This window comes from Lepidochelys olivacea (assembly GCF_965140295.1).
Source record: "Lepidochelys olivacea isolate rLepOli2 genome assembly, chromosome: 27".
Taxonomy (NCBI): Eukaryota; Metazoa; Chordata; order Testudines; family Cheloniidae; genus Lepidochelys; species Lepidochelys olivacea.
The window spans coordinates 17,132,659-17,196,317 of record NC_140437.1 but is presented as its reverse complement, the minus strand read 5'-3'; the positions used below and the strand labels follow the sequence as shown (position 1 = coordinate 17,196,317).

General features: G+C 42.8%; 2 protein-coding genes across 2 annotated transcripts; both read left to right on the top strand.

Moving 5' to 3' along the window:
* The first annotated feature begins 4,305 nt into the window (after positions 1-4,305).
* Positions 4,306-11,077, top strand: LOC311513793 (keratin, type I cytoskeletal 19-like). Its single transcript, XM_084615894.1, has 8 exons — positions 4,306-4,977; positions 5,982-6,064; positions 6,761-6,917; positions 8,160-8,321; positions 8,798-8,923; positions 9,163-9,389; positions 9,722-9,852; positions 10,699-11,077. Exons 1-8 carry the CDS (start codon positions 4,366-4,368, stop codon positions 10,722-10,724), a joined length of 1,524 nt encoding a protein of 507 aa, XP_084472020.1. The 5' UTR covers positions 4,306-4,365; the 3' UTR covers positions 10,725-11,077.
* Positions 11,078-33,546: 22,469 nt separating this feature from the next.
* LOC311513792 (keratin, type I cytoskeletal 42-like) lies at positions 33,547-41,416 on the top strand. The gene is made up of 8 exons (XM_084615893.1): positions 33,547-34,177; positions 34,746-34,828; positions 35,623-35,779; positions 36,516-36,677; positions 38,155-38,280; positions 38,520-38,746; positions 39,598-39,983; positions 41,063-41,416. Exons 1-8 carry the CDS (start codon positions 33,602-33,604, stop codon positions 41,086-41,088), a joined length of 1,743 nt encoding a protein of 580 aa, XP_084472019.1. The 5' UTR covers positions 33,547-33,601; the 3' UTR covers positions 41,089-41,416.
* Positions 41,417-63,659: the final 22,243 nt, after the last annotated feature.

The following is a 63,659-nucleotide window of genomic DNA, read 5'->3' as shown; positions in this document are numbered from 1 at the left end:
TTAAGGATGAGCTTCTAAGAGTAGATGATTCTGCTCTTGTTGTACACGCTCTACCACACCTCCAATTCATCACTAACAAATGTGCTGAGATAACTCAAAGCTACGAACTAACCACCAGTGTGAGAGAAACTGAAGTAATGTACAAAACTGGCACCTTGGAAAGCATATTTAAGACCTAGGACCACAATCAATGTTGCCAAATTCAGCATGGTAATGATTTAATTTACCTGCTTGGAATTTTGTCAGGCATCGTCATTACAGACCAGCGAATCATTAGCCCAATAAAAAGGCATGGTCTGAATTTGAAGGGTTGCAACACTAAAACTGCAATCAGCACAGTATCCCACACCCACCCACATGCAAAAATTAAAGTCCACATTTACCGCAGAGTACTGATTTCCAACTTACTCTCTGTTTGCACATCAAAGAACTGGAAAAATTTAATAGATGATGCCTGGTAGTTAATTATGCAAATTGTATAAGGTAATTATGACAAGTGACAAGATAAAATCATGTATAACAAGGTTGCAGAAACATCACGAAGCAATGCTTAGGAAAGAAAGCTCTGCTGGTTTGGACACACCCTCCTCGTGGAGCACACAGGGCTCTTAGAGAAAATATTCTATAGTGGACTTTTGATGAACAAAAGAACCAGACAGAGAAAGAGAGAGATGTCCTGAAAATTAACTCTGCCCATTGTTGTAAAAAGCCATCGGTGGGAAGGTGCAGCAGGAAAGTAATCATTTTGGTGGGAAAAACGGTAACACATGATGATGCAAGTTTGCTGTCACAGAAGCAGGAGAGAGTCGGAGTTAATGAGATGAGGAGCAAACATAAATGCATTTCCCTCTCTGATCCATGGCAGGGCCCGTATGTCAAGCAACGGAGTCTTTGGCTAACTACAAATGTACAAAGATCTTCCTAAAATACTGAACGTGAAATTGACAATGAACCTCTGTTTGTGTTGCATGTAATTCAGGCAACTGGATGTGCCAGCAAGAAAGTGGAACTCTGCAGTGCTAAAACGATACCTCTGAAAGAGGAAACGGAATGAAACTTCATCAGAAATACTGCTTGCTGTAGACTGTGGCTGGATCATTTTTCACATGTCTTACACAGCCCAACCAAAGCTTGAATCATTATATTGTCTTTTCATCCACAGATCCTCACCCTGACTCCAACTGTACTCCACAATGCAAGTGATGAACATCAGATTTTCCTCCTTACCCCTTTCCTCCTTACTCATGAGTGAGTCTTTGCTGAGTTGTATGTGGTATGTATGCCTGGTAGTTAATTATGCAAATTGCATAAGGTAATTATGACAAGTGACAAGATAAAATCATGTATAACAAGGTTGCAGAAACATCACGAAGCAATGCTTAGGAAAGAAAGCTCCGCTGGTTTGGACACACCCTCCCCGTGGAGCACACAGGGCTCTTAGAGAAAATATTCTATAGTGGACTTTTGATGAACAAAAGAACCAGACAGAGAAAAAGAGAGAGATGTCCTGAAAATTAACTCTGCCCATTGTTATAAAAAACCATCAGTGGGAAGGTGCAGTGGGAAATCAACCATTTAGGTGGGAAAAACGGTAACACATGATGCTGCAAGTTTTGAAGCAAAAAGACAGTTTGCTGTCACAGACAGCAAGAGAGAGTCGGAGTTAATGAGATGAGTAGCAAACATAAATGCATTTCCCTCTCTGATCCCTGGCAGGGCCTGTACGTCAAGCAACGGAGTCTTTAGCTAACTACAAATGTACAAAAATCTTCCGTGGAATTGACAATGAACCTCTGTGCTGCATGTAATTCAGGCAAGTTTTGCTGTGCTGGCAAGAAAGCGGAACTCTGCTGTGCCAAAACGATACCTCTGAAAGAGAGAACAGAAGTTACCCTCTCCACAAAAGCTGCTTAGTGAGGACAGCTATTGGCTAATTTCTTCAGAGATCCGACACAGCATAACGAAAGCTTCAAGCAATAAAAGCATTATATTAATTTCTGTTTGTCCTCAGAGCCTCACCCTGACTCCAATTATACTCCACAGTACAAATGATGAAAATCAGATTTTCTTCCTTACAACTTTCCTCATGATTGTGTCTTTGCTGACTTGCATTTGGGAAGCGAGTGGGGTACATTTCTGAAGGGAGGACTGGCTTCTGTTTAAAGCACTGTAGCCTAATTCAGGAGCCCTGCATGTAATTCTTGGCTCTGCCACAGTTTCATTCTGGGACCTTGAGGAAGTCACTTTCTCTCTCTGTGGAAGGATTATTTTAATGCTGTTGGGGGTTTCCATGTAACGAGTAGTTAATGAATGTGGCAGGGCATCTAGAGCCTTGTGATAGGCATCCTTTTTATCATTTGAAATCTAAATAAATAAATTATGATCACTTAAATGGGGATCATTGTACCCTAACTTACATGAATGGGATGATGATAAATCCATACATACTTGGGAGGCACTTGGGTATTATGGGATGGGAGCCATATAAGTGCGTAATATAGATAGCTATTCCTACCAGTAAACAGGAGATGGTTTGAGAGGTATGGATTTGGAGGGATTGTCTTTCAGATCCCAGAGGAGAAGGACTTGGAGAATTAGGCGCTCACAACAGCAAGTAGTTTTTCAATAACCCTTTTTCCTCTAATATGGAATCCCTTTCTCTGTCTCATTCAGGCAACACGATATAGGAATTTAGCCTCTCCTTATACAGAGAGTTCCTGATTGCGCCTAAATCTCTGTGTTAGGGCTTCCAGATCCCTAGCACAATATCTCATGCCAGCAAATCTCAGCTGTTCACAGCTGACAAGTTCTGGCTGGGTGTAAATAGTTCTAACCATTTTGCAAAGAAGCCCTCCTCTTCTGGAGTGGCAGCTGATGCCCTCTCTGTCTTCTCTGACAGCACCAGTCTATATAAATGAGGGTTCATCACAACTTCTCCCTTAATGAGCTAACTGGGAGGAGGGAGGAGGTGAGACAAAGCCCAGTTACTACTAATGGTTGCTTGTAAATTGCGATCTATTAGGGAATGTGTGCCTTTGTGCACTTGAAGAGAAAAGCGTCCAATTATTAAGATGTCCTCTTGGGAAAACGTTACTGACCTTTTCTGCAGTATGCCAGTTCTGTGAATCCTTTTCTTGTTCCCACCTGTATATCATAGCAGTAGTGGTGTCCAAGCTCTCAGAGCAAATCAGAATGAATTACTATGCAGTTGACAAATGAGAACAGCTCTTCTCCCTTCAATTTCCCTGCTCAGTATAGATTCTTACACATTAGCAATGGAAAAGGTCTATTTGGTCACACTTAGTCCACCCCTTTGCAGCCAGCCAGTTGTTCCTCCAGTGCTATCAGCAGTCCAGTTTTACATTCTCTATTTCAGGAGTTCCCAGAGTTTTTCACATACACAACAAATATTAACAGATAAATTCTCCATGGACAACCCCACCCCCATTCACCACTGCATGGACCATTTCCCCTTTCACTCATTGTCACAAAACATCCAGCTGGCATCTACAGCAATTACTTACATGGGAAAAGTAACATTAGGAAAGTATTTAATGTATTTTTGGCTTATTTCAATGCAGTTTTCAGCTGAACACAAGGAGGAGGGGAACCAGTTAACCAGCCAACTCTCCACAGACTACCAGCAAGAGCTCTTTGTGGATCAGCAGCAATCTACAGGCTATAGTTCGGGAACCCCTGCTCTACTTCCACAGCCTAACAATTCTCTTTGTTAGGAGTGTATTGGACCTAGCATCTGTCACAGTATTAGGAGCAGACCTGAATATTTATATCATGGTGTCTCAGATCTTTCCACTGAGAGGTTCATCACTATTTTCACTTTACTAAAGCATGACTCCATGTTTATTCATTCATTCACTTTGATCTTCGATATCTACGCCCCAGCATCTCACATGTAAAACATGCTTATTAAAGACAAAATAAAAACTAAAATAAAACAACAACATATAAAGAGCTTTCTGTTGCAATAAGCTGCATTATTTCTTCCCTGTATATAATTTAGGGCAGTGTTTTTCCTGGCTCCTTCTTGTAAAATTTGTATCATAAAGAAAAGCCAATGATTCATGAAACATCATTGCAAGTGTACATTTGGAACTAGCTGCTAAAGTGTAAATTAACTTCCTTGTTGTACTGGGATTTCTGGAGGGAAACTGCCTTTGGGAAATTATTCTTGGCATAAACAGCAAGACTAGTCAGCCCCATGAGAAGGAGAAACACCCTACTGGTGACACCCACTGTGGAAGGTATAAATAGAGATCTGTGGGGATAGAAAATCTGCAGTCTGAATTCATATCAAGCTGGGCCTCTTGCTTTGGGCTTTGGGCTGGACTCTCAATCGCTGTCGCTATGAGCTGCAGCACCAAGCAGACTGTTACTCTCTCTTCCAAAGGCAGGAGTAGTGGTGGTAGCTGTGTGGTTGGAAGTGGTGGTGGAGGAAGGACTTCTTCCATCTCTTCGGGAAGATATAGCTCCTATGGGATAGGCAGCGGTAGAGGCTTTTCGGGCAGGAGTTACAGTGGTGGAGCGAGTTGTGGAGCGGGACTGAGTGCTGGTAGCTTTTCTGGAGGTAGCTATGGAGGGGTCTTAGGAGCAGGTCTCCCAGGATACAGTTATGGAGGTTGTTCCAGCACTGGGTTCAGTGGTGGCAGCACCCGCTGTGGATATGCAGGTGGCTTTGGTGGTGCAGTCAGTGGTGGCTTTGGTGGTGCAGTCAGTGGTGGCTTTGGTGGTGGTGGTGGTGTTTGTGGAGATGGCATATTTTTCAACTGTGATGAGAAGCTGACCATGCAGAATCTGAATGACCGCCTGGCTTCTTACCTGAACCAGGTGCGATGCCTGGAGGAAGAAAATGCTGCCTTAGAGTGCAAAATCAGGGAATGGTATGCCCAGCATGGACACTCCGGTGTACCAAAGGACTACAGCTGCTACTATAAGGAAATAGAAGATCTTCAAAATCAGGTGACTTTTTTTTGGCTGCATTCCCCATTGTAAGAGCTTCCCTCTGAGTCTGTGTTCAGATCCTAAGGGCAGTTGTGAGAGGCAATATTTCACTTTTTGTAAAATGTTCTTTGAAGACATAAATTAAGGCAACTGCTTTTATGAACTACGAGTGAGGGTGTGAAAACTCATGAATCCATTTACAATTTGCCTTTTCTTGACCAGATTTGCACATAGAGAAAAAGGTTACATATGCAGGGCACATTCTGGCCCTGGTCAGTACTCCTTATGAATGAAGTTTGTAACAGGATGTTTTAAAATATTTATATTCAAAAGGGAGGTGAGAAGAGAAATTCATTCATTAATCCACTGATTTATCTTCATTATTACATTGTATCCTGTCATCAGTTTTCCCGGATTCTAGTTAAAATCTCATTTCTATTTCAACCAACTTTGAGCTCGTATACAGAAGTGAGGGTGGGGAAGGGGAATATTCTCTTAAAGAACAATAAGAAAAAAAGGATACTTTGTCACCAATGGTTTTGAATGGGCAATTTAATTTTTTTAAAAAATATTTTCCAAGTGTATTCTGAAGAAGAGTTAGCCAGACAGGAAAAACAAAGGAGACAGAATCACAGGGTGCAGGAGAGAGATACCTGCCAAATGCTGAGCTGTAAAGTAAGTCTTGCGATAAAAAAATATAAACTCCTAGTTACAAACCATAGACCAAATTTGAAAATGTGAGGTTTGTTATAGCAGACACTAGGGAGCACTAATTATAATTGCAAAACTGTTAGCATTTTAACAGCGTGTTTTTACACATTCATTCATTTCACCTATTTCACTTCACACACCTGGACATTTCTCAAACATTTCTCCTTGGATCTGAAATTTTCTGTGCTTCCTATCTGTCTGAATTTGAATCCTGGGAGCGTAAAAAGACTGAAATTTGCAATGTGGCACTGAATGTGACATAGTGAAGAGACTTCAGAGCTGAAAATCCCCTGGACTCTATTCTTTTCCAGATTGTTTGCACTACCCTAGACAACAACAAGATCATTCTGAACATTGATAACAGCAAGATGGCAGCTGATGACTTCAGACTGAAGTGAGTACCTCTCTGTACCAGACAAACCCTGTCATTCTCCTCTTGTTCCCTCACATCCTATTTACAAATTGACAAATGAAGAAATCCCCAACCAAGAATTACTGGAATTCCTGATTCATGACAGGTTGTATTTTTGTGAGATTTTATTATATTATTATTATTATTAATGATCTGTATTAGAGTACAGCTATGAAGCTCAGTCATGGCCCAGGACCCCACTGTGCTAGGCACTGTACAAACACAGAACAAAATGACACTCACCACCCCCAAAGAGCTGACAATCCCACTAGAAGACAAAAGACAACAATGGATACAGACAGACCAATGGGGGAGTACTTGGGAACAATGACACATAAGTGGCGATCTCCGATTTTGATATGTGCCTTTGGTCTTTGCCTCTAGAGGTGCCAGAATAGGGGCATTTCCAGGACAGAGTGTTTGAGGCAACAAAGAGTTTGCTTGTCAGGTTTAATGGGCTAAAATATAGGGACAACAGATGTACATTGGCAAGAGTCCATTGAAGGCAATGGAGCTATGCAGATTTTTACCAACTGAGAGTCTGGCCCACGGATTTTTAAAAAAGAAAAGGGTTTCAATTATTTCCCAGGGGATGTGCAGAAAAATTAGTGTGTGACATCTTTGTAGTAGTTCCTTAATGGTGGGCTGACTTTTCTGTCTCTTTTGTCCATGGCTTAGGTATGAGACTGAGCTGGCCCTTCGCCAGAGTGTGGAGGCTGATATTAATGGCTTACGCCAAGTTCTGGATGAACTGACCCTGTGCAGGTCTGACCTGGAGTCACAGCTTGAGTGCCTGAAGGAAGAGCTGTGTTGTCTGAAGAAGAACCACGAGGAGGTAGGAGCTCATTCCCTTAAATGGATTTTTTTTAAATTTTGTACATTACTTACTAAGGCAGTGGGGACCTGACCCGGATTAAAACACCAGGGCACGACTGCAACTACGACCAAGAGAATATTAATAATAATCTGCATTATTATGATAGTACTCCTTTCACAAATCCCGTTGCCTATCATATTCATTCTAATTTGAAATATAAAGAGGGCGGATCCTGAGCCGGAGTAATTGTCACAATCAGACCAAGAGCTCAGGTCCAGCCATCTAAGGTTTGTGAACAATGTAGGACCTGAGTGTTAGGAATGAATGTCAAGCTTCTGGGAGCTCCTGGGCTCTGCAGAAGGGGAAGGGGAGAGAGCTACCTTAGAGACTAGAGGTGAGTTGGAGAAATCTTCCAGCTGATTTGTCACGGGCCCATTACTTAATTTAACTCAAAACACTTCATAAACAATTAATTAGTATTAACAACATCCCTGTGATGCTAGTATTCTCTCTGTTGCAAAGCCAGGATATTTAAGGAATGGTTAAAAGAAGTGTCCTGCCCAAAATCACTTGGAAACTCAGTAGCAGATCCAGGAAGAGTAGGTCAGGAACTCTAAGAGAGCCAACCTATTGTGACTAATCTAAAATAAAGAATGACTTCTTTGTCAAAAAGAGGCCAAGAGAACCTGTAACACTAGTCCAAACCCATTCAGGAAAATGAGTGACTTTCATTCATCAAAGTTAATTCTGTCACAATATGTATGCAACAAAAATGTCAGTGGAAATGCGCTGACTGGATTTGGTGAGTAGAAGAGCCACACACAAAAATGGCTCTTGTGAAAACACAAACTGTTAAAAAGCATAATGTAGAAACTATCACAGGAAATCACCTCTTATGCAAGATCCAGTGACAAAAAGACCCAGGTGAAGATGAAGCATAAAAATGTCCTTTTTTGCTGCAAAAATAGTCAGGAATTCCTTAATTTGCTGTGATTAACCATCACACAAACCAATAAACATCCACTGTTTCTTTATCTCAGGAGTACTCACTGTAGAGCTTTGCTTGGAAATCAGCTGTGGTTTCCCCATCAGAGCTGGGTGTATACTGGAGAAGATGCATCAGAGACAGTGTGGTAACTGTCAGAAATGGGCCCCAGGACGTAGAGGCTCACTGACAGTGGCATGCTGCTCTCACTTGCCAGAGAACTCAACTCATGTTTTTTTTCTTTTCAAACAAGCTGATCTGGGTTATCTTTGCAGGAAATCAATTGTCTGAGAAACCAGTCCACTGGTGATGTCAGCGTGGAGGTCAATTCCTGTCCTGGCCCAGATCTGAAGAAAATCCTAGAGGAGATGAGATGCCAGTATGAAACAATGATTGCACAAAATCGCAAAGAGGTTGAAGATTGGTATGAATGCAAGGTAAATTCATCACAACTGTAACTCTCTCAAGCAAAAATACAGGAGCTATTTCTGAATCACACATGCACGCCACGGGGAGAATTTATTCCTGTATCATATGTTCTAAACGTCATCAGCATAGATGTATAGTGACCAGGTGCACAGGGGATGGAGGCCCTGTGCATACACAGTGAATGTGTCTCATGGAAGAACGGGGTTTGCTACATGTCATTATTGAGGTGTGTTGGTGGAACAGTGGGCAAGCCTGTCAGTTAGGACAGAAGAGAATTACTGGTTAAGTTGTGAGGGGTCTTAGCATTAGAATAGCAAGGGGAGTTACAAGCAAGAGATGAGATTGATTCCAGTGTGCAGAAAACTTGCTCAGCTCCTGCCCATCTTACATCTTTTGTTACCCACTCCTTTATACATTCACTAGATCCACCTGACAATTAAAAAAATCCCTCTGAAGCTCTTTATTCTGGGTTTCTGGTTTTCAGATTGAGGAGGTGAATCGTGAGGTCATCACAAGCAGTCAGGAGGTTGAGTCCTGCAACAGCCAGGTCTCTGAACTTAGACGTCAGTTGCAGTGCCTGGAAATTGATCTGCAAGCCCATCTCAGCCAGGTATGTGATGTTGTCACCATTGATATCTCACCTGTGACACACTGACGTCTGGATTTCTGGTCTGATGGGGACCAGCCTAGCCTGGCACTCTATGTAGCCGTGATGATATCACTGCCACACCCATTGTTAGCAACGATTTGCTTTTATTTTTGCGTTGAAATCCTCAACTTCCTGCATCGAGATGGGTTTAATTTAGTGCATGGCTAAAGTACATGTGGGTCTTTTGCTTCAATTCTTAGAGAGACAACCTGGAAGCCTCTTTGGCTGAAACTGAAAGTCGCTACAACGGCCACCTGTGCCAGTTACAGCAACAGATCACCTGTGTGGAGCAGCAACTGGCTGACCTGCGAGCAGAAATTGAGTCCCAGAACCACGAGTACAAGATCCTCCTGGATGTCAAATGTCGACTGGAGCAGGAGATTCACACTTACTGCTGCCTGCTGGAAGGAGGACAGCGTGACATTGTGTATGTAGACTACAGACACAGTGGGGCATAAAGCAAACACCTATGCTGTGATCTGTGCAAAAAGCCCATTGGCAATGGCAGCCTATGACTAATTCATCCTTTGTGGGCAAAGTTAGTGGGGAGAATGACTCGCCCTGTAGTGATGTGCTTTTGCTTTTCTACGTGGACAAAGCGGAGTGAGGGTGCTGGGGAGGCATTCTGGACAGGTCCTGGCTCTTTGCTGGACTGGTAGCGATTGAGGACAGGCAAAGTCACATGGCTTCACTGAACCTACAATGCCATTGTAAGGTTGGTTTCTCATTCATTCACCAAACATTCTTTCCTTGTCCCAGTGGCTCGGATGGAGGGATTGGCGTAGGAGGTGGGATAGGAGGAGGAACAGTCACTAAAACGTCCCACTCCTACTCTTCATCTTCCCACTCTCTGCCCCATGTCACGTCTTGCCACCCTGGTGATCTAAAAGGTAAGAACTGACTTACCGTATAAAGGAAAATGTTTCTTTGGTCCTCTTCTTACCAATAGGGCAAGAGAGAAGCTGTCAAACCCACTCTCTGTTAGGTGGTTGTGAGGTGCTGTAGCTCACCTTTCAGGACCCTGTTGTAAGGCAACTGGAGAGTCTGGTAGGACATGGTGACACAACGGTGGTATGGTTTGGGGAGTGTTGTCAAGAAACAGGATCAAATGCAGTTGTGACTCTCTATGAATTATGAATGGTGCAAGTGAGGGAGAAGAGAGCTAAAAGAGAGGGAGGAGGAAAGAGGGAAAAGAAAGGTAGCCTGAAGTGGAAGCAGTGAGAGAGAGGGAAATGGAGGCTGGGTGTTTTGTAGGACGAAGGAGGTGGTAAAACATCCTTAAAACAGAGAGACGGAACCAACGAGGTGTTGGTCGGGGATGGGAAAATGGATCCAAGGCCACAAACAGTATCTCCGGGAGGTGCATTCAGCCGTGGGGAGAGCACAACAATTTATATTTGCTTTCTAGGAAAAATAAAACACATTGGGGGCAGAGTGAGCTGGGTGTCTAGGGGATGGACTAGGCCAGGGGAAGGGCACAAGGAGCTTCCCTTGTGCATTCCCAGCACAGCGGCTGGCCCGACCTGCGGGGTTTGTATTCTTTTTTTGTATTCTAAACACATAAACAATTTTGGGGAAGTTCTGGAGCTCATCTGAATTTATAGTCAGCAGGGTGTCTGTGTGCAGCCCACACACTCAGGGTATATGTTAAATAGGCACATCTCAAAGCCTGATGCTGCAGGGAAGGTTTTACTTTCTTTCTAAGCAAAGTAATGGTTCTATTTATCCCTCTCCAGGGCACGGCAGAAAGATCTGTGACTAAGAAGAGAAACCGGCATCTTCCAGTGCAAGACCCACCCAGCAAAGACCCACCCATACACAAAGCGAGAGCTCAGCCAGCACATTCACTGTGCACCTCTGCAAAGAACATGGAGAAGAGCTCTTCAGAATTACTCATCACTGCTAATGCCAACACTAGTGTCCTAAGGGGCCCATCTGAGCTTTGGTCCATCTTCCTGCCTATCATGATACTTGCTTCTTCCAATCGGTGATGCTCTGTGTGTCTAATTACAATAATTACTTACTTGAGTTAATCTGTACCGTGGTTGGTAATTTACCTTCTGCTGAAAAAGTGTCTCCAATAAAACTTTGCTTCTGCCTGATGCAATCAAGAAACCTGTGTCTGGGAAATGGTTTCCTCTATCCAACTTTTCAGTGGTCTCTGGTACCGGGTTAACCACGAAGCCATGCGCTCAGATAGGTCTGTTAGACTGTGCCATCATCCCCAAAGGGAAGTGGTGGAAGCCCCACAACATGAATCATTTAAAACTGGTCTGGACAGTAAACTAAGGAGAACAATCTGGCCTTGGCAAAAGAGCTGTGGAAATGGACTAGTTGATGTAGCAGGTGTCTTCCTCCCGTCGTGTCTATGGTTATGTATCAGACACTTCCTGTTACTATCTGAGCTAATATTCTTTGGATAGAGGCCCTTTGTGCAGCTAATGCATGAGGGTTTATGCTGGTTTCTCTGCTATGAGTATGCTACATTTCAGGTGTAAGAAGAGAATTAAGAGCAGTTTGAAGTGTCTGAATGACAGCTTTGGAGATCTGCAGAACAGGTACTCCCGCACACTCACACTAACCACCAGCAATACCTTGCAGTGACAAGCTCTGTGAGGGGTGAGTGAAACATTGTTCTTTATAAGCCATTGCATCTCTTCTGAGATCACAACAAACAGGCCTATTTCTACAATGTCGACACCTTCTCACTAAGAAATGGACTGAAGCAACCAATTCCCTTTGTACAGGTCACCAAAGACTCACTGGACAACTCCTTTGGTCACTACCAGCCTAAACTGAACTCAGGTTAGTAACCTAAAGGTGAAAGGTTATGTAACCCACCCCCCAGCAATCCAGTCCCACTCTGAGACACACACTGGGTTTGGTTCTCAATGGGTTTGTGACAGTTTCTGTCAGAACCTGGTCATCTGTGTTTGTGCCCATGAGGACTCACTTGAACCAAACACGTTTTCTCAAATTCTAGGATTTTGTAAAACTATAGTTTCAACCCAGAAGTGAAGGTGGGACAGTGGCCATCTTGAAAATGTTCCTTTTATGGGTAGAAATTAGATGGGGAGAAAAGAGGCCGAGAGAGAAAAAGAATGTAACATTTAATATGAATGTTTATAGGTGTAGATCTATTCATCGTATGCATATTTTATGTAAATACAATGGAAGCATTTAAAAAGTTAACACCAATTTTAGAGGTATTACTGGTTCCACCAATAGTCCTTGTTTTAAATATTAGGAATGTCGCTAGAACTGTTAATAGGTTTAAAACTTTGTAATGCATCTGCTGTACATACCTTTTGGAATGGTGGCAGAGAATGAGGGCAGAGGTGGAAGGAAGGTGCTGTGGTACAACTGATGATGGTGAGGAGGGCAGAATGTAGTTAAGGCAGTGTTCCATGTGCCCACTTTGTGGCAAATAGGAGAGCCATGCTTCGAGCAAACACAGTATTGTGGAAGCATCCCCGGATCATGCATAGGTTGTTAGCGTTTTGCCAGCATAGTCCAAGAAAGAAACCAAACCCCAAAGCCTATCCCACCCCTCAACAAAAACAAAGCCAACACCCCCCTCTTGCCCTCCACAACAGCACCACCTAAACACAGCATCCCAGAGCTGTACATTGCACACAGGAAGTCACAAATATCATCTGCAGTAGCAAGAACTTTGCTGGCCTTTGTTTTAGAGCAGGGCCCTACAGATGTTTCAGTGACTGTACATACGGAGTAATATGTAAAGGCACAATGTAGTGATCATGCCACGTGGAAGTGAATTTTACATACACAGAAGTGACAGATGCCAACGAGGCAGCTACACAAACATAAAAAGAAGTGTGTGTGCATGAGTGTGCATGTGCATGAGACCTGGGAGACTACTCATATCCTGTGAGAATCAGGACCCCTGGCTGGGATACAAACTGGTGTCCTCTGAGGACAGTCGCTTTATGTTGGAACATGCCCACTATTGGGGAGCTGCATCAGTAACAGCAGTGTGGAGAACTGAAAGGGGGGAAAAAGACTAGTGCAAACAGAGCCCTTTGATATGCAGAGCTATCCAGACTACTAACCCTTATTTACAAGACCAAGATCCTTGTTTCCCCCGAAAGAACACACATACCATTCTTCCGACTTGTGTCTAAGTGGATAGGATGTAGTTATGTAGATGTCACATATCACTGAGGTTCATGGATTATTCTAGTGTCTGCTGTACACCACATGCTCATAGCTCTTTGACAAGCCAGGATACTGCTCCTGCTCAATGTTTTGCAAATTTTTAAAATGTCTTCATTATTTTGAGAATTATATTAGCTCACACAGTGTTACAGCAATGCAGAAACACCTGGGCTTTTCCTCCTCTGACAAAGATAGGGAATAAAAAGGGGTAAACTGTGTGATGGCAAAGTTTGCAGACAATATAAAATTACTCAAGATAGTTAAGTCCAAAGTAGACTGTGAAAAGTTACAAAGGGGTCTCAGAAAACTGGAGGACCTGGCAACAGAATGGCAGATGAAATTCAGTGTTGATAAATGCAAAGTAATGCACATTGGAAAACATAATCCCAAGTAGACATACAAAATGATGGGGTCTAAATTAGCTGTCAAGAAAGAGCTCTTGGAGTCATTGTTGATAGTTCTCTGAAAACATCTGCTCAATATGCAGCGGCAGCCAAAAAAGCTAACAATGTTCCTAACCATTAGGAAAGGGATAGATAATAAGATATTAAATATCATAATGCCATTATATAAATCCATGGGATGCCCACACTTTGGATACTGCATGCAATTCTAGTTGCCCCATCTCAAAAAAGATATATTAGAAATGGAAAAGGTAGAGAGAAGGTCAATAAAAATTATTAGGAGCATGGAACAAGCTTCAGTATGAGGAGAGATTAAAAAGAATGGGACTGTTCAGCTTGGGAAAGAGACAGCTAAGGGGAATCTGACAGAGGTCTATAAAATCATGACTGGGGCAGAAAGAGTGAATAAGTACGTGTTGTTTACTCCTTGTCATAACACAAGAACCAGAGGTCACCCAACGAAACTAACAGGCAGAAGGTTTAAAACAAACAAAAAGAAGCATTTCTTCACACAACGCACAGTCAACCTGTGGAACTTGTTGCCAGAGGATGTTGTGAAGGCCAAAAATATAACTGGGTTCAAAAAAGAATTAGATACATTCATGGAGGATAGATCCATCAATGGCCATTAGCCAAGATGGTCAGGGATGCAACCCCATGCTCTGGGTGTTCTAAGTCTCTGGCTGCCAGATGCTGGGACTAGATAACAGGGGATGGATCATGCGACAGTTGCCTGTGTTCATTCCCTTGGAAACATCTGGCATTGGCTACTGTTGGAAGACAGGATATTAGGCTAAATGGATCATTGATCTAACCCAGTATGGCCACTCTTATGTTCTTATGGATGTGAAAAAAATCAAAATGTGAGCGTGGGGGGAAGGGGAGAGATGAGAAGTCCAGAGACAAAGAAACATTCTAATGAAAACACAAATTCAGGGAACCCATTTGTGCTTGCCCAATTTTGGTTGGGGCAGGGGCTCTTCTACACCTAATACAGAAAACTCACTTCTCTTTAGCTAAAAAAAAATAATTTTAAAAATAGACTGAGTCACCAGAGAAAAAACCATGGGTTTAAACCAGAGGAATAAAAGGTTAGTTCAATCCAACTAGTTTTGTGAGCACCCTCGTGAACTATAGTTTCCATGGATGGTGAATGCTTGGCCACAAGGTTCCACCATCCCTACCCTTGGCTTTAGTAAATCTGAGTGCCAGTCCAGTTCAGACTTTCTGAGATCCTGAATATCCTGAGCAGGACTTTGCAAAGATGTAAAAATCAGCCTAGGTTCAGCCTAATGGACAATACATAAATAGAATGATTTTGCTAAATCCGAGCAGAAATATGGCTGCAGTTGCTAAAATCAAGTCTAGAAAACCTGCTTTATGGTGAGAGACTCAAGAAGCTCTATCTATTTTATTTATCAGGAAAGAAAGTTAAGAGGTGACTTGATCATGGTCTATAAATACACTGGGAGAAGATTTTGGATAGATTTCTGATTTTCTTTAATCTAGCAGACAGAAACACAACATCCAGAGACTGAAGGCTAAAGCTAGACAAATGCAGGCTGGAAATAAGGTATTTTTTTCAACAGTGAGGGTAATTAGCCATTAGAACAACTTATCTAGGGGTGCAACAGAGTGTTCATCACTTGAAGTCTTTAAATCAAGACTGGATGTCTTCCTAAAAGATATGCTTTAGCTTAACAATGAGTTCTGGGCTCAATGCAGGAATCACTGGTGAAATTCTCTACCCTGCGTTATGTGCGAGGTCAGACTAGGTGGTAAGAATGGTCTCTTCTGGCAAAACTTTTTGTCCACAATGGGGGTTTTTTTAAATAAAAAATATGAATGCATATCAATTTTGCCTAATTGTTCTGGCTGGGGAAAAAAAAGAGTTGAAATATTTTAGAAAAAACAAGTTTCATTTTGATATTTCCAAAATGAAACATTTCTATTTTTGAATTCAGAAAGACATTTTGTTAAAAAATTTACTTCACTTTTATTTTTAAAAATTAAAAAAGCTCAAAAATGAAAGGAAATATTTTTTTGAACATTTTCTGTTTTACCCAAAATGAATTATCATTTGATTTTTTTCCCACCAAAAATTTCAAAGAAGTTTCATTTCTGGTCAAGTTGAAATAATTTTTTTCTCATTTTTCAGTACCACCAGTGAATTGAAAATCAATTATTTCCACATCTCTATGAATAAACATGAAAAGCAATTAGACACCAAAGTCATATTTTACACAACTGGCAATTTACTGCACCAACTACACTCACTTAAATCAATATTTGAAAAAAATCAGTCTTTTAGAAATCTTAGTTAACTATCGTAACATCTGGCCTGATCTCCACTCTGTCACGCTGGTCTTACAGCAGATTAACTCCATGGACTTCAATCAATTTACACAGGCATACAACTGGTGAAACAAAGTGCAGAATTTGGTCTTTTGTTTCTGTGTCTTAATTTAAAAAGTGTAGGTGCACAGGAATGGTGAGCACATCCTGGAAAAGTTTTCTGAGACACTCTCCCTATCAGCTTTCTGCACAGGGAAGGGAATATGCAAGTACTGCAAGGTTTGGTACAATATGTTGGGGTGGGCTGTTTCTCATCGACAATCACCCATAAAAAGAAAATCATTCAGGGTCAAGTGCACTGTCACTCTGATCATACAAAATCCAGATGGAACCAGAAATTACTGTTAACAAACACAAGAGAAAAAAGAACAGGAGGACTTGTGGCACCTTAGAGACTAACCAATTTATATGAGCATAAGCTTTCGTGAGCTACAGCTCACTTCCTCGGATGCATTCAGTGGAAAATACAGTGAGGAGATTTATATACACACAGATCATGAAAAAATGGGTGTTATCATACACACTGTAAGGAGACTGATCACTTAAGATGAGCTATTACCAGCAGGAGAGCGGGTGGGAAGGGGGGAAAGAAAACCTTTTCTGGTGATAATCAAGGTGGGCCATCACAATCAAGGAGATCACTCTCCTTACAGTGTGTATGATAACACCCATTTTTTCATGATCTGTGTGTATATAAATCTCCTCACTGTATTTTCCACTGAATGCATCCGATGAAGTGAGCTGTAGCTCACGAAAGCTTATGCTCAAATAAATTGGTTAGTCTCTAAGGTGCCACAAGTACTCCTTTTCTTTTTGCGGATACAGACTAACACGGCTGCTACTCTGAAACACAAGAGAGCCACCTACAGGGAGGAAATAGGAGATGTTTGAGGACAGCCAGGTTTTAGCATATACAGCATGTTTCAAAGCATGTCTCTTAGTCCCACAGTCACATAGAACAGTGTGTGGGAATCCTCTGCTTAGAAATTAAGCATTACTTATAATGCAGAAACAGATAAATTCTCCCTAGAGGAACAAAGAAATCATCACATTTGGAAGAGAGCAGTGATCTCTTTGGTCCGATATCCAGTCTTTGGCCGTCTCTGGCTAGTGCTGGATGATTCAGAGGAAAGTGTAAAACTTTCCTAGTATGTCATTAACACCATAAATTGAGAGGGATTGTCTTTCTGACCCCAGCTGGGGATCATTTTGTGCCCTGCAACAACAGGGTAGACAGAGGACCTGGGGAGGGATAATACTTTGGCTCTGACACACCAACAGAGGAAGCAAGACCCACCTCTGGTATATAGGGAGCCAAGAGAAGTCAGGAAGTTAAAAGAATCCAGAGAATACAAACTTATCTGGCAAGGGGTGAAATACTCTTCAAATAGACAGAAAAGTCTCAGTTCTTGCCAAACAAGAATGTTTCCCAGTTTTTGCCGGAAGAAATAAGCTTCCTTAGATCAACAGGCAAAGCAGTGTGCTCAGATGACGACCTCTAGTGCTTAGCACTAGAAAATATCAAACAAAGGAAAGAGACATCTTCTAATACCACTATTCACAGGGAGCTTTCTAATTCAAGTGTGAGGAAGGGGCAGAAGATATGGTTGACAAGATACCTGCCTCTTTAAGCATTATACAGCATTTGGCAATTCGTAATTCTGAGACCATCTATTTATTTTCCTGTGTTCTTATATTAGTACCCATTCTCTATAGTATTTGAGTGCTGCTCAGTGCCCACCACTAGTCTGATTAACAAAGCATGAAAAAAATGTGGGAGTATTTTAAAGTCCTGGCTCTTGCTGCTTGATTTAGTACAACTGTTATACTGCCCTGGTGTTCAACTCACCCAAACACTGACAGCTGTGCACAATCATAAAGAGAGAAAGAGAGCCTGAAAATGCTGGGTAAAGAACTGGAGAATATTTTAATAAGGGTAGTAAAATGTATAGCAAGTTTTTTTAATAGTCCCAAGGGAGTAGTGTTTGATATATAATATAAGATAATAAATTAATATAATATAAACTGCAATAGTTTCCAGAACCTCATTGTACTAGGTTCTATTCCAACACATATGGAAACACAATCCCTGCCCTCTAATGACACAAAGTATGATTCTCCATGGTCCTGCGCCTTATGTCATTACTTATACCTGTGCAAAAGGGTTGTCTAATGCTACCACTGAAACAGGTGAGTGGTGAATTCTGATCTGGAAGCATCTTACATCATTGGATTCAATTTATGCAGGTGTAAATGACAGCACAAGATTGAAGGTACTGTTTTGTTGTTCCCATCTTGTCCTCTAGAGGGCACTGTGTTGTTAATGATGCATTGTGTAGGTTCGCAAAAAGAAAAGGAGTACTTGTGGCACCTTAGAGACTAACCAATTTATTTGAGCATGAGCTTTCGTGAGCTACAGCTCACTTCATCGGATGCATACTGTGGAAACTGCAGCAGACTTTATATACACACAGAGAATATGAAACAATACCTCCTCCCACCCCACTGTCCTGCTGGTAATAGCTTATCTAAAGTGATCATCAAGTTGGGCCATTTCCAGCAAAAATCCAGGTTTTCTCACCCTCCACCCCCCCACACAAATTCACTCTCCTGCTGGTGATAGCCCATCCAAAGTGACAACTCTTTACACAATGTGCATGATAAATGGCCCAACTTGATTATCATGCACATTGTGTAAAGAGTTGTCACTTTGGATGGGCTATCACCAGCAGGAGAGTGAATTTGTGTGGTGGGGTGGAGGGTGAGAAAATCTGGATTTGTGCTGGAAATGGCCCAACTTGATGATCACTTTAGATAAGCTATTACCAGCAGGACAGTGGGGTGGGAGGAGGTATTGTTTCATATTCTCTGTGTGTATATAAAGTCTGCTGCAGTTTCCACAGTATGCATCCGATGAAGTGAGCTGGAGCTCACGAAAGCTCATGCTCAAATAAATTGGTTAGTCTCTAAGGTGCCACAAGTACTCCTTTTCTTTTTGCGAATACAGACTAACACGGCTGTTACTCTGAAACCTGTCATTGTGTAGGTTGTTTCTTCACATAGGCAATAAAGCTATATTTTAAACTCCAGTTTTCAGGTGTGTTTGTTTTGCTAATTCTGGGAATTAAGAATCTTGGCTGTTTAACAGAAATATGCTGTAAAGCAGATGAGGCCCTATCGGTGGAATGTGATAAAACATAATCCTGTGGAAATCGTGTCAACTGAAAATGAGGAAACTGACTAAGAAGATAAGATTCCAACTGCCTATCTTGGTTGCTCATTGCCCTAGCCCAGTTGCCCATCTTAATCAGTCAGGTCCATGAGAACTTTGAGATGAGCCTGACTTTGCCTAGGTTACTTTCTTGGGAGATGGTGTAAATTTATTTCCCACCTTCTCTGGGATTCCTGACCACATTCGCCTGTGTATGACTGACGGAATTATTACCTGCTGCTCTGGAGGTTGTGGTAGTGATTACAACCAACTGCCAGCAGCCAGAGACCAGATGAAGGTGGACAGGCCTGCTGGATTTATAGATACATAAACCAGTGCATTGTCAGAATGACTTTGGCATCTTTTACCTATTAGAGATTGTGGCATATGTTTAGGAATAAGCCCAGTGTATTCCTGGCTGTACCAGCTAGGCTGTGTCTACACTGAGCAATTCATTTAATTCTCCAGCTCTTGCACTAGCACTGGTGTAGTCCCCCCCCTTGAGCAAATTATTGGACTTATTATTTATTATTTGTGTTACTGTAGGACCTAGGAACCCTGGTGATGGATCATGCCATGACTCCACTGAGCTCGGTGCTGTACAAACAAAAAACAAAGAGATGGCACCTGCCCCAAAGAGCTGGAGTGCTCGGGGAGCAAAACTCTTTCCCGATGCTTGTTGCTACAGCTGGATTCTGGCAGATATGACTACTGAATACATCTGCCCACTCATAATCATCAACTCTCTGTTTGGTTGATGCGTCTTCAAGAGGCTGCTCTGTAGCATTTTGTGAATACTAGTGTATACTAGATTACGTAACAAATTAGGAAACAGATTAAGTATGCTGCATGGAACAATGGTTTATTAGTCTAAAGGGCAAATATTTGGTTAGGATAATGTATTCTTGTCTGCACCTACCGGGAGCAGCAAACTGCCCATGAAGGATGAAGTGCAAGGCAATTTTTCACTGATGGGTGCAAGATGAATGTTCTATGGGATCTTCATCTTCTGAAACCAGTGAGCATAGTGAGTGACTGCCTCCAATGGGGTGTGGGTCAGATGCAATGGGCACACAATCTTTCCTTGCAATTTGTACTTTGTAACTTCAAAATATGCATCTAGGGAATCTAAATATAATAAATTGTATATGTAAGTTGGTGTATCAGCGGTTATATATTATAAACACAGCAGACTTTTGCTGGTCTCGTAAAATATATTGTTTTAAGATATTAAACAATTAACTTGATATTGTTTTAAATGCACACAGAGAGAGAGAGAGAAAGAGAGAGAGAGAGAGAATAGTACCGTATTTTGCTATTAAATAATCCTAAAACCACCTGCTGTTGAAGTCCCTCTATGGGAGTAAGGGTATATGATCTTTGAACCAGCTGCACTTGCAGTATTCTCAATTTATTTCAAGGTCAGAACTAGAGCTGCTTGGGCATTTTTCAACAAAATGTGTTTTCATGGTAAAATACTGATTCATTGAAACAAACTTTTCATGGGAAAGGGTCAGTTTTGATTAATTTTTGGACTCAAAACATTTTTGAAAAAAAGTTTTCAGAATGTCAAAATATCTTGTTTTGACCTTTTCAAAATGAGAAAAAAACTGGTTTTCCAGCTGAAAACGACGTTTTGTTTAAACTAATTAGAGGTAAAAATGGTTGAAATTGAAACAAAACATTTCAGTGTTATTAAAACAAAACATTTCCATTGACCCAAACCAACACTTTGTTTGAATTTTCAGTCTGCAAAAATTTTCAAGATTTTGACCTTTTGTGCCAATTTAGGATGAGGGAACTTTTTGAAACCTCAATTTTTTTCACAGGTCGGACAAACCATTTCCTGCCCAGCTCTTAGCTCTTTGTTGCTGGTGGAATGAGAAATAGCACAGGTCCTCAGAGGGAAAAAAGTGTCATATCTTCAGCATCTTATGTGCTTGAAGAACTATACTGTATCTTTATTACAGAAAAATGCTTTTAATTCCCTAGTGATTACGAGATACTAATAAAATTCCATGGTTTTACTAAATAATAGGAGCTGGATTATAATGTGTAATTATGGTGATGAATCACACCCTTCAAGCTGATGAGCCACGGATCTTTTAACCTATACCATACCCTAACCTGCCTACTTGTCTGTCTGTCCTTCCTTTGGAAGATCCCCAGAGCCAGAACTCTCCTTCTTGAATGATTAGAAAGGACCTAGCACACGGTGCTAAATAAGTAATAAAAATGTGGTGTGAGATATTTTATTCCCCCTCTAAGCAAAATTATGGTTTCTGCTGTCTCTCAGTAGGTTTTTCAAGACAGTGAATCCAGCATCTCTCAGTGCAAGCCCCTTCAAGCAGAACCATCCACAAAGTGAAAGTGTGCCCAGCACATTCAATGCACACCTATGCAAAGAGCAAGGAGAAATACTTCTTCCAGTTACTTAAAACGGCTGATAATACCTATCCAAAGAGGCCCATCAGAGCTGATCAAATGGCCATCTTCAATCCTACCATGCCACCTGCTTCTTTCATCTTTATCTCTTTGTGTGCCAATCACTGTTACTTGAGTTAATCTTTACCATAGTTGGTAATCTACCTTCTGAATAAAAATGTCTCTAATAAAACTTTACTTCTGTCTGATGCAACCAGAAACCTGTGTCCAGGAATTTCTTAATTCCCTTTCAAAAACTTTTTGTTGGAATCTAATTCAGGTGCAAATACTAAGCCATATATGCAGAATGTACAGTGATGGGTCAACAAGACTATTAAACACTCTCCCAAGTTTAGTGGTGGAAGTCCCATCATATGCACCATTTAAAACTGACTGGGCAAAACACTGAAGAACATAGTACCGAGAAAAATTCTGTGAGGGTGCCTGGGGTGGCAAAGATGGCCAAAGTATTACAGCCCACAAGAAACTAGACTACTATGTATCACAGGCAAGGAAGGACCAAGGTGCACCAGTACCCAAGGCACCTGAAACAGCAACGAATTGATTAAGCAAGATGGACCCAGATGATCCTGGAAAGCAACCTGTTCCTCCTTTCTAACATAGATGTATGCATATGTGTATCTGAGCTCCTCCAATAAAGAAGATTGGTTAGGACTGTTCACATTTAGCACTGTTCTGAGGAAAGAGGGGTTGCTGAGAAAAAGTGCCCTGTGCCAGTTCCAGAGTCAGTCTGCCTGCAGCTCACACCAGAAGATAGACTTGCCTGGGAGGAGGGGGCAGCAGGAGCATGCTGAGGAACAGAGGTTAAATCTTGTTTTTTCAAGTTTATCCATTACCTCCCTCATCCAGGCTGCAGGCCAAAGGGAGTTCAAATCCTGGGATTGGGGGTGGGAGAGTTCCTTCTGACTGATCCCCAATCTTTGTGTGTTGACGACCTAGCCCTCCACTTTGATGGAATAAAAAGGATAATGTCTGGTCATGGTTTTCTAATGTACTTCTCTGTGAGAAACTAAACTGTACATAGGGCTCCACATGAAAATCATTCAAATTTCAGCTGGTGCAGAATACACATAATGGTATCTCTCACAGGGAGGCTAAACACTTCTGTCCTTGTAGTCAGCACAGTTCTCAGCCCTTGATACTGTGGGGTTGGTAGCTAAATAAAAAGCTAAAATCAAATTGAAAGTGATTTTAATCAGTAAAGTCTTTAATGATTTTGGCTCTTAGCCACCTGAAACTGCTTCTGTCCATGTGTTATTCCCTGATTTTGACAGCAGACAAGACACTTAGACTACTAAACTCCAGATTTCAAGTCAGGGGCCAGGGAAATTCCAGATGAAGGGGCCTTATCTTGAATTCATTCCCCTGTGCTGGTCCAACCAATTCTGAGTTGTTAATCTCCATCTCCAGGATACATTGTCTAACTCACCGATTTACAGGGCTTTTCTTCAGGGTGATTCATTGAGGCCTATAAAATGGATGGATCTTTAACTGACCCTAGGTTTATTAATGACTGTATTGTTAATTTAGTGTGTTTTGTATGTGTGCTTAGAGTGAGGTTAAAAGAGTGCTTTTTACAAATCCAAATAATCTAATTAATGAATGAAAGTCCAAGTCCTCATCTGAACTAATCATAGTTTCCCTTGAGATATTTTCTTCCAAAATGTATTAATTGGGGAACAGAGAGAATAACCAAAAGATTGTTCATTGTGTTTGGAGGTTTCTATGTTTTTTGTTTTTGTAGTAGCCTATCTGCTGTAAATGGAAAATACAGGTTTAATAGCTGCAGGGTGATTCTGGGATGCATTTTAGAAAAATCCTAGCCAGAGTCGTCTTGATAGTTAAAGATTCCCAACCAGGGTCACGCAGCAACTTTTAGAGCAGCAGCTTTTGACAGCACAAGTGTGAGAGGTCCAGAGAGAAACAGCTGGAGCATGGTTGTAGCAGTTGCTTCTCCTTACTTAGACACAGGCAGGTGGACTCTCTCAGTCCTAGCTCAGGCTTTTATCAAACGTGGCTATTTTCCTTTTCTCCCATCAGTCCCTGTTCTGCTCACAACAACCCCTACCCCTGCCCAACATCACTGAAAAACCAGATGTGACAGAGGTGGAAGATCTTTTTGTGAAGATCCTTCTCTGTGAAGTCTCATATTTGTATAGACAATTACAGACCTGTCTGATGTTGCTGAGTCTGCTAACCAGATGCTACAGGCTCCATGTGTCCCTCCATCCTCCCTTTCCAGTTTTCCAATTTTCACCAAAATCAATAGGATTCTGCCCATTGGTGCCTAGAACATTCCCTGAAATTTTAGAATTGAGCAGATGTGGCATTTAAAAATTATTATGTTCCATCCAAACAGAGAAATGCCATCAAGCTAGGTGTAGGCTATTATTATGCTGACAACACCGATCACTAAATCGTTCAGCAGTCCCACCCTTGAGTCTATCTTCACCAATCTAAAATATCAACACCTGGCTCTTGCATAACTTTTTTCAATTGACTTGTTGACAAATGAATTTCTCTCTAGCTCTCTCAGTTCTGGCCTCTCTTTTGCCTCTAATGTCTATAATCTTGGAAAAAGAAAAGGAGTACTTGTGGCACCTTAGAGACTAACAAATTTATTTGAGCATAAGCTTTTGTGAGCTACAAAGCTTATGCTCAAATAAATTTGTTAGTCTCTAAGGTGCCACAAGTACTCCTTTTCTTTTTGCGAATACAGACTAACACGGCTGCTACTCTGAAACCTATAATCTTAGAGGCATCCTTGCCCCATAGCTTTTCTTTGAACCTCATATTGTTAAAATCTGCAATTCCATCTACTATAACCCACACCTGGATCTATTACTTTCATGCATTCTCCATTCCTTCTTTGATTACTCCAATTCCCTCCTCTTTAGACTCTCTGGTACTCATAGACAAACTCCAGTCTGTTCAGAATGGGGTAGCACACCGAGTGAGGGAGCATTGTTTAGAGCCCTGTTTCTCAATCGGTGGGTTGCAAACCCCAGATTGATCTAAAAGGCAAAAGGGGGTTGTGAGGTGTTGAAAATTTAATTATGATTCTAAAGCAAAGAAAATAAAAATTCCAGAATAATTTTAGGGTGGCCACAACCTTTAAAGTTTGTGATGTCAAATATATAAATAGCTCCACCCCTTTCAAGTTCACACATGTAATCCTCTCCCACTATCTTTCTCCCTCACTTCCTATGCACCTTCAAGGTCAAGTATTCTCTGTGAACCTCTCAAACCACGTGCACCATGTGCGTGCACACACACATCAATTATACTGGCCTATCACTGATAACATTTTTACTGTTACTTTTACAACAAATATAAAGAGGTAACACATTTTTTTGACTTCTGATAAGGGATCGCCAACCCCCAAAGTGGTTTGATCATGGAAATGGGAGCCTTGAACACCTGAGCTCCTCATCCATCTGTGCCAGTGACTCACTGTGTTGATTTATTTAAGTCACTCAGTTTCTGTGGATCAATTTCCTCATCTTGAACAAGCATTTACTTGCTTACCCCATAGGGTTGTTGTCAGGATTTGGTAAATGTTTGTAAAGTGCTATCTAAATGCTAAGCATTGTTAATATTCTCACCCTAAAATACAAACATGATTATATCAGCTGTTCAGTAAAACCTTCACTGTTTCCCTATCTACTACAAAATCATGCTCCTCATCTTTATATCCCTTCTTAGGTATTTTCTAGTTTTAGCTCTCCCTCTAGCCCTATATAGTCTCTTGGCTCTGTTAGTTCTGTCTTCCTCTCTGTTCCCAACTGCCTCCTTTTATTTCAGAGATATAAGCCAAAGGGCTAACGCACTTGCCTATAAACCAAGGAACAATCTCTAGTCATAGGATTCTAGTCCCTTTTCATCAGGGACTCAGTTTTATTTTAACACAAGTGAAATATATCAATCATGTCCTTTTCCCCTTGGCCAGGATATAATACAGATGCCTGCCTGCCTTGCTGGTGGTGATCTTCAAGCTATCACCTGATCTCTCACATGATGGCATCATCTGGGAGGCAGCTGTTTAGTCACAGCTGAGGTGGGCCCAATTCCTCATTACAGACCAGCCATCCTGAGCCAGGGTGTACTGTTGCTTAAAGCAGAACCTCATTATAATAGAGTTGGAAGTGAGAACAGGCATAACACAACCTGCAGGGTTGGAAGCTGTTGGGAAGAGAACTCAGTAGATAGCTGAACACTAAACTGTCTGAGATCAGATGGCTATAAATATTACATGTGACAAACTCCTGAACTAGCACTAACTGAAATTTTATCAATATTAATATATTGTATTTTGCAAAGTGTTATAATCATAGAAACATAGGGCTGGAAGGGACCTTGAGATATTATCAAATCCAGACCCCTGTGCTGAGGCAAGACCAAGTAAATCTAGATCATCCCTGACAGGTGTTCACCCACCCTATTCTTAAAAACCTCCACAGATGGGGATTCCACAGCTCCTTTGAAAGCCTATTCCGTAACTACCCTTATAATTAGAAAGTTTTTCCTGATAGCTAACCTAAATCTCCCTTGCTGCAGATTAAGCCCATTGCTTTCTGTTCTACCTTCAGTTGACATAGCAACTGATTGATCACCGTCCTCTTTATAACAGCCCTTAAGATATTTCAAGACTTATATCAGGTCCTCCTTCAGTTTTCTTTTCTTAAGACTAAACACGTCCAGTTTTTTTAGCCTTTCCTCATTGGTCAAATAACTTTTCAAAACCATTTATCATTTTTGTTGCTCTCCTCTGGACTCTCTCCATTGTATCTAAATCTTTCTGAAAAGTGCGGCACCCAAAACTGGATATAGTACTTCAGGTGAGGCCTCACACGTGCCAAGTAGATTGGGACAATCACTTCCCATGTTTTACAAATGCCATTTCTGTTACTATAGTCCAGAAATATTATCTTTTTTTTGCAGCTGCATCACATTGTTGACTCATATTTATTTAGTGATCCACTATAGCCCCCAGATCATTTTAGTAGTACTATCATCTGACCATTACTTACCATTTTGTAGTTGCACATTTGATTTTTCCTTCCTAAGTGAAGTACTTTGCACTTGTCTTTACTGAATTTAATCTGGTTGATTTCAGACCAATTCTCCAATTTGTCAAGGTTGTTTTTGAATTCTAATCCTGTTCTCCAAAATGCTTGCAATCCCTCCCAGTTTGGTGTCAACTGCAAACTGTATAAGCATATTCTCCACTCTATTATCCAAGTCATGAATGAAAATATTGACTAGTACTGGTCCCAGGAAAGACCCCTACAGAAAACCACTAGGTACACCCTCCAAATCTGACGGTGACCTAGTGATAGCTACTCTTTGAGTATGGTCTTTCAACCAGCTGTGCACCCACTTTACAATAATTTTATCTAGATGACATTTTCCTAGTTTGCTTATGAGACTGTCATGTGGGACTTTGTCAAAAACCTTAATAAAATCAAGATATATCAAGTCTACTACTTCCCCCCATCCACTAGGTCAGTAACCCTGTCAAATAATGATGCTGAACCATTCGGAGTTATACTTGCAATTAGTATGATTATAATAATATACAGTTTGCAGAAGAATTTCAGGAGGGAAGATGCTATGTGAACGTACTATAACTCAACACTTTTGGCAGTACTTTCCTCCTTACCTAATGTCCACACCTGTTCTCACACATCATGTAGAACTGCTGTGTCTTTGTATAGCAGCTGTAGTAAAGACACATTATAAAATTAGAGTGCATCATTAAATAATGTATTTTATATCCTGAAAGTAAAACAATAAAATCTAATGAATACCCACTTAAATTACCTAGAGAGGGAATCTGAGGACTACTGAAGCATGAACAAAGCCAGAGCAAGCCAGGCAGATTTAATATTTTATGCTCCCAGGAGCATAGCTTGCCAACCTCTCAAATTTTATTTCAGATTGTTTTTTTATCCCAGAATAGCAAGGCCTGCTTTGGGTTATTACTGAGGTGCACTGGCCAAGTTGTATGGGAAATCCAGATCTGGAATAGCACAGACAGTGCAGGCAAAGCTGTGCATAGACACAGGACTAGAAAAGCAGAAGTATTGAAGGCCAGGAATTAAGTACATTAGCAGAGCTGTGTGGGGTACCATAGCTGGAAATAGAGGGACTGCTGTAGGTGAAGTGTGGGTAGTATTGACAGAGCTGTGTGGAGAACCTTGCACAATATCTGCATTCATTATGATTAATCAGCATTATGAGCTCTCATCTTGTGAGCATCAAGTCTTGCAATTTGCAGAATGTATCTGATGTTTCTAGTAGTTACTCAATAAGCTTGCCGCAATACATGTTGGAGCAAGATCTTCTGAACAGTCGTAGGCAAAAATAAATTAGCACACACAGTCCTGCAAAAACCCTTCACTCTCAGAATAATTTGCTTTCTGCAGTTGAAAGAATCAATTTAATTTTGTTAACACATTTCAAATTGCCTAGAGAAGATTTAAATTAATCCCATTATTTCTTAGGCTGATCTAATTCGTCAGTACATGTGTAAGTGTACAGAAATACTTCCTGCTGAGAAAACTGCTCCCTTATTGGACTACAAGGGGGGAAAAATGGAAGAAAAGGGGGAACATTCTTTAGTTTGATGGTAAACCGGCAAACTTTCTCCTTAGAAACCATCCATCTCCATCATGTATTTCCTGGTGCTTTCCCTACTCTTTTTATGAGCAGGGCATCTTGGTTGCTTAGGGACTTATTTACTTCAAATATTTATTTCCAATCATAATTTCCTATTTGGAATATCAGAGTAAGGTCCTTTGGAAATTATCATGATTTCACAGATTATTATGAAATTAGCTGGACATGAACAGCTAGGGCAGATTCCTAAGCAAAATCAATAAAAAAAAATCCTGTTTTCAAGCAGAAGTTTCTGGTAACAGTTGGGGGGAAGAGACTGTCAAATATAACAGCAGAAAGGTTTACAAAGTTTGCCATAAAATATTAGACGTGGTTGGATATCCTGGTACATATTTAACTTCCTGGGACAGACACACAAGCGTCGGTGTATTTTTTTTGCAAGTCCATTTTGTATACAACAGCCTCATGAACTGCCTAAATTAAGGGTCTCTGGGTTGTGGTGAAGTACACAATGGGATTAACTGTTTGTGGACTTTGTCTTTGGTCTGATGCTCACCAGCTCTCTCGTTGATATGTACTGTTGGGGCCTGGGATAGAGGCAAAGAGTGAGAGAGAGTCAAAGGAAATCAACATCATTTTAAATCCATCACATGCATGTAGATTTAACAGCTAGTTTCAGTGGTGGCAATAAACTAGTGGTAAAGCTATGTCATAAGATCTGAATCCTTTGCAGACTTCAGGCAAGTCTACATTACTGCACTATATTGGCGCAGCTGCATGAGCATCTGGTGAAGATGACCTATGCTGACAGGAGAACACTCTGCTGTCAACATAATTACTCCACCTCCACAAGAGATGGAAGCTATGTCAGTGGGAGACATAGTGCCAGTGTGGACAGTGCTTAGGTTGATGTAACTTACTTCGCTCAGGGGTGTGTGTCTTTTTCACACTCCTGACTGACGTAAGTTACATCGACTTAAGCAGTAGTGTAGACAGCCCTTAGTAATGCTGGCAGTAGTAATCATGAATTTGTATGCAGGCAATCCAGAACGTTGGTCTTTCTGCACTGGACTTGAAAATAGCTACAGCATTTAGTGCATCTTGGACGGGTAAAGAGCATAACTGTATCAGAATCACAGTGCTCCTCAAAGATAAAAAGAAAAAAAGGGACTAGAAAAGCTGCCCTCAAAATTGTCAGTGTGTCCTTTAGGCACCCCAGAAAACCACGGCTTTTAGGTCATCCATTTTGCAGTTACTTATGTGAACAAAAATGGATCAAAAGTAATGATTATTGTTGTGTCTTGAAACATCAAAACAGCTCAGGATAGGAAAGATTGATTCTGCCAGAGAGAAAGTGTGCCCTGTTTTTCAAACAATTAACATATAACCATACAGATACTGCTGCATTAAGTGACTTCCCAAGAAGATTGAACTAACCAAAGTTTGTGTGCGATTGAGAGCTTACCTAGTGGAGGAAATCACAGGAACCCAAACCTGCTAGTACTGGATTTAAACTTTGAAATAACTTCATTTAATAACTTGATAGTTTAGAAATGGGAAAAGTAGGGCTGGCTGAAAATCTGCCATCAAAAGTTTTCTTCGATGGAAAAACGGGATTTTGACTACATTAAAATATTCATAGAAAGTGTCTGATTTCCACAGGTTTTTCATTGAAAAACTGAAAATATGTGACTGAAAACTGATTGTTTTTATATGACAAAAAGTCAATTTTCAGTGGGGGAAAAATTCTGACCAACTCTAGGAATAAGTGTGTGGTGTATGACACATAATTGCCACTTTAACAAAAAGGCCATGCTTCGTGCAGTGCACTGTACAATGCATGTACTTTGACTAATAGCAATGAGAAAAAAGGGAAATTTGTACAGCAAATTAGATGAAGCTATCAAAAGACCCCCAAATGCTGAGACATGTCTCCTTTTAAGTGACTTCAGTGACCAAGAAGGAGCTGACTGCCACTATTATGGGTTGACTGGATGAGTAGCTAATGGAAACGGCAGCAGACCTTTGCTACACCAAAATAAACACCGCTGGATTAATGAAAAGAAAGCATTAGAATTCAAGTGATGATAATGAAATAATAGCAATATTGAAAGAAAAAAAGGAAAACCCCACAGGTATACCATTTAAAAGTTACTGAAGTTCAAGAAGCAAAAATTCATACTTTTGTTCCATCTTTCAATATAACCGATGAGAATTTTTAAGTATTAGAGTGGGACTAAAAGAGCCTCTGAGACTAAAGTACTGAAAGTAGGATGGAGTGTTATTAGGGATTTTAAAAAGAGTACTAGGGAAATCTCATGTCTGAAAATCTCATATTTTGGTCTCTTGTAATTATATTAAATACTTCATTGTGAAATTCTTAATTTTTTTAGAATTATGTATCCATTTTATATTGTGGGAAAAGAATTTAAAACATTTTAAAATCTTTATAATTTATTATTATTTTACAGCCCCCCAAAATATGCTGGGCATTTATAGACAGACAAGACCTTGCCCTGAGGAGTTTTCAATCTAAAAAACATCATACAGGACAGGAGGAGGGGAAAGGATGCAGGTTCTTTAACTTGAGGAGACTGAAAGCCTTCATAAAAGTGACCAGGTTATATCAGAGAACTTGATGCAAATACTTTTGCTCTTGTTGCACACACTCCAGAGAACCTTCAGTTCATTACTAAGCCAATAAAATAGGTCTGATAAAATGAAAGTAATGTACTGCCTTGCACCTGGGAAAGCATATATAAGACACAGCACTAGAATTAGTGGTGGGAAACTCAGTGTGTTAACTGATTTTAGTTACCTTATGGAATTTTGTCAAAGAGGGCCCTCACTGACCAAAAATATGTTACCTGAATAAAAAAAAGACACAGAAAAGAGATTTTGCATATGGCAAATTGCATTTTTCAGTCATGCACCAGTAGGGTATCACACATAAGACCAAAGTCTACATTTACTCTGTTGTAGGTTGCCACCTTGCTCTCCATCTGTGCAACAAGGACAAGTTATCATCTTATCAAGGAAAATAAAATATTTCATCACCATTAAGCTATTATGCATAACAAATGGCAAGACAAAATAATAAACAGTGAGCTTCTGCAAAGAGAATGCATAAAGAGCAATCAAGCAAACACAAAAGCACAGCTTTATTGGACAGGACATGTCGCAGATGGCACCCACTAAGCTCAGAAAGAAAATGTTGTATAATGATTTGTTAAATTAAAAACAGCCAGAAATGAAGACGCAGAAAGATATCTTGAAAAAGAACCTTGCACATTGTGACAGATGGCAATTTGTGAGCAGTGACTTGCAGCAAACCAAACAGGTTGCATAGTCAGGGTAACATTTGCAAATCCATGGAGAGCTTGCAAAATGGGCCATCAGAGATACAAGGACAAATGATGATGACACTCTAGGTATGTCTCACTGTGGTCTTAGCAGGGGGAGCATGGGGTGAAAATATTGTGTCCATACCAATTGCTAAATCTCACAACAGCATCACAACTCACTAAACCAGCAATCACAAAATATCACAAAGGCAGGATAGTGTTAAAAATAATTCAGTAATATCCAACACTTGATACTGCAAAAACAGTCCAGTTTCCTCAAACCACACCTGCCAGAGGATTTATGCTTTTCTCAGGTTTAATCCACGTGAGGAAGATCACAAGAAGTACTGATAGGTGAATCTTACAAGGTTTAGAGGCTGATTTCAGATAAGCAATCCAGGGTTTGGATGTTGACCTGAATTTACTAAACCTCGTATGTATACAAATATGGGCTGGAAATCTCACAAAAACAGACTTCTGGGGTGCAGTGGGGTTGAGTTCTGGATCTGGCAAAGGAAAAAATTAATTAATCAGTTGACAGCAATTCATACCATCAGACAAATGCTTTTTGGAGACAAAAGCTGATTCTGGAAGCAAGCTGTTATACTCAGTGTTGGTTGGCCATTTCCATGACAATACTCAGAATACTCTTTTAGCTTTCTCAGAAACAGTGCTGGTGTCCAAACACTCAGTGAAAATATTAGGATTGTTTGGGGGTACTGCCTCTCCACAGACTGCTACAACATGCATGCTTGGCAGAAGTTTTGAAGCGACCCACATCTTTTGATTCCCTACTTTAGCACAGATTTAGAAATTTAAGATGAAAAAGTCCTATAGGTCTTATGGTCCATACCCCTTTAGGATCTGAGCAAGATTCTTCCATAAAGTATCTTCTCTAGTGGTTTGTCCAGTATAATTGTAATTGATTCAAATTATGGGACTTCCAACATTTTCCCTGGATACTATTTCAGACTCTCTAAGATCTCTTTACTATGAGAATACATAACACTCTAATCATAGATGGAATTGACACTTTCTACCACACTTTGGTTTATGAAAACTCTTCAGCTTAATACAGCTTTTCACTGCACTGCAATTAATTTTTAATAACATTACTGTACAATTGATTTTATTATGATTTCATAGTGAATATCACTCTCCTAGACAAGAACAGCTTAAGAGGTATATGCTGAAGAGCTCTTTGCTGCAAATAAACTGTAATTATTCTTTCTCTGTAATATTCGGAGGGCTTTTGTATAGTTTTCTTCATAAAGAAAAGTTGATGATTTAAAAATATTAATACTGATGCATTGTTTGGAATAGACTTCTGATATGAACATTAACTGTCTTGGTACCGGGATTCTTGAAGCTAAATACACATTCCAGACAAGTTTAATAGCTTCAATAGTAAAAATATATTGCAATGTTTTGCCCACTGAGACAAAAATATGAGCAGAATTGAAATGGAAATATACAGAATATGAAAATACAAAAGAGAACAGTAACATTCTATAACAGTAGTTATCAACAACAATCAGAGCAAACAAAAAGAATAAATAAATACCCAACCTAAATTGGAGGGAATTAGGATTAATTTTCTCTATTTCATATAGGGAAATGGAATTTGGAAAAGAACTTTATTGACCATGCCCATTAGAGAGACACTATCCAGTAGTTGCCTTTTGCAGTTTATTGGACTACAGAAGCCTTCTTGCTATGATGAAAGAGGTACAAATGGGATGAGTGAGGTAAAGCACTGCACTATCTAACACAGAGATCCACATTAATACATCCATCCCACTGAAATTACGTTTGTTTGTCTCAAACAAAGACACACTGAAAAAAATCAGCAATGTGTGCTTGATTGTCTTTATATTTAAAAAAATCCCTTGGGCAAACTATTGTTGGCATCAGCAATACGGTTGCCAAATGCCCTGGGAAGAGGAAACACCCTAATGGTGACACCCAATGTGTAAGGTATAAATAGAAATCGGAGGACATCAAAAATTTACAGTCTGAGTCTTTATCAGGCTGTGCAACTAAACTTGGGCTTTGGGTTGGACACTTTACTGCTATCACTATGAGTCGTAGCACTAAGACTACGATTACCTCTTCTTCAGTTGTTGGAGGTGGAGGTGGTGGTGGGCATTCTTCAAGCTCCTCTAGAAGGATAACCAGTGGTGGAAGCTTTTCTGGTAGAAGTTATGGTGGAGGAGGTTCCAGATGTGGTTACGGAGGGGGAATAAGCATTGGTCGTTGTGGAGGGGGAATAAGCAGTGGCAGTTACGGAGGGGGAATAAGCAGCGGCAGTTATGGAGGGGGTTTTGGATCAAGTTGTGGTGGCTTTGGGGGATTTGATGGCAGTTATGGAGGTGGCAGCTTTGGTGGAGGTGTTGGCTGTGGTGGAGTCATCGGCTTTGGTGGAGGCGTTGGCTTTGGTGGCGATGATACTGGCATCCTCTCCAACAACGAAAAGATAACCATGCAGACTCTTAATAACCGCCTGGCTTCTTACCTGAATAGCGTGCGAGCTTTGGAAGAACAAAATGCTAATCTTGAGAATTTAATCAAAGAATGGTATCAGAAGCTAGGTCCAACTGCTACATTAAACGACTACAGTCACTATTATGGAGAAATTGAAGACCTTAACAATCAGGTAAGCTATTATTTTTCAGACAAGTTCTATTAATTATAAAGGCTTCTCTTTGAGATTATGCACAGCTACTTAGGCAGACAGCAGGTAAAATATTTCATGTAATATGAGATTACATACAAGCAATCAAAAATTAGGACATGCCAGCATTAAGGTTACCTGTGCAGATGGAAACTTCAGAGACTTTACTAAACTCTAACAGGTATTTACTGAGCATGTGCAATCTCAGATTTTCACAGGCAAATAACTTTTCCAATTTGGGGCTGATTGTAAATTTACAGAGTCAGCAAAAGGTATGTCTTTTATGCCAGGGTACACCCTCCTGCCAAATTTAAAGTCTCTATTCCAAAAGATGGAGGTGCTAAACTCAACAAAATGTTAGTAAGAGCTTTTTTTTTACATAGACAAAACACTGTATTTTACCTAACCTTGTCTAGAGAAATAGCTGAACTGTTTTTGCTAAAATTATATATTTTAAAAAGGGGGCAGGACTCCGGCGTTCACAAGCAGGGGCAAGACCCCCCGTCCCCCCATCTCTGGGGCTGGATGTCATCTGTCACCTCTTTTTCAGATTGTTAATTCATCTGTGGATCTTAACAAGATCATTCTGAACATTGATAACACTAGGATGACTATTGAAGACTTTAAACTGAAGTGAGTATCTCTCTTCCTTCCTGCCTGACCCAGTCATTTCCACCTCTTCACATCAGTTCCATGAATCCACTATCCAAAGCAATTCATACAGGGGGTTACAGTATTTTAGTTCCAACTACATGACAGAAGATGTTATTGGAAAGAGAAGTACTCCAGGAACCACTGGCTTTTTAAGATTTACGTTATCATTTTTCTCTAGAGATGCTTTAGAAGAGGAGCATTCCAAGGACTTCAGTTCGTTGTCACCCAAAACTTTTCTTGAGTTTCTTAGGTATTATGAATTTAGAATCAGATCCTCAGCTGGTATAAATAAGTGTAGCGCCATTGACAACAATGGGGTTTTGCTGATTTTTACGCACTGAGGATCTGACCCATAGTTTTACATGGTAACTGAACAAAAAATTGATGATTCCTCACTGATAACAGGATACACTGGTAGGTGATATCTGTACAATGCCTACAGTGAGTGGGAACATGGAAAAGACTGAGGAAGGAGTGCTTAATTGTACTAAAAATCCAGTCCATGACATTGAACTAATAGGTCAGATGGTCAGCCTGTACTCACCTACCCCAATGTTAATCAGGAGAGGTTCCATTGCAGCCAATGGGATTAAAACAGCGTAAAGTCAATAAAAATTGAAAGAGAATCAGGAATAAGCAAATAGATTAAAATAAGGTAGAAAAAGGCAACTAGGTGATGAGGACCTGTTCGCAAAGAAACCTGATAGTGCTAAGAATACTAACCTAGTATTCCTCTGGCTCCATGGTTACTGACTTTCCTTTCTGTGATTTAGATATGAGACTGAATTGGGTCTCCGCCAGACTGTGGAAGGTGATATTAGTGGCTTACGCCCTCTGTTGGACCAGCTGACCCTAACCAGGTCTGACCTGGAGTTAGAGTTTGAAACCCTGAAGGAGGAACTGATTTCTCTCAAGAAGAACCATGAGGAGGTAAAATCCCCCCATAAAAATAATAATTAATGAAAATTCAATATTCAAAGAGTTTCCTTGGCTACTAGTCACCAAATTTTGCCCACTGATTTTGAGTGTCTAACTTGAGACATCCTGGGCCTGATCTTCAGAGGTACTGATTGCCCACCACTCTCACTGACTTCAGCAGGTACATTCTTGTTCAGGAAAGGGATGGCCAGGTGAAGTCTACTTCGAATGTTAGACCAAACTAGATTAGGGAAATGAGCAGCTTTCATTCTCCAAATTCAATTAATTGGTGAAGCCATGGAAGAAAACAATAGATTTCATGTATGTAAAAGCCACAAGGAAATATTTAAACTTCTTGTGAAAATATTTTTCACGGAAGAAATGTGATGCATAAACTCACTACCATAATGAACACTCAACATGCAAGGTCCACAACACACTGGAAATCAAACACCCCACAGGAGGCAGAGTTGGGGCTGAGCATTCAAAACTGGCCCTTTCACAGAGTAAAACAGTGTTGGCCATTGTGTTGTTTAACTAGGGAGTCAAAAGTGTGGATCCTGCTCCTCTCCTGGCATATGACAGAGGAGGGTCTTGTGAAACATAAGGGGTGAATGTCAGAATCAGGCCACATGAGAAAGGGTTGTGTTGGCAGTGGGAAGGTTGTCTTCCAAACCTTCTTTGCTACAAATATGAGCTCAGAATGAGGTATTTGTTTGTTTCTGGGGGGCCTGGGTTTTCATTGCAGGAACTTAAAGGACTGCAACCACAGACCAGTGGTGATGTTAATGTGGAGGTCAATGCTACTCCAGGCTGCAATCTGACAGAAGTGCTAAATGACCTGAGAAACGAATACGAGCATGTCATTGAGAACAACCGTAGAGAGGTGGAAAAATGGTATGAAACCAAGGTAAGTTGCAGTATCTATAACTATATCTCTCACAAAAAGACTTGACATATTTTATTAGCACACACAGGTATAATAGTGGTAGGACAATTGTGCACGTTACTTAATGCAGATCATCTTTAAATTATGCTGACAGTTTAGCATGAGAAGTTCAGAACTGGAGTGAAAGGGTTTGCTACAAGCTAGAATTCATAGAATCATAGAAATGTGGGGCTGGAAGGGACCTTGAGAAGTCAGATGCAGCCCCCTGCACCTATGGCAGGACCAAGTGAACCTAAACTATCCCTGACAGGTGTTTGTCCAACCTGTTTTTAAAAACCTTCAATGATGGGGATTCTACAACTTCCCTTGGAAGCCTATTCCAGAGCTTAACTGTCCTTATAGTTAGAAAGTTTACCTAACATCTAACCTAAATCTCCCTTGCTGCAAATTAAGCCAATTACTTCTTGTCCTACTTTCAGTGGACAGGGAGAACAACTGATCAACTTTTACTGCAGCCCTTAACATATCTGAAGATTGATATCAGGTCCTCCCTCAAGATTCCTTTTCTTAAGATAAAGCACACCCAGTTTTTTTTAACCTTTCCTCAGAGGTCAGGTTTTCCAAACCTTTAACCATTTTTGACACTCTCCTTTGGATTCTTTCAAATTTGTCCATGTCTTTCCTAAAGTGGGGCATCCAGAATTGGACACAGTTCTCCAGCTGAGGCCTCAACAGTGCAGAGTAGAGGGAGACAATTACCTCCCGTGTCTAACATACAACACTCCTGTGAATACACCCCAGAATGATATTAGCCTTTTACCACAGCTGCATCACATTGTTGACTCAGATCCAATTTGTGATCCACTAGAACCCCCAGGCATTTTTCACCACTATCACCATCTAAACAGTTATTCCCCATGCAACCCCTCCCAGCTTGGTGTCACCTGCAAATTTTATAAGCACTCTCTCCACTGCATTATCCAAGTCACTAATGAAAATATTGAATAGCACTGGATCCAGGATTGACCCCTGAAAAACCTACTACATAGACCCTCCAAATTTAACAGCGAACCATTGATAGCTACTCTCTAAGTACGGTCTTTCAACCAGCTGTGCATCCCCCATTTAGTAATTTTATCTAGACCACATTTCCCTGAGGTGAACTGGTAAAGATATGTGGAATCTCTGTATTATATAGCAAGGGGAATTCAAACCAGGCCTGGGGTGCATTGGCATTGCAGAACGGTGTGTGGAAAGTTTACACAGTCCCCAGTTTACATTACTCATAGACTCAGACTCATAGACTTTAAGGTCAGAAGGGATCATCATGATCAACCAGTCTGACCTCCTGCACATTGCAGTCCACAGAACCTCACCAACTCATTCAGCCTCTAGCCAGATTTACTTATTTTTTTAGATGCTTTCATGATGATAAATTCACCATATTCACCCTATAATTAAAGCTAAAACATCTCGATTCTGTATTTGCATTTTTCAGATAACAGAAGTTAATCGAGAAGTCCACTCGAGTGGTGAGGACATACAGTCAAGCAACAAACAGGTCACAGAGCTGAGACGTGACTATCAGAACGTGGAAATTGAGCTGCAGTCCTACCTCAGCACGGTATGTAACAGCATTTGCTTCTGTATCTGACATATGGAGCAGGACACATAGATTACAGGCATGACAGGAGACCAGCCATAGCTAGTGCTCCTTTAGTAAAGGGTGAGATGGCTGGTACATCTGTTGCTGTGAAGAATTTGCTTTGTACTTTTTGCCCTGGAGAATCCCAGTTTCCTGCATCAAAATAGGTTAAACTTGCCACATTCCTACAGACCCTGTTCTTCCTGTTCACTTCTCAGGTACAATCTTTGCAGTCCTCCTTGGCTGACACAGAAGATCGCTACAACATACAGCTGCAACAGATCCAGGGCCTTATTGTCTCTGTGGAAGAAGAACTGGCAAGTATCCGATGTGAAATAGATAATCAGAATCAAGAGTACAGGCTGCTCCTTGGCATCAAGAACCAGCTGGAACAGGAGATCGCTCAGTATCGGCATCTGCTTGATGAAGGACATCAAGACATTAGGTATGTAAACTATTGAGATATCAGGGCATTACATGAAACCTCAATGCTGGTAATTCCTGAGTGCAAATTATAGTACTTAGGAACAAAGAGAATCATGCAGGGTAAAGAACTGGTACAACAGATTCTGCAGCCACAAAACCTGCAAGGAATGGGGGCTAATTTCATGCCACTGAGTGATCCTGAAAATATCTGGAGATTTGTTTCATAAACCATAGGGTGCTCCAAAACTCATGGCATTCTTGGACTTTAGAATTGGAACAGAAATCGTACGGGTATAACCATAATTTAAAAATTATTCTTCTGCTGTACTACTTTGGGCTGGGCAGGAAATACCATGAAAAGAACCTTTTTTTCATTCTTTTCTTAGTTTTGATTCTAGAAGAAGCTGGTAAGTACAGAGGCAGCAGTGAAAATAGAGAAGAATTTTAGTTTGAAGTTCTGGTGAAAATTGAGGTTATTTTTTATTTTACCTGAAGCAGTTGGCCTGTGCCTAATTCTGACTGGTCTTAACCCATACCATGAAGCAAGCAAAAATTAGTTAGCTTTATGCATTTCAACTTTGGATATCAGTGACATAGTAGGCTTTCAGAACTGGTTGGCAGCAGAACCGAATCAGGCAAAAAATCTCTGAGCAGGGCCATGGGAAAATTCAGCCTGTGGACGTGAGGTTGGCGGGGAGATGGATTTGAGTGTCATTTTCTTGATGATCTGCACTGGCCCTGGGGGTTGAGGGTGCTGGGTAATGGACCGGAAGAAGAGTGCTGGCCAGGCTTCCATGCATCTTCAGTGTGTGGGTCTCCTTTTGTGAAACGATTTGTTGTTTCATTCACTTTTCTCTTTTCCTTTTACAGTGTTCCACGAGAAGGAGCTGGCGCTTCTTTAGGAGGAGGAAGAGTCATTGGAGGTGGGAGATCAGGAGGCAGAACTGGAGGAAGTAGCCTTACTTATGGGGGTAGCACAGGAGGAGGAAGAGGAGGTGAAAGAGGAGGAAGCATCATTGGAGGTGGAGGATCAGGAGGCAGAACAGAAACAAGAGAAAGTGTCCATTATACTGGAGTTAGCACAGGAGGAGGAAGAGGAGGTGACATTTCCACAGGGGACGGAACAGGAGGAAGATCGTGTGGTATAACTGGAGGAGGAGAAAGAATTTCAGGAGCTAGTAGTAGTTCTTCCCACTCCTATTCATCTTCCTTTGGCCACTCAGCTTCTCAGCCATGCAAGTCTGGTGAAAGCTATGGTAAGAACTGTTTTAAGGATAATTGTTTCCTTGTTCTTTACACTCTCATTCAAACAGTAGGCTAATTGCTCATTTGGCTCAAAGGATTCCTTGTGTGGGGCTCTGCAACATTTTATTAAGTCTCTTTTTTCTTCAAAATATATGTGAGGCTGTTGCAGAGACTGAGGTGAATTGGACTGCAGTATCATTGCCATGCAACTGGTACACTGCACTGCTCTGTACCTCATTTTTAACCAGGCCAAATACTCTTTCTTTTCCATTATCTGGGTGTCACAGAGCCCCAGTGAGAGTGAGCTGAATGAGGTTCAATTTGGACATGGCAATAATGATACTTGTTGGTTGGGGGTGGGACCTCAAAAGTACAGAGGCGAAGTTTCTGCACCCGCTACAGAGGAAGTTTGCAATTTGGGAGATGCAAGTTACAAGGAGTAGTGTGGGAGTAAAAAGTAGGTAATATAAACAAACTGTGAACTAGAGGAGAATAGGAATGGTGGAACTTGGAGGAAGATCCTGTAACATGTATGTGTGCGCATGTGTGTGTGTCTGAAAGAGAAAGGAGGAAAAGACAGAAAGAGAGTGAGAAAAAGAGAGAGAAAGAGAGAGAGAGAATGATGCTTATAGAGCAGCGTGGTGGGAAACAACAGAAAAACAGAGAGGGGGACCATAGGTAGAACAGAACTGCAGATAAAAGAGCATTTTTGAAAGATGCTTCAATTCATGGTGGATTACTGATGTATTTTTAAAAAGACATTTTACCATGCTATGAAAACTAAAGACCAAATTCTCCCTTCAGATGTGTGCTCAGTTCCTGTTTTTTTCAATAGAAGGTGTAAGTGCCCATCTGAGAGCAGAATTTTGCCCTAAACACACATTTAATTACAACCACAGCTGGTTTTCTTCATCTCATTTACTTTCTGCAGAAACCCATCAAAAATACACTTTTTAAATAAAGCTCTGGAGTACTTACAGCCGTCCTAGCATTTGTCCCCAGCCTGTTTTCTGTGTGCTAAACGGTAGTGCAAAGAGATTCCCCCCACCCCACTAAACAAAGTAATGGTTCCCTCTCTCTCTCTCAACAGCATACTCAAGAAAATCCTTTGATTAACCAGACATGCCGATGATCCTCCAGCCGAACACCATCCATTGGAGCAAACTTCAGACAAAGCTAGAGCGAACTCACCACATTTCCTGCATGCCTAAACAAAGAGCAAGGAGAAATGCTCCTAAGAGTTATTCAACGCTGCTGCCATCAATCCATAGGGGGTCCATCAGAGCTGTTCAGATGGGCCACTTTCCCGCCTATTACTACTTGCTTTTTCCATTCTGTAATTCCATTCTGTAATGTTCTGACAATCTGTACCAAGATTGGTAATCTGCCTTCCAGTGAAAAGTGTCTCTAATAAAACTTTATTTCTGCCTGATGCAATCAGAAACCTGTGCTGGGAAGTATTTTCCTTTAACACACTTTTTGTTGCTATACATTTCAGATGCAAATATCAACTCATCCTCACACAGAGTATATAGGAATGGGTCAGTTATACATTGCAGTAGTTGATGGCGTTATAGTTAAAGCAAGAGAATTAAATTAAGAGAAAATACATCTGCATCTCTTAGTGGTCATGTACTTCAATCCCAGATTATCCAGCACATTTCACACTGGTATTGTTCTGATTGTTCAGTGTAGATTGTAAACTCCTCGGGGCTGGGACCATGTCTTCATCTTTTAGTTTAATGTACCAACTACTCTTGTGGCACTCAGCAAATAATAAATAAACAAGCATAAGGAAGTACTGCTTCACACAAGGCAGAGTCTCCCGGTGGCATTCACTACTACCAGAGGATGCTGTGAAGGCCAAAAATATAACTGGGTTCAAAAAAGAATTGAATAAATTCATGGAGGTTTAAAACAAACGTATGGAAATACTTCTTCACATGCACAGTCAAACTGCGGAACTTGTTGCCAGGGGTTATTGTGAAGACCAAAAGCATAACTGGGTTCAAAAAAGAATTAGATAAGTTCATGCAGGATCAGTACATCCATGGCTATTAGCAACCCCATGCTCTGGGTGTTCCTAAAACTCTAACTGCCAGAAGCTGGGAATGGATGACTCAGTCAGTATTGGATTACTCAACAATTGCCCTGTTCTGTTCATTCCCTCTGAAGTATCTGGCACAGGCCACTGTTGGAAGACAGGATACTAGGCTCAATAGACCATTGGTTTGACCCAGTATGGCCATTCTTATGTTCTTAGTGCCAATCTAGGGTATGTCTACACTACGGAATAAGGTCGAATTTATAGAAGTCGGTTTTTTAGAAATCGGTTTTATATATTCGAGTGTGTGTGTCCCCACAGAAAATGCTCTAAGTGCATTAAGTGCATTAACTCGACGGAGCGCTTCCACAGTACCGAGGCTAGAGTCGACTTCCGGAGCGTTGCACTGTGGGTAGCTATCCCACAGTTCCCGCAGTCTCCGCTGCCCATTGGAATTCTGGGTTGAGATCCCAATGCCTGATGGGGCTAAAACATTGTCGCGGGTGGTTCTGGGTACATATCGTCAGGCCCCCATTCCCTCCCTCCCTCCGTGAAAGCAAGGGCAGACAATCATTTCGCGCCTTTTTTCCTGAGTTACCTGTGCAGACGCCATACCACGGCAAGCATGGAGCCCGCTCAGGTAACCGTCACCCTATGTCTCCTGGGTGCTGGCAGACGCGGTACGGCATTGCTACACAGTAGCAGCAACCCCTTGCCTTGTGGCAGCAGACGGTACAGTACGACTGGTAGCCGTCATCGTCATGTCCGAGGTGCTCCTGGTCACGTCGGCTGGGAGCGCCTGGGCAGACATGGGCGCAGGGACTAAATTTGGAGTGACTTGACCAGGTCATTCTCTTTAGTCCTGCAGTCAGTCCTATTGAACCGTCTTACGGTGAGCGGGCAGGCGATATGGACTGCTAGCAGTCGTACTGTACCATCTTCTGCCGAGCAGCCATGAGATGTGGATGGCATGCAGTCCTTCTGCACCGTCTGCTGCCAGCCAAAGATGTAAAAGATAGATGGAGTGGATCAAAACAAGAAATAGACCAGATTTGTTTTGTACTCATTTGCTTCCCCCCTTCCCCTGTCTAGGGGACTCATTCTTCTAGGTCACACTGCAGTCACCCACAGAGAAGGTGCAGTGAGGTAAATCTAGCCATGTATCAATCAGAGGCCAGGCTAACCTTCTTGTTCCAATAAGGACAATAACTTAGGTGCACCATTTCTTATTGGAACCCTCCGTGAAGTCCTGCCTGAAATACTCCTTGATGTAAAGCCACCTCCTTTGTTGATTTTAGCTCCCTGAAGCCAACCCTGTAAGCCGTGTCCTCAGTCGCCCCTCCCGGCGTCAGAGCAACGGCAAACAATCGGGCATCTGAGAGTGCTGTCCAGAGCAGTCACAATGGAGCACTCTGATGGGGCTAAAACATTGTCGCGGGTGGTTCTGGGTACGTATCGTCAGGCCCCCGTTCCCTCCCTCCCTCCGTGAAAGCAAGGGCAGACAATCATTTCGCGCCTTTTTTCCTGAGTTACCTGTGCAGACGCCATACCACGGCAAGCATGGAGCCCGCTCAGGTAACCGTCACCCTATGTCTCCTGGGTGCTGGCAGACGCGGTACGGCTTTGCTGCACAGTAGCAGCAACCCATTGCCTTCTGGCAGCAGACGGTGCAATACGACTGGTAGTCGTCCTCGTCGTGTCCGAGGTGCTCCTGGCCACGTCGGCTGGGAGCGCCTGGGCAGACATGGGAGCAGGGACTAAATTTGGAGTGACTTGACCAGGTCATTCTCTTTAGTCCTGCAGTCAGTCCTATTGAACCGTCTTATGGTGAGCGGGCAGGCGATACGGACTGCTAGCAGTCGTACTGTACCGTCTTCTGCCAGGCAGGCAAGAGATGAGGATTGCTAGTAGTCGTATTGTACCATCTTCTGCCAGGCAGGCAAGAGATGAGGATGGCTAGCAGTCGTACTGTACCATCTTCTGCCAAGCAGCCATGAGATGTGGATGGCATGCAGTCCTTCTGCACCGTCTGCTGCCAGCCAAAGATGTAAAAGATAGATGGAGTGGATCAAAACAAGAAATAGACCAGATTTGTTTTGTACTCATTTGCCTCCTCCCCTGTCTAGGGGACTCATTCCTCTAGGTCACACTGCAGTCACTCACAGAGAAGGTGCAGTGAGGTAAATCTAGCCATGTATCAATCAGAGGCCAGGCTAACCTCCTTGTTCCAATAAGAACGATAACTTAGGTGCACCATTTCTTATTGGAACCCTCCGTGAAGTCCTGCCTGAAATACTCCTTGATGTACAGACACCCCCTTTGTTCATTTTAGCTCCCTGAGGCCAACCCTGTAAGCCGTGTCGTCAGTCGCCCCTCCCTCCGTCAGAGCAACGGCAGACAATCGTTCCGCGCCTTTTTTCTGTGCGGATGCCATACCAAGGCAAGCATGGAGGCCGCTCAACTCACTTTGGCAATTAGGAGCACATTAAACACCACACGCATTATCCAGCAGTATATGCAGCACCAGAACCTGGCAAAGCGATACCGGGCGAGGAGGCGATGTCAGCGCGGTCACGTGAGTGATCAGGACATGGACACAGATTTCTCTGAAAGCATGGGCCCTGCCAATGTATGCATCATGGTGCTAATGGGGCAGGTTCATGCTGTGGAACGCCGATTCTGGGCTCGGGAAACAAGCACAGACTGGTGGGACCGCATAGTGTTGCAGGTCTGGGACGATTCCCAGTAGCTGCGAAACTTTCGCATGCGTAAGGGCACTTTCATGGAACTTTGTGACTTGCTTTCCCCTGCCCTGAGGCGCATGAATACCAAGATGAGAGCAGCCCTCACAGTTGAGAAGTGAGTGGCGATAGCCCTGTGGAAGCTTGCAACGCCAGACAGCTACCGGTCAGTTGGGAATCAATTTGGAGTGGGCAAATCTACTGTGGGGGCTGCTGTGATGCAAGTAGCCCACGCAATCAAAGATCTGCTGATATCAAGGGTAGTGACCCTGGGAAATGTGCAGGTCATAGTGGATGGCTTTGCTGCAATGGGATTCCCTAACTGTGGTGGGGCTATAGACGGAACCCATATCCCTATCTTGGCACCGGAGCACCAAGCTGCCAAGTACATAAACTGTAAGGGGTACTTTTCAATAGTGCTGCAAGCTCTGGTGGATCACAAGGGACGTTTCACCAACATCAATGTGGGATGGCCGGGAAAGGTGCATGATGCTTGCATCTTCAGGAACTCTGGTCTGTTTCAAAAGCTGCAGGAAGGAACTTTATTCCCAGACCAGAAAATAACTGTTGGGGATGTTGAAATGCCTATATGTATCCTTGGGGACCCAGCCTACCCCTTAATGCCATGGCTCATGAAGCCGTACACAGGCAGCCTGGACAGTAGTCAGGAGCTGTTCAACTACAGGCTTAGCAAGTGCAGAATGGTGGTAGAATGTGCATTTGGACATTTAAAGGCGCGCTGGCGCAGTTTACTGACTCGCTTAGACCTCAGCGAAACCAATATTCCCACTGTTATTACTGCTTGCTGTGTGCTCCACAATATCTGTGAGAGTAAGGGGGAGACGTTTATGGCGGGGTGGGAGGTTGAGGCAAATCGCCTGGCTGCTGGTTATGCACAGCCAGACACCAGGGTGGTTAGAAGAGCACAGGAGGGCGCGGTATGCATCAGAGAAGCTTTGAAAACCAGTTTCATGACTGGCCAGGCTACGGTGTGAAAGTTCTGTTTGTTTCTCCTTGATGAAACCCCCCGCCCCTTGGTTCACTCTACTTCCCTGTAAGCTAACCACCCGCCCCTCCTCCCTTCAATCACCGCTTGCAGAGGCAATAAAGTCATTGTTGCTTCACATTCATGCATTCTTCATTCATTCATCACACAAATAGGGGGATGACTACCAAGGTAGCCCAGGAGGGGTGGTGGAGGAGGGAAGGAAAATGCCACACAGCACTTTAAGCACAGCACTTTAAAAGTTTACAACTTTAAAATTTATTGAATGACAGCCTTCTTTTTTTTGGGCAATCCTCTGTGGTGGAGTGGCTGGTTGGCCGGAGGCCCCCCCACCGCGTTCTTGGGCGTCTGGGTGTGGAGGCTATGGAACTTGGGGAGGAGGGCGGTTGGTTACAGAGGGGCTGCAGTGGCAGTCTGTGCTCCAGCTGCCTTTGCTGCAGCTCAACCATACACTGGAGCATACTGGTTTGGTCCTGCAGCAGCCTCAGCATTGAATCCTGCCTCCTCTCATCACGCTGCCGCCACATTTGAGCTTCAGCCCTGTCTTCAGCCCGCCACTTACTCTCTTCAGCCCGCCACTTACTCTCTTCAGCCTGCCACCTCTCCTCCCGGTCATTTTGTGCTTTCCTGCACTCTGACATTATTTGCCTCCACGCATTCGTCTGTGCTCTGTCAGTGTGGGAGGACAGCATGAGCTCGGAGAACATTTCATCGCGAGTACGTTTTTTTTTCTTTCTAAGCTTCACTAGCCTCTGGGAAGGAGAAGATCCTGTGATCATTGAAACACATGCAGCTGGTGGAGAAAAAAAAAGGGACAGCGGTATTTAAAAAGACACATTTTATAAAACAGTGGCTACATTCTTTCAGGGTAAACCTTGCTGTTAACATTACATACATAGCACATGTGCTTTCTTTACAAGGTCGCATTTTGCCTCCTCCCACCGCGTGACTACGCCCTCAACCTTCCCCGCTCCCTGTGGCTAACAGCGGGGAACATTTCTGTTTAGCCACAGGCAAACAGCCCAGCAGGAATGGGCTCCTCTGAGTGTCCCCTGAAGAAAAGCACTCTATTTCAACCAGGTGACCATGAATTATATCTCACTCTCCTGAGGATAACACAGAGAGATAAAGAACGGATGTTGTTTGAATGCCAGCAAACATACACTGCAATACTTTGTTCTACAATGATTCCCGAGTACGTGTTACTGGCCTGGAGTGGTAAAGTGTCCTATCATGAAGGACGCAATAAGGCTGCCCTCCCCAGAAACCTTTTGCAAAGGCTTTAGGACTACATCTAGGAGAACCGCAAATGCCAGGGCAAAGTAATCCTTTCACATGCTTGCTTTTAAACCATGTATAGTATTTTAAAAGGTACACTCACCAGAGGTCCCTTCTCCGCCTGCTGGGTCCAGGAGGCAGCCTTGGGTGGGTTCGGGGGGTACTGGCTCCAGGTCTAGGGTGAGAAACAGTTCCTGGCTGTCGGGAAAACCGGTTTCTCCGCTTGCTTGCTGTGAGCTATCTACAACCTCCTCCTCCTCATCATCTTCTTCGTCCCCAAAACCTGCTTCCATATTGCCTCCATCTCCATTGAAGGAGTCAAACAACACGGCTGGGGTAGTGGTGGCTGAACCCCCTAAAATGGCATGCAGCTCATCATAGAAGCGGCATGTTTGGGGCTCTGACCCAGAGCGGCTGTTCGCCTCTCTGGTTTTCTGGTAGGCTTGCCTCAGCTCCTTCAGTTTCACGTGGCACTGCTTCGGGTCCCTGTTATGGCCTCTGTCCTTCATGCCCTGGGAGATTTTGACAAAGGTTTTGGCATTTCGAAAACTGGAACGGAGTTCTGATAGCACAGATTCCTCTCCCCAAACAGCGATCAGATCCCGTACCTCCCGTTCGGTCCATGCTGGAGCTCTTTTGCGATTCTGGGACTCCATCATGGTCACCTGTGCTGATGAGCTCTGCATGGTCACCTGCAGCTTGCCACGCTGGCCAAACAGGAAATGAGATTCAAAAGTTCGCGGTTCTTTTCCTGTCTACCTGGCCAGTGCATTTGAGTTGAGAGTGCTGTCCAGAGCGGTCATAATGGAGCACTCTGGGATAGCTCCCGGAGGCCAATACCATCGAATTGTGTCCACAGTACCCCAAATTCGAGCCGGCAACGTCGATTTAAGCGCTAATCCACTTGTCAGGGGTGGAGTAAGGAAATCGATTTTAAGAGCCCTTTAAGTCGAAATAAAGGGCTTCATTGTGTGGACGGGTGCAGGTTTACATCGATTTAACGCTGCTAAATTCGACCTAAAGTCCTAGTGTAGACCAGGGCCTAGACCAGACTCTGTAAGATCACTCAACCAAGTGAATCAAGACTGTGAGAAATTAGTGCTGGTCCAGTCTGCAGAGATAACAGTGACACAGGACAGTGTGTTGGTCGGGGTGAATACAAGACTGATTTATACAGACTCTTACTTCCTTACTATTTGCCCCTAGTGACCACCCTGAATAGTGGCTCTAAACATTCACAACTAACACCAACCAGTCGTGACTCAATGAGATCTGAGTAATGATACAGCCCAGACATTGTGAGATTTAAGCACTGATCTAGTTTTAGCTTTGTGAGATCTTGAATGAATTAAACTGTACAGTGTAAACTTGAAAATGTGGAATCTAGTGATCAGTTTGTACAGAAACATTCAATTTAAAAGAAAAAGGAAGAAGTCAAGAAAAATCATTCATAATTCCAATTGATTTAGCCAAATACAAACAGAAATACCACAACTGTAGATTTTAAAAGTGAAAAAAGACACATAAAATGAATTTGTTTACCAAATTAGTAATTATCGCCACCCAATTAACCTGCTGCAGAACAGGATGGATCTATATAGAGCCAACAAGAACTGGGAACTTTTGCAGGGTATATGGGGGGTTTCCCTCTCATTGTTATTTTCTGTTTCTTCCCTAAAGAAAACCTTTTTGAATCTGAGGTTGTATCCCCCTTGGATCCTGCATGACTCGATAAAACTATGGGACCTGAACAGAAAATACTGTTAAACAAACTCAAAAGTGATAGCTACAGGAAGAGAATGGGGGAAGTCAAGGGAAGCCAGTTTTATTGTAAATATGGCAAATTCCAAAGCACGTGTCTCGGTCCCTCAGTCACAAAGAGATGGCTGCATGGGAATCCCCTTCTAAGAAAAGAGGATAGTTCTGTAATATAGAAACCAAGAACCCTCTCTTGAGGAAAAAAGAATTCTCATGCTGGAAGAAAGCAGTTATCTGTTTTGTCCAGTATTCTGTGTCTGACAGTACCCAGTGCTGACTACATCAGAGGAAGAGATAAAACTTACACAACATATCCCAATTTCCCTACCTATATTAGAACATGGAGAGAATGTCTTTTTTAACACATCTGGCTATTAGTTTCTTCCCTGAACTGTCAGTACTGACGGAGTACTCAGGGAAGGATAATATTCTGGCTTGTTATTTTATAGACCTTATTCTAGGGGCTTTGTAAATTTTTTTCTGAGATGTTAATATTGATAGTAATACTTCCACTGTTTGTATTAGCTAGTGTACATGTGAAAGCAGACAGAAAAGCTTATTTATACACATTTGTGAAAACCATTTGCACAGTATTTGTAATTTGATAATGAAGTAAAGAATCCTTTACCACCAGAAAGCAGGACCGGATTCACCTTTTGTGGGCCCGGCGCCAAACATATTTGTGGGTCCCTGTGACCGGAGTCCCAGGGGAGCCAACTGAGGTCACTCAGGGTGAACTGCAAAGAATGGGGCAGGCAATCCCCAAAGCTGGTGGATATTCCAATACTTAGATTTACCAAGCCAGCACAAAACAACTTCTATAATACCTCACTGGTTACCCAGAAGCCAACAACACAGTTCCGTTAAAGCAACCCAGCCTCAGGCCTCCACCAAGACAGCCAAGTCAAATATGATGAGGATTACTGAAAATCTTATTTATCATATAAAAAAGTTCTACCAATCCCAAAGGATTGGACACATTACCTCCCAGGTTAATGAATATTCCAGATCTTACCCAAATACACGCTCACAGCCAATTCTTATTAACTACACTAAAATCAGAGGTGAAAGTAAGTCAGTATGGTACAGCGTACCGGCAAGAGCCGGTACACAGCTGACTGTACCGGCAGAGGAGAGCTTCCCCAGGCTGGCAATTTAAAAGGGCCCTGGGCTTCGGGCAACGGCTGGAGTCCCATGCCCTTTAAATCACGGCCAGATCCCCGCTTCCAGAGCCCTGGCATAGCGGCCATGAGCCCCAAGGCTCTGGCGGCGATTTAAAGGGCCGGGACTCCGCTGCGGTTGGGAGCCCTGGGCCCTTTAAATAGCCACCGGAGCCCCACTGACAGAGCCCCAGGGTAGTGGCGGTAAAGGCTGGGAGCCCCAGGGCTCCAGCAGTGATTTAAAGGGCCCAGGGCTCCAAGCTGCCACTACTGCAGCCCTGGGCCCTTTAAATTGCGATTGAAAGGGCCCATGGATGTAAAGGCCCAGCCCCTTCCAGTTGAGTCCCCGCCCCTTCCGGTTGAGGTACCCTCCCCGCCGCTTAGGACCCTGGCCCTGCGTACTGGTAAGTTCCTTAAGTTACTTTCACCCCCTGACTAAAATTTATTAAAAAGGAAAAGATAGAGAGCACTGGCTAAAAGATCAGTATACACAGACATGAGTACAATTCTTGAGATTCAGATTCATAACAGAGATGGTGAGCTTTGTAGTTGTAAAGAGTTCTTTCAGAATTAGTCCATAGGTTATAGTCCAAATTATATTCAAGGTGGTCCAGTCAGAGCTGGGATCTCAATCTTGTGGTTTAAGCTTCCCCTGCATTGAAGCATCAAGCAGATCTGAGATAAAAAAGAACTGGGACCCAAGGGTCTTTTATAGAGTTTTCTAGCAGACACTTGACCATTCAGTCCTGGGTAACCTTCTGTTTCCTAAACCTCATAGGTAATTAACTACATGGATTAACATAAGATAATTTATCCATTAAGCAGTTTGTCACAAACTTTTAAAGAGACAAATACACAATGACATCATTGCACCCAAGATTCATCTAAATGTTAATTTTCCCTTTTGATCTCTGAATTAACAGCTATAGTGACAGACAGGAACTGTCTGTTTACATGGCTCGCATCTAAGATATCAGTCTACACAGGCAATTAGTATCACCTCTAACTTCTAACAATATAGGTTTCAGAGTAACAGCCGTGTTAGTCTGTATTCGCAAAAAGAAAAGGAGTACTTGTGGCACCTATTTAACATGGAATGGCCCTAATTACCATTTGCATACTTTCTAACATGTCTCTAAAGGTTGGCTTTGGGTTAGTTAGCCTGCAAGCTGTTTAACCCTTTCTGGCCATGTGTTAAACTTTGTATAAGATTTGCTACAGTTATAATTATAACAATGATAACAACAATGGTTTGCATAGTTATATTTTAATCAGATAACGTCACAGCCCCCATGGGGGCAATGGAGCATGGTGTAGGGGGGGTCAGTGCTCGCAGCCAGGGGCTGGTCAGGGGTATGGCATGGCAGGGGTAGCCCTACTCCGCCCAGCCCAGTGTGAGGGTACTATTTACAAACCAGCAGTTGCCACATGCACAATGGCCCACCCGGCCCTGTGCTGCCAGCATGCCCCTTCCCCTCGGGGTGGGCCTATGATGTGCCACACAGCCCCCGCACCCAATCCTGGAAGACCCCCCCAATTCCCTATGGGCAGAGACCCCCCGGACCTGCTATGCCCACTGTCCCCTCCCAGACCCTGCCATAAATGCACAGTGCCCTGCACAACACCACCCCTGCCCAGCGCCCCCCCTGCCGACAGCCCCACCACAACTGCCTAGCACCCCACACAGAACTCCCACTCCCTAGTGCCCCAACACACACAGATCTTCCCCTCCCCCTCACAGCCCAGCACCCCCCAGAGACTCACTCCCCCATACCCTTCCTCCCAGCCACACTCACCAGCCCTTCTGGGAGGTGACTGTGTTTGCCGTGCTGAGCCAGCAGTGCAGCCATGGTGGTCCCAGGGCGGGACATCGCTCCAGCCCCTTGGGAGTGGAGCAATCAGCCAGGCCAGGGCCTGCCCCAGCCGGGCTTTCTCTGGATCCACTTGCCTGGAGGGGCCCAGCCAAGCCCCCCACACTGTCTCTTCCCCAGTTGGCCCAAACTTACCAGGCTTCTGCACCAGTCCCAGGTAGCTCAGCTCTGGGGAGACAGGTGGGGCCCCACAGGTGGTGGGAAGCAGAGACTGCCCGGTGCCGGAGGTGTACTGGGGTCCGGGCAGGAGGCAGAGAGAAGCTGGCAGGTGGGGCCAAGGGGCAGAGAGAAGCCCTCGGCCAGCCGGCAAGCAGGCCAAGAGGAGCAAGTGGTGGGCAGGGGGGTGCCAGCAGGTTGGTGGGGTCTCAGGGCGCAGTGCAAGCGGAGCAGGCTGGGGCCCCTTCTGAGCATGGGCCTGGCTCCATGGTGCCATTGTAAACCTGGCATTGCCAGAAAGAATCATAGTTTTAACTCATCATTATCTGGCTTTTTGGAAGTTGCATCTACCTCAGTCCAGTCAAATGTATTCATGTATTCTGAAATTTATTGTAACACCTTATACCCCTTGCTTGGCATCTGGAAGAACCTTTCAGAAAAGCAAACATCTGTTTATAACTACCCACAATGCAATATTAACCCTCTTGCAATAAACTATTGAATGTCAAGAAAGAACTAAACAAAGAATGGAAAGATATTACCCTTAGTTAGAACTAGCTAGCAGAGACTTGGATGAAAAGATGAACCTTGCACTATACTCTGAAAACACAGCCCCTGGACAACTACTTTCAAACCAATATCATTAGACCTTTTAGTTACTTTCATCCTCATTAGTCACCATATTCACTCAACAGTTAAACCTCATTCCATTTGTGTTTGTATTTTTCAGATTGAGGACGTGAATCAGCAGTCACTTCAAGTGGTCAGGAGGTCCAGATAAGCAACAAACAGGTCACTTAACTAAGACATAACATACAGGCCCTGGAGACTGAACTGCAGGCCCAGCTCAGCATGGTACCTGACGCCGATAGGATCTGCACTCTCATGCTGTATGACACACAGATATATGGATTGAGAAGAAGGTGCCATGGCTTGCACTTCTTTTGCAAGTATCAGTGTAATGAGGTTAGCAAAGGGTTTGCATTACTTTGTACTAGAAAATCCTAATTTCTTGTAGGAAAAGGGATTAAATTTGCACCATTCCTAAAATTCTGGATTTTCTTTTTGCATTCTCAGAAAAGCACTCTGGAAAACTCCTTGGCAGGAATGCAATCTCATTATAACACACAGTGCAACACCTCCAGGCCCTGACTGACTCTGTAGAGGAGGAACTGGCCTGTTTGTGACGTGACATGGGCATTCAAAATCGAGAGTACAAAATGCTTCTTGGCATTAAGACCCAACTGAAACAGATCTGTCAATACTGGGAGCTGCTGCAGGAAGGACAGCAAGACCTTGTATATGTACGCTGTAGAGAAGTCAGGGCATAAAGTAAAATACCAGTGCAGTTGTCTGTTTAAAGTGACTTATAGTCATTTTAGCAACGATGGAAACTCTCTGGGTGGGAAGCTAGTACATGGGATTGTGCAGCCACAATATCTGCACTGAAATGGGATTATTCTTATTGTAATGAGCACACCTCAAAAGATTTGGAGATGTTGTTCAGATAAGCACCAAAAAGTTGATCCCAACCTCATCCTGTCCTCCTTGTTCTGCAGCATGGGGATGTAAATCTCATGAAAACAATTGACATATAAAATTATATTGTATTGTACTTCCTTCTATCAGCTGATCAATACAATAGGAAGAACTTTTCTGAATTTATTTATTGTTTCAGTCCCCAAAACTTCCACCTTTTCACAGTATCCCTCAAGTCGGGCTAAAAGGAGGAGGTGGAAGAGGTCAAAGATCCCCCCGAGTCCTACTCATCATCTTCGCAGTCTCAGTGTCACTGAGTATGGTACCTAGTATGGTAATATGATAGCTAAAAATTAGCTTTACAATGGTATACTGATTTATTAGCATTTTACTTCTGAATTGGACTCTGCTAGGTAACTTATAGTAGTAGTGGTGCTATTACGAAGCGATGGGAATACAGAGGTAGGAAGATATAAGTTACGCAGGGCTTCTGGATCAAATTTACATTCCTTATGATCATCTTCAAATTCAGGACAACTTAACTCCTACACAAAACTCCCATCTCTTTCCAATTCCTTTATTCATAGAATATCAGGGTTGGAAGGGACCTCAGGAGGTCATCTAGTCCAACCCCCTGCTCAAAGCAGGACCAATCCCCAACTAAATCATCCCAGCCAGGGGTTTGTCAAGCCTGACCTTAAAATCTTCTAAGGAAGGAGATTCCACCACCTCCCTAGGCAACGCATTCCAGTGTTTCACCACCCTCCTAGTGAAAAAGTTTTTCCTAACATCCAACCTAAATCTCCTCCACTGCAACTTGAGACCATTACTCCTCGTCCTGTCATCCGCTACCACTGAGAATAGTCTAGATCCATCCTCTTTGGAACCACCTTTCAGGTAGTTGAAAGCAGCTATCAAATCCCCCCTCATTCTTCTCTTCTGTAGACTAAACAATCCCCGTTCCCTCAGCCTCTCCTCATAAGTCATGTGTTCTAGTCCCCTAATCATTTTTGTTGCCCTCTGCTGGACTCTCTCCAATTTTTCCACATCCTTCTTGTAGTGTGGGGCCCAAAACTGGACACAGTACTCCAGATGAGGCCTCACCAATGTCGAATAGAGGGGAACGATCATGTCCCTCGATCTGCTGGCAATGCCCCTACTTATACATCCCAAAATGTCATTGGCCTTCTTGGCAACAAGGGCACACTGTAGACTCGTATCCAGCTTCTCGTCCACTGTAACCCCTAGGTCCTTTTCTGCAGAACTGCTGCCTAGCCATTTGGTCCCTAGTCTGTAGCGGTGCATTGGATTATTCCGTCCTAAGGGCAGGACTCTGCACTTGTCCTTGTTGAACCTCATCAGATTTCTTTTGGCCCAATCCTCCAATTTGTCTATGTCCCTCTGTATCCTATTCCTACCCTCCAGCGTATCTACCACTCCTCCCAGTTTAGTGTTGTCTGCAAACTTGCTGAGGGTGCAATCCACATCATCCTCCAGATCATTTATGAAGATATTGAACAAAACCGGCCTCAGGACCGACCCTTGGGGCACTCCGCTTGATACTGGCTGCCAAATAGACATGGAGCCATTGATCACTACCCGCTGAGACCGACAATCTAGCCAACTTTCTACCCACCTTATAGTGCATTCATCCAGCCCATACTTCTTTAACTTGCTGACAAGAATACTGTGGGAGACAGTACCAAAAGCTTTGCTAAAGTCAAGGAACAACACGTCCACTGCTTTCCCTTCATCCATAGAACCAGTTATCTCGTCATAGAAGGCAATTAGATTAGTCAGGCATGACTTGCCATTGGTGAATCCATGCTGACTGTTCCTGATCACTTTCTTCTCCTCTAAGTGCTTCAGAATTGATTCCTTGAGGACCTGCTCCATGATTTTTCTGGGGACTGAGGTGAGGCTGACTGGCCTGTAGTTCCCATGATCCTCCTTCTTCCCTTTTTTAAAGATGGGCACTACATTAGCCTTTTTCCAGTCGTCCGGGACTTCCCCGGATCGCCATGAGTTTTCAAAGATAATGGACAATGGCTCCGCAATCACATCCGCCAACTCCTTTAGCACTCTCGGATGCAACGCATCCAGCCCCATGGACTTGTGCACGTCAAGTTTTTCTAAATAGTGCCGAACCACTTCTTTCTCCACAGAGGGCTGGTCACCTCCTCCCCATGCTGTGCTGCCCAGTGCAGCAGTCTGGGAGCTGACCTTGTTCGTGAAGACAGAGGCAAAAAAAGCATTGAGTACATTAGCTTTTTCCACATCCTCTGTCACTAGGTTGCCTCCCTCATTCAGTAAGGGGCCCACACTTTCCTTGACTTTCTTCTTTTTGCCAACATACCTGAAGAAACCCTTCTTGTTACTCTTAACATCTCTTGCTAGCTGCAACTCCAGATGTGATTTGGCCTTCCTGATTTCACTCCTGCATGCCCAAGCAATATTTTTACACTCATCCCTGGTCATTTGTCCAATCTTCCCCTTCTTGTAAGCTTCTTTTTTGTGTTGAAGATCAGCAAGGATTTCACTGTTAAGCCAAGCTGGTCGCCTGCCATATTTACTATTCTTTCTACACATCAGGATGGTTTGTCCCTGTAACCTTAATAAATGTAACCCTTCTGCCTGTCAGAGTTGGCAGCAACAAGGGCCGGGTTCAGTATCTAGTGGTTCCATTCCAATAACACAATGCCCCCAGTGACCTGGGACAAATATATACCACCCCCGCTGGGCACCCCCAAGAGGCAATACTTCTCCTCTCGCAAGCACATAGTCTGAGTGTAACAAAAAGCCTTTTAATAACAGAGAAACAATGTGGCATTATGTTGGGGAAACACCACAAACAGGATTCATAACACAACCCATGAGCAAAAAACCCACCCCAAGCAAATTGGGTCATGTCCTTTCCCTTTAGTTCTTGAGTCCAGCAACCCAAAATCACCCAAAGTCCCAAAAGTCCAACGACGCAAAAGTCTCTGTCCCTGGTCAGGGCAGCCCCAGAGTCCAAACGTGTATCTGCAGAGTTTTACTCCCCAGTCTGGGTAAAAATGTGCCGGGGGGGGGGAGAGGTAAGGAGCACCTTACGTGACCTGAAGCTGACTGCCCCAGAGCTCCACAGGGCTCCGCTCTGCTCGCCATCTGACGAATGCCTCCACTCTGCTCTGCTCCGCTGTCTCACGAACGGCTCCACTCCGCACAGCACAGCTCTGCTCTTTCACGAACGGCTCTGCTCACCGTCTCACGAACGGCTCCGCTCCGCGTCCCGCAAACTGCTCTGCTCCACCAGCCGCTCTGCTCGCCGTCCGGCAAACTGCTCCACCATATATTTTCAGGCTCCCCCACTACTTAACACAACACTCAGTGATTTCAGCTCTTTTGTGATTTCAGCTTGTAGTAGGAGAGCCTCAGTGCTGGTGCACCATTAGCCCAAAGTTAATTCAGCTCAGCAGCCTGTAACTAGACTCCTAATGGAATCAAAATTAGCTCTGATATTCCACAGTGGAGAGAGGAGGAAGTGCAATTAGCATGTAAGGCCCTCACCAGGGGGCCCATACCACCAAGTATTAATACCTGTTCCCAGCCTCTCTCAATTCACAGAGTTTTGGAACCCATGTCCCTTGCCTAGCGAGTGCTACTTAGTTGATGGTGAGTCCCTCCATCATAACAAAAGGCCAAGTTCAGTTCCACTGTCCTTGATTCCCATAATCAGGGTAATAATTTATTCTTCCTGCCCCAATAACAGAGACACTGGGGATCCCACAGCAGCCAAAGTGACCATTTGGGTAGCTATGGCCTCATTCTAGGCGGGGTGGGTGTGCCTATGCAAATGAGATCAGCCCCTGAAGTTCTTTTCCACAACTTGCCACACCTCACCACCAGATGTCAGGGTGGAGCTCATCCTGACTCTGCTTACATAAGGATTCTTTAAAATAAAGCCAGCTCTCCTGGACTCCTTGCCTCCTCATGTTATTCTCCCAGGGGATCTTGCCCATCAGTTCCCTGAGGGAGTCAAAGTCTGCTTTTCTGAAGTCCAGGGTCCGTATTCTGCTGCTCTCCTTTCCTCCTTTCCCCTCACCCCTCCAGGCCACATAATTCTCCACCCCTTCATCTCCTTCCCTCCCTCATCTTTGTGCTCTCTTCCATGCATCCTCTTTACCTTGAACTGCCTTCCTGACTAAATCTGCCATGGTTCCACTTCCTCTTCCGCCGTACCCATTGCTATGGGATTGCTGGGCCATGTAAGGGTCCCAAGCTCCCCATGATGAGCTAAATTAAGGGGAATGAGCCCATCTAGGCATAGTTGAATAACAAGCACCTGAGCCTCAGAAAAGGCCACCAGGGCTCAGTTGCAGGCGGTGCTCACAGACAGAGATGCTCTCCTCGGGGCCAGGAGTTCCCAGAGACCACTGGCTTCTAGGAGGGGGGCAGGATAAGGGGAGAGATTTTATTTCAAGTTTATTTGTATTGAATAAAGTAGAGGAATTTTGTCTCACATGCTTTTGGACTGTGTGAAGTTATTAAGGGGTCCTTAGAGAAGGGAAACTGAGCCAGGGAGTTTATGCAGCACCACACTAGGTCAGCAGAGGATGCTACAGAGAAGACAACACCCTGCAACACTCATCCTCAAACATTTCCATCAAGGAAGGGTTAGCAAAAATAACCCCCCAAAACAAACTACATACAAAAAATCTCAAATGGAACTAGCACAATGTTTTATAATCAGACTGTTCAATCACATTGCATTTTGTCTGTACTTTTATATAAATTCTTTGATGCAGGGATCTTGTATTCCCACTGTTTATGAAACACCAAGCCAACCTTAGCTGCTATATAAATAATGAATAATAATAAAGCCAAAACTCCCACTCTTCTATATTCATTAAAACAAAAACAAACAATTCCCAGAGGGGAAGGAAGAGAAAAGTTTTATGAAGCAAGAAAGCCCAGAGAGGACAGGGTTAAATGACAGAAGAGAAATGGTGGTGAGGTCTGAAGGAGAAACAGACAGGTGGCTTGGGGAGAATTGCAGACTGAGGGCCTGGAGTTAAGAAGGCGAAAGTCGCTGTGGGAGCTGATCCCAGGCCTTTAATGTCCAGACCCACTGACAAAGTGAGAGTGCACCCAGTACATTTGCTGCACACATAGGCAAAGAGAAAACGGTTGTACAGCATTCCTATGCTAATAGAACAGTTCAAATGGGACACTTCCCAGCCTATCACACTACCCGCTTCTTCCATATCTATACACCCACACGCTTCCTTGTGTGACAGCTGCCATCTGGCCAACACACTCAGGATTATACTGGGGACCTCCAGACTTCAAAGCACAATTAGGTGCTATACCTTGAGCTAGACTCTCTAGCTGAGGATTGTAACAACGCATATCGTCATAGAGGATCAGGGTTGGAAGAGACCTCAGGAGGTCATCTAGTCCAGCCCCCTGCTCAAAGCAGGACCAACCCCAACTAAACCATCCCAGCGAGGGCTTTGTGAAGCTGGGCCTTAAAAACCTCTAAGGATGGAGATTCCATCACCTTCCTAGATGTATTCTGTGGATGGGGCAGAGAGGGAAACCTTTAATACACACTCAGGCAATGGGTTACACTTTCTCTGAACACTAAAACACATTTCATTAGAATCAAAGGTGGGACATAAGGCTGGAAAGACTCCAGTTCTGAAAAGCTGAGAAAGGGTCGGGGGAAGGCCAGTCAAGTGAAAGTTGGAGATTTAATAGATGAAAAAACATTTATTTCCTTTCTAGGAAACCTGAAAGACATTTAACTAGACTTATAGATGGGATTTTCTCTTTCTTTTCAACTGGGTAAATAAAATTACAATTAAGTGAGAAAGTTCTAGAGCAGTGGTTCTCAAACTTTAGCAACCCAAGGACCCCCATTTTGTTAAAAATTTTTTGCGAACCCCCAAGCTCCCCATTCAGCTCCTTACCCCAATGCCCCACTCCACCTCTTCCCGCCCCACCCCTGCCCCTCCTCTTCCCCGCCTCTTTCTGCCCCTACCCCAAGCGCCCTGTCCCTGCTCCTCCCCCACCCTCCCAGCGCCTCCTGTATGTCGTGGAACAGTTGTTCCGTGGTGTGCAGGAAGCACTAGGAAGGAGGGGGAGGAGATGATCAGGGGGTCAGCGGCCCTGGACATGACTCGCGCACCCCCTGGAATACCCTTGCAGACCCCCAGGGGTCCACGGCTACATTCTTATGGCAGGGTGTGACTGGGTATAATTTTTTCTGCTGCTGTCTCAAGACACAATATCGTGAACTCAGATCAGACAGGAAATACAGCTTGAACTCTCAGCTTTCAGGCGTTTGTTTGTTTCAATTTGTTTTTTCCTGGCTTAACGTAGTTCTGTGTACTTGGGTATCTCCTTTTTTCTGCTGGAAGATGCCTTTTTTAGCATAGCCAATCACATAGTATGCTCATGTGGCATCCTCTAGTGGCAAGCACAGAAAATGTGATAGAATTTACAACACAAACTCTTTAATATAGTACCAAGCTTCACAGGCTGAGGGACCATCCATCATTCAGGTATATGACTAGAGAAAGGGACAGTCTCATGAAAGTAACATACTTTATAACTTCATAATAGCTACCATTAAAAGACTATGAAGTTTCTACCTGCTCCTTGTTTTGTATCCTCAAGATACAACAGTCTTTCACAAAACCTGTGACCTTTTTCTTCCATGAATACGTGCCCTTAAACTCCCAAAGAACATGCCCTCTAGTTCCTGATGCTAACCAACCCACTCCCATCCTCTCCACACTTTGGCCAGTATTCGAACCATATAAGTTTTGAAACATTTAAAAAACCCAGCTCCTGCTGCTTCTTCCCCACATAAAGGCACAATTCTCTGTTAAGACATCACACTTATTTCCTGGGAAGTTGATGACATCACAAATAGATGATCTGACTAAAGCTGCATGAAAACAGACCAGAGAAAAATTTTCTTAACCAGTTCCTCAAAACAAGAACTCTTGTGGTTTCTCTCTGAATTAACTGCCATTTTCCACAAAAAGTAAGAGCTTATTTTTCATTAGCAAATGTGGGGTGAAAGTTGTCTATGAAAATACTTCACTCTAATCCCAAACAAGTGTGTAAACGTGCACTTGCTATTTCTTCCAGGGTGAAATTTCACTAACATGTTTGATGAACAGAAATGGAGGGGAAAATTGCTCCTGAGAAAATTCACATGTAACTCATGAAAATGTCGGATTTTAATGCAAAAATATATTAATAAAATTGATACATTTTTCACAACTGCAGTGTTGTGATTTCAAATGGGGGAATAAACAGAAGAAGCAGATGGACATTCATAGAAAAAAGATAATGGAAATGTCACTGGTAATATAGAGCAAAGGAGAGTGTTAGAGGACGTTCTGGTTATTTAGGCATGATTGTCTCTGAATCTTTTCAAATCGTTCCATAAGCAGCCAGCAGATCAAAGTGAAGCAAGAGTTTGCCAGTGCTGTGCTTGTGTGCATATTTAGCATGCATATTTTTCTGTCCTTGTGGCCAACTCACCTACCTACTGACAGAGGTGCATAATCATAAAACGACACTTCTATTAAGAATGAGGTTTAATGGCTCAGTCGTGTGTTTATAACATAGCCCTCAAGAGAGGACTGCATTTGTTACTGTTGCTTTGTGTTATGTTGTTACTGTCTCCAAGGGAGGAGAGAGCCTCAAACTTCAACCTCCAAGTGTGTTTGGTTTTCTTAAATCTGGGAATTAATAATCTCTGCTTGTGTAATAGAAACATGCAGGAAAGCAGATGAGGCCATGTCTGTGGAATGTGATCATACATGATCCTGTGGGTAATGTGCTGACTGAAAACGAGAAAACTAAGATAAGAACCCAGTGCCTTACCCTGAGTACAGAAGGGTTCACCTTTTCATGAGTTGGCACAGATTATATTCCTATCTCTGTCCCTGTAGCAGCCAACCATCTTCTCCTCTGTGATTCTGACAGCATTGCTGCTTCATGCAGCACAATACACCTTCAACCACTACAGTCTGCTGATCTCAGAGCATGAAAATCAGGCAAAACACTGAGGGACATATCCTCAGCTGGTGTAAATTAGCATAGCTCCACTGAATCTCATTTACACCACCTGAGGATCTCCCCCAAAGGCTGAAATGAAATTTGTAACCCTAGATTTAGCTTACAGCATATAGACATTAGGGATAAACTTGCCAAGAACTTGGGGGACCTGATTTTCCCCTCCCCCCCTTTCTATTAGAAGGGCCAACACAAGTTGGTGGATGAAGATACATCCCAAGTATGGTCCCTGGACTATTAACTCCTGTACATTGCACTGAAAATTGCTATACATTGTATTGTAGGGAATGCTGCATTCACTCAAAAGAGTGCTATTTGTTTGAAGGGTCTGTGAGGGCACAAAGCACATACCTATAGAATATAAAGCATACTTCTGCAGCGACCTCAAATTTATGCTGGCTGTATATCCAACTTCTGTAGGAACTGAAGATTGGAGAGGGATACAAACACATTAATAGTTAGAAATTACTATTAAAACTGTTAAGGGAAAGTTTTAGAGAACCAATGAAACTTCAAACAGGATCACTATCTATCCTAATTTAATGGGATACCCCTGATTTTGACAGCTGACTTGCATCTTGCATTAAAAGCATCTCAAAATGCCATATCTTCAAGGCTGAGATAAAGTAATGATGTTATGCTGCTATATCACAAAGTGATGACTACAGCTGATGTAAAATTTTCCACTGAAGTATTTTTTGGGGAGAAAAAGGCTTTTAGAAATTTTCATGCCATCTCTGGGATCTAGCTACGGACATGAAAATCTTACATGCAGAGGTCAGTTTTAGTTCAGAAAGAACGATAGAATAGTGATGTCATGATTAGTGACATTAAAGTAGTTTGTGTTCCTCACCAAGCCCCACCCCAGGCAGCAGAATTTAGAATAGGCTTTTTAGCAATCCCTTGGCTTGGCACAGTTGCCAGTGTGAATATAATAATGTCCAGCAGATGTGTGCAAGAAGGAAATCCCCTGTATTAGTCATGGAAAACTATGGCTGCAGACTGCCTTTTTGCAAGTCAGCATAAGAAGTTTGTATCGACAGAGATATCCTTCCACCCATAGATGATTGTGTAGTAATCTAGGGGTGTGTATTCAGATCCTTCATTGAAGTCTCTTTGGAAAATCTAACCTAAAATGCCTACATTGTCTCATACTCCCACTATCCAACTGTAACTCAAATTCTATTTTTTGCTGTTTGCATAGGAGAGAGAAATTTGCTATGAGCTGACAAACAGATCATTCCAGAATTTGTCTGCATTTCCAAATATATGACTAGACAATCGTGAGCTAATCTGGATAAAATCGTTGTCTGGTCTAATCTCCTCACAGAATGCCAGATAAGCCTTTTTTGAGGCAACTCCCCCTTCCAAACAACTTGGTTACTTAAAAAAGATCTTTGTGACTCTCCAGGCTTGTGACAAGAAACACTGGAAATAAAATACTGCAAGGAAAGCTGCTCATATAGTATTTTAAATATGTATTATATCAATAGAAATAATAAACTTAATAATAATAGTCAACTAAGGAAGTACAGGAATTCTTATATGAAAATCCATTTTCTCCCTGTGTCTACATGAAAATTGTTTTTGTTAAATTTCGAGATAAGCATCCACAATTTTGAGTAGAAATCCAAACAATTTGGAAACTTCTTGAAATTTGCCTGTCATTAAAACAAACCCCAAGAGACAATGCTCCTTTACGACTGGTGCACTGAATAGGCAATTTCAGATCCACATAAGATGCCTTCTAAAAACTTGTTTGGTAGTGCCTAGAGAGAAGTTTATGCACTCTGTAATTAATTCTAATAGCCCATTATCTATGAACCTACACTCAGAGATACAGAGGTACTCAGAGGCTGGCTGCAGGGAATATCTTTTGACTGGAATGTAGTCTTGTGAGTGAATTGCCTGGTTTGAGTCTTGTGAGGTGCATAAGAGGCACTTTAAATCATGTAAATCTATTTGTTCCTACAGTATTTATGATCTCAGGTCAAACCTGTCCCACAGCCTGATGACAGAGAGCCTACCACACTGCCCCAGACACAAATCTACCAGGGGCCAGGAGGCGTCCATAAAGCTCATAATAATCTCGCACACAGAGAAAATTAAAATAAA

Bases quoted from the DNA above. Each gene is read 5' to 3' on its own strand.
- LOC311513793 (XM_084615894.1), top strand. From the start codon at position 4,366: ATGAGCTGCAGCACCAAGCAGACTGTTACTCTCTCTTCCAAAGGCAGG. The intron at 6,918-8,159 runs GTAGGAGCTCAT...TTATCTTTGCAG, and splicing joins TGAAGAAGAACCACGAGGAG to GAAATCAATTGTCTGAGAAA. The intron at 8,924-9,162 runs GTATGTGATGTT...TTCAATTCTTAG, and splicing joins TGCAAGCCCATCTCAGCCAG to AGAGACAACCTGGAAGCCTC.
- LOC311513792 (XM_084615893.1), top strand. From the start codon at position 33,602: ATGAGTCGTAGCACTAAGACTACGATTACCTCTTCTTCAGTTGTTGGA. The intron at 34,829-35,622 runs GTGAGTATCTCT...TCTGTGATTTAG, and splicing joins ATTGAAGACTTTAAACTGAA to ATATGAGACTGAATTGGGTC. The intron at 38,281-38,519 runs GTATGTAACAGC...TTCACTTCTCAG, and splicing joins TGCAGTCCTACCTCAGCACG to GTACAATCTTTGCAGTCCTC.